At 35.2% G+C, this 57,500-nt stretch overlaps 1 long non-coding RNA gene across 2 annotated transcripts; it reads left to right on the plus strand.

The window, feature by feature from the left end:
* The first annotated feature begins 34,364 nt into the window (after window positions 1-34,364).
* LOC137496333 (uncharacterized) lies at window positions 34,365-39,733 on the plus strand. 2 transcript variants are annotated; one of them, XR_015497767.1, is made up of 6 exons: window positions 34,365-36,595; window positions 36,840-36,983; window positions 37,695-37,811; window positions 37,905-37,946; window positions 38,267-38,353; window positions 38,738-39,733. It is a non-coding gene; the product is annotated as an uncharacterized LOC137496333 (long non-coding RNA). The 2 variants fall into 2 exon arrangements; XR_015497768.2 differs by having other exon boundaries at window positions 36,268-36,595; window positions 38,267-38,397.
* Window positions 39,734-57,500: the final 17,767 nt, after the last annotated feature.

The raw sequence follows: 57,500 nt of genomic DNA on the forward strand, positions 1-57,500 counted from the left end.
AGTTTTCCAAATTCTTTCTAGGGCAGTAGATTCATCCAAGGATGATTTCATGTGCTCTTGGATGAACTAGTGGATTCAATTATGCGTTCACTCTCTTGCGTAGCGATGAAAAGTGACCAGACACCCAGATTTTGTGTTAAATATGACACTATCAGTCAGAAACTATTATTTTAATAGCTATATTTCCGTTTTTAATATTAATCATACTTCATATATTTAACCAAAAATATAGTAAAAAAAAGTGTTACACTGCAAAATTATACTGATTTTGGAAAAAAAATAAATAAATAAATAAAATAAATATATATATATATATATATATATATATATATATATATATATATATATATATATATATATATATATATATATATATATATATATATATATATATATATATATATTTATCCCAGAGATAGGTTGTTTTGTTGGTGACGTTGGTGAATCAGTAACGGTTTCTCCTGTTCTGATGTCAGTTGCAGATGTAAATGAATAGCAGAAGAAAGTAGTTCCTAATACAAAAGGATTTTGAGACTCCATGTTTGATTTTCTTTTTTATATACATAATTATGACGTTGAACTGTTGTATGAATTTTTACACAATATTAACAATATTACACACGTAGTCGTGTGATATGGCTGTATATCCTCCCTGGTGGGACACTAAGGTAACGCACGCTTCCCACCACTGTGCTGAATCACTTTACTACTTGAATTATTTTATGTGTAATTGTTTTATGTGTAATATTATTAGTTTTGGTTAATATTATTTTCATTACTTGATATATGACTTAATAGTATTAGTTACCACTGATTCTTTTAAGTGTAATATCTTATATAATAGTTTGTATACTTATGTATTGTGGCTGTTTCCTTTTATAGATTGGTTGGATTTATGTGACTTATTTCACTTACTTAATTTATTTATTTTGTCTTGTGGTTTTGTGTTTCTGTGTTTTGTGTGTTATGGCAGTCATTACATAAGCAATTTCCTGCGGGATCAATAAAGTTTTCTAAGTCTAAGTCTAAGTCTAAGTCTAATGTCTACACAGTCACTTTTAAATAAATAACTAGAACAACTAAAACAAAACACAATTCAGTTTAATCGATTTACATATATTAAACCCCTTACACCAGTTTAGTGGTTGATTTGAGGGTTAATTCATTTATAAGTTCAATTTGTTATCATTTTTATGTATTTTGTTTAGTCATTTTATGTTTTTTATAATTTCTTTTGTTTTTAATGTCTATATGGTCTTCAATGGATGTATCAGTTTCCATGAGATAAAAAAACCAAAAAATTAGTTGTGTCATAATTTGAGAGTTAATTTGATTTTTTCAAAAACTCAAAATATGCTATTTTGAATAATGTTTTTGTCTGTCATTATATGGAAAAACAAACATTTTCAAATATATATGTTTTCATATCAGAAAGAAACCTATACACATCTAGAATGCCACGAAGGTTTGCAAATGATGGCAGAATTTCCATGTTTTGAAAGCCCTTGAAGGCTGTTAGCAGCTAGCTATCAGCTAAACTGATATGCAAATAGATGCACATAAGAGCAGCTGACACAAATAGCAGGACTGAAAGTGTATGATCAAATCTTCAGGTCGAAAGAGAAGAAACTGGAAGACCATATGCAGTGATTTGTTTTATTTGTGGTCTTTTCACTTGCCGCTATGGGATGGACACTGTTAGCTTTTAGCTTTAGAAATAACCATAAGTTCTGAAAGCCTCTCTGGACAGACGTCATGCAGACATAACAGGGTCTGGACGGGTGAAACTGTTTACATTCTCATCCCAGAAACAGGATAAACTGATGTCCTCTTTTTCTCTCTTTTATATCCACTCAACAGCAAGTTAAGACTTTGTTGGAAAATTATCTATTCAGCTGTTTAACATAAGTAACACATATGCGGAGGATCATTCCGGCTTTAAAATGACATGTGCACTTAATGCATAGAGTAAAAGTGTTATGGAAATATATGGAAAACGTTTCACTGATCCATCTGACATGTAAAGCTGAAAATTACATGTAGTCATGTTAGCATGTTTGCATTTGCTCAGAATTCAAGGAATAATTTATCCAAAATTATAAGAACACGTTAGTAGGTTTCAGGTTTTTTTGTTGTTGTTGTTGTTGAATTGGCCTTTACAATACCAATTTAAAAATAAAAAAATAAAAATTCACCATTATGCTCTGATACGTAGAATAGAGCTGTCATATGGAGATTTACTGTACTAGGTAGTTTTCAACATCAATGTCACACCATCATGTTCCTCACAGCAGCAACCCATTTTCCTAGTGTTGACATTCACAGGACAAATACTGACATTATGCCATATTGTAATTTAAAAATGTTTGTAATTCTACATGGAATCAATCATCTATGGTAGAAGTTTGATTATTGCTATTAGCCATTTAGTATGCTCACGTGCAACACCATTTGGCATCTGTCTTTTAGTCTGTTAGTTTTAAGGATATCTATTAGCAAGTGTGCTCCAAACAGAGTCAAAATTTATGTTTAGAAAATATAGAACTGATACAAACAATCAAACATATAGTCGCCTAAATCGAGCAATGATCTTTTTCATGTCACCTCATTTTTTTAAAGGCACTTCTTATTCTATGCAAGAATTTAGCCACTCTCACTGGCAGAGCTGTGATTTAAAAAAAATGCTACTGGCTGTTTTTTAAAGGGGGAGGAGCTACTCTAATTCCTGCCCCCTCTTCATTTTTCAGTTGAAATTAAATGAAACATTGAATAAAAAAATTCAGATTTCAAAGCACTTCACAGGACTTTCAAGATTCAGCTAGTATGAGTGGAAAACTTGAGTGGGTTGCATGCATGCATATTGATGAAATTTCATGTAAATCAAATTTTTATTTCTAAATTGTAGACACTTGACAAACCTCCCCATAATAACAAAAAAATGTTTGTTTTGGGTCGCAGACATTTGAATACTAGCAGATCAAAAGATATGGTGTGTAAAATTCATTCAAATTTCAGTAGAAGACAGCAATGAGAATAATTTTTATACACAATCTGATGGTGTGTTATTTACAGATACTCACCGCTTAGGTAACTAGAACATTCACTCTATTCTTCTACAAGTTAAACAGCCACTTATTTTCATATAATCCGGGAGAAGTTGATGAGTTTACATGTTGTAAATCCAGCAGCTCTAATCTCTCCACTGCAGTGCAATGTAAACCGTATGTGTTTTTACACATGTGAGAATCCGAATATCAAATATTTCACAATATTATACATCTAAGCAGAGAACATTGGCCTTGAAATATTATTAGTTTATGCATAAATTTGATTAATATTGATTTTGTATATTCTAAAATGATTTACTTGATTCACATCTTTATGGAAATTAATTTTATATTTGATCACCCGTTGATTGTATTGTAAAGGGTATTATTTGGAGTTTTGCCTGGCCCTGGAAATTTACGTTTGTTTGGTTTATAATGAGTTGAGCTAAAATTTGTTAAAGTTAAAGCTTATTAATATATGTTTTTGGTTGGTTTTGGTTAATTGAACATTTGATTTTACTTGATTAAATCATATATTTGTTGAAACTTTTTTAAAATTATTATTTAATAGAATTATTTGAATTACTGTAGTGGGGTTTTTTACCCCTGGCACCCATTTTATCAGCCAAATACCGCTACTACGCTATTGCACAAACAAATATACACTGTTAAATAATTCAGGGGGTTTAATAATTCTGGTTGTAATTGTATCTTCCTTTGGAGTGGACTTATAATACCTATAAATTGAGAATATGTTTTTATACCAAAACGTCAAATCTACACTCTGACGTAAATAATAAAAAAAAATTAAACAGCATAACAGGACCCCTTTAAGAAACACACACAAGGCTCTTTCTTTGTATGAATGTATCTCATCCTTCGTCTCCACTCTATTCTTCAAAAACACATAAGCTTCACATATCCATGTTCACTTTTCCAATCCCCAGTGCTCTCTTTCTACCCTTTCCTCCATCTCCTTACTTCTCCATCTCCCTCTCTCCTTTCCGTTCCATCATCCAGTGTCTTCCCAAAGCTCCAGTTACATTAATCCAGGGTGACGTGTGTGTTCAGCAGGAGCCCCAGATGCCTGAGAGCTCCAGTCTCTCCTCCTCTTCCAAACACATCCGGCCACAGGACACAAATAACTACATGCAGCTCTCCGTAATGATACATAGTGGACGCAGAGCTGGAATTACAGCCCGCTCTGCTCTCCTGCTGGGTCTGTCTGTCTCTCTCTCCGGCTGAGGAGGAGCTCGCAGAGCGGAGATGGAGGAGAAGCAGGGGAAAAGAGGGAAACAAACAGACACAAATTACCATCGAGCCTCCTCACATCCCCCTTAGACACTTCTTGGCCCGAAGAGAATGGTTTTAGACATGAAATAACACTTGTGTGTAATGTTTAGCGGTGAAGTCGTGAAATGAAAGTCGTTTTGGTGAGAGTAATGAGTTGTGTAACACATGGACGTCAAATGATTTAGATTTACACAGCACACTAGTGTAATTTTACATCACTGTGTTTTATAGAACGTTGTGAATTTTTGTCATTTGTTATTTTTTGAGTTTGTTAAATAGAAAAATTATAGCATATATTGCAGAATTTAAGTTGTAAATTCTACGTCATGATTATACCTTTTAATGATTACATATAAAAAATTATATAGTTTTTCGAATTAATTTAAAATAAAATTAAATAGTTAATTTTTAAATTTGAAATATGAATAAAATAATAATAAAAGTGTTCTGACAGTCTGCTCTCAGAATATATCATTAATTTTTAAAAAATTTCTTTTATGATTTATAGTAGTATAAAATACTATTATCAAAATTATGATTTCTAAATATTATGTTTGTTTTGTTTTTATGACGATTATAACTGTTTTAAATGTAAAATTAGGATTTACTAAACATGTTATGATTTATAAGTTATAAATATTACATTTTATATATTTATAATTGATTATAGAATTATTTTAATAATTTGTTAATTAAAGCAAATATAATTAAATATCATAAAATGCTTATTATTATATTATCAGAAAATAGATGTTTGTTTCACTGTTACATTCAAGTTTAAATTTACCAAATATGTTTCATATGCAAAAGTGTTAAAGTCATGATTAAACACTTAATTACAAATAAAACAATCATAACATGTATAACAGTTTATTATTATTGCAACATATTAATCATGATGTATTTGAACTTTCGATTTGAGTAAATTATAAACAATGTATTTACAAAAATTGTAAATACATACATACATACAGTTGAAGTCAATTATTAGCTCCCCTTTGAATTTTCTTTTCTTTTTTTAAATATTTCACAAATTATGTTTAACAGAGCAAGGAAATTTTCACAGTATGTTTGGTAATATTTTTGATTGAGGAGAAAGTCTTATTAGGTTTATTTTGGCTAGAATAAAAGCAGTTTTTAATTTTTTATAAACTATTTTAAGGACAAAACTATTAACCCCTTTAAGCCATATTTTTATTCGTTAGTCTGCAGATTATACAATATACAATAACTTGCCTAATTACCCTAACCTGCCTTAACCTAATTAACCTAGTTAAAAAAATCTTCTCTCTGTTAAACAGAAATTGGGGAAAAAATAAACAGGGGAGTTAATAATTCAGGGGGGCTAATAATTCTGACTTCAATTGTATATCTGATTGGCTGATAGCCGTGCAATATTCTGCCAGTAACAGCACTTGCCTAGCCTCTTAACCCTTCACCCTTGAGTATTACTCCGCCCATATACAGCAAAAGCAGAGGACATTCTACAGTTTGACAAATATTGCTGCTGTTGGACAACATAATGTACTTTTGAGGCTTTTTAGTCAAGAATGCAGTTGTCTAGATATAAGCAATTCCAGAGTTATGGATGTGACATTTGCAGTAAAAAACTCAAAACATAAATTGAAAGCATATGTTAACATTATATTGAAACTTTTGTTTATATTTTTCAAAACAGCTGACCGCAGAGTTCTGGGAGCAGAAAAATATCAATCTGTAAACATGTTTTATATTTTAAATGAGAAAAATAAACATGCGTTATGGATGTGACAAAAAAAGTCTCCAAGATTACAGTATACAGCATACTTTGTAGAATTTCTGTGAATTAAACTGCACAACCCAAAAGAACCAATGCTAATCAAAAAAAAAAAAAAAAAAACAAGAGTTGTCTCTCTATAGAACAAAAAATTGTGGTTTTATTTTATTGAATATTTTTACATTTATGAGGAAAAAGGGCCGTTATGTATGTGACACTTTTCCGTTATGGATGTGACAGCTGTGAAATTGCCACTTGTGTTATTTTGGCAAATTAAAAAGAATAGCTTAAAACACTGACAGATGCAGTTATGAGTATTTTTAAAGTATTGTAAAATACTTGCTTACAGAATCTGTTTCTGGGTTTTTTGTGTAACTTGGTAAAAAAAAAAATTTTTCAAGGCAAGGTTGACATTTGCACGGAATTGCTCATATATATAGTTTATTTATAAGGATAGTGCCTATTTTAAAATATATTATAAAATATATTATTGCAAATATTGCACATTTACTTTTGCAAATTAAGATACATTCATTTCATTATTACTACAAGATCTCAAAAGTCATAGAGCCAAAAAATAAATAAAATGAAGCATTTTGGGCATATGTGCTTATGTGCCCAATTATGGTCTGCTAGATCTGCTGTACACCTGCTTGTCCAGGCTAAACAATCTTATCAAGCCAGTGAGAAACTTTAGATGTAACCCGTCACTAAACTTTTTTTTTTCCCCTTCATTTAATAGACCCTTGTGTTTTTACAGTGTAATCGCACAATCTGTTTTTGTTGAGGGATCTTTACAGCAGCTCAGTTGCAGTGTGGCTCATGTGGAAACCCGAAGACCGCGTTTAAACAGGCCTGGATGTGTGAGAATGTTGGTTTTTTGGGAGCTGCTGGGGTTTTAATGACCGTTTTTGTGCCAGCACTGGCAGCGTTTGGGGCTCTCAGGTGGAGTTTAACCAGCCTTGTGTCGCAGCAGAAAGGTTTCAGGAGACGGGTGGTGTGGATGGAGGTGCAGTTATCCCGCTTTCCTCTGAGAACAGAGACGCCCTGTGTTTCAGCAGCATCTGGACAGAATCAAACTAGGCCAAATGGAGAGAACGAGGACCTGAGAGAGAGAAAATAAGGCCTCTGCTTCCTTAAAAATGTCCACAGCCACTGTAGGTAAAGCAGAGTTCAAGAGGAAATTGAATTATAAAGGGGCAGAAATCAGTACTTTGCGGCTAATCGTTCCATTATGTTTTGTCTGCTGATGTATTAAAATTCATGTTTTTGGACAAAAACATCAGACTGACATGTTAGCTTTAAAGATGGTGTACAGATCTGTGCAAATCACCTCTTGACTGGTCAACTTCACATGGATTGGCAGATTGAATTGTTCAGCAGCACACCTTACGAATTTAAGCCAACACCTGCCAGAAGTTTTTAACATATTTAAAAATGATTGGCAGCTTGTAAGCCACTTTACTCGGGTCATAAATTTCTCTCACAACCAGCAATCATCAATTTTAACTTCTCCTTTTGGAAAAAATCACATACAAGCTTGTACAACAGCAAAAATCGCATTGCGTTAATTTTGTGAGCTAATAGCTAATGTTTATCACCACACTTTCCCAGTTTATTTATTACATTAACATCAAAATGTATGTTTTTTTTTAGGTATTGCTATTAATGTGTTAGAGTTAAGATTATTTATAGTCTATTGTGCTCTAAACAGTGAGAAATTTTGCATTTAGAACAAATAAACAGTATATCTAAAGATATATAAAAAGGTTTTGTCAATTCTGGCTAAATTAATTAACAAGAATTCTTTGTTGGTCATTTATTATCCACAATTGTTTTTGACATCACCTCATAAAAAATAATAATCAGAGCCAAACTTTTCTGATCTAACTTGACAGTGAATATACAAAAAATAAAGAGACCTAACGCTATTTGCTGTTTATGAAAAATGGTAGAAGAAACCCTGTCTCACCCAGTGTTCCTGTTTCAGTTGAGATTATGTCAAACATTGAGTTAAAATACCTCTTAAAGCACTTTATAAGACTTTTACCATCCAAGTTTTCTAAAATGTTATGTTTAAATTTGTCAATGAGACATTGTTTTATTAAATATGCAACCCATGCTCATTCTGAAAACATACCTCTATATACATTTCTGGATACCGTGAAATACATCCCTAGAGCTAGGTTGTTTTTTTTTGCAGTTTTGTTTTCGCGAATCCACCAGAGGCCGCTTTTTGAGATCAAATTTATCTTGCTAGTGCCATTCGCACCTGCTGCTCTCGCGTAATCCACCAGAGGCCTCTGTATAATTTCTGACTGACTGACCGATAGACTGACCAAACCTCCCCCTTCGCTAAACCCAACCAATAGTGTTTTCAAAAGTACCAATTGACCTGCCCACCCACTTCCCTAAACCCAGGTGGCAGTTTTAAAAAGTAATCCAGAAGAAGTAAAGCCCCCCGCCTGGTTTTCCCCACATTCTCACCCTGTTATTTACTTGTTTATTTTATTTTTGGCTTCTGTTTTTGTATTAACTGTTTAATCGGTCAACTGGTAAGCGTGAAAAGGAATGGCGTCATACATATTTGCTTTAAAGACGAAGAAATGCAGTGATTTGTACTTCTGGCTACATAATTCGCGATCTCCAGAAATGTATATAGGGCTACGTTTCCAGAATGAGCCTATGTCGCAACTATGCATTAATTTGAATACATTTCCAGCACAAAAATCTGAACACTGAATGAAGTCAGAGGAACTTTTTGTGTAAATTGTTGTATATTAGCAGGCATAGTATGTATAAACATATTCCACCATAAAAAACCTTCGAAATATTGATGTGACTAAAACTGTGAGGTTTTGTGGCTGCAGTGAAAAGTTATGGTTAGGTACAGAGGAAAAAAAAAAAGAATTTTGTCTTTAAAAATGTGTACTATAAGTGAAATCTACTGATACAAATTGGTAAAGTGCTACAAAAGAAAGACTGAAAAGAGTATTTTGGATGTTTCCTTTTCATTAGATTCAAGAAAGACTTTAAGAAAACCCAAAAAGCCCAAAACCGACAGGAGCATGAAAAAGTGGTTTTGCTTGCAGTGTCTCCCCTTAATAATTTCCCAAAATGCTCTTGCGCAGCAGATTAATTGCACTGATTTTTTGGCTCTGTGCTGCAACACAAAGATGAGGAGACATTTTCCCACAGTCTTGTCTAACACCGGCCTATACAATTTCCACATGGCAGCTTCATGTGAGAGGCCTATCATTAAGCCAGGCACTATTTCCATGTTCACCAAGTCTAAATGTCAACATCTTTGTATTCTCAGTGTGGCTCTTTTTCAATGACAGCTGTCAAGTCTTTATGAATTATAATGTCACGTTCAGCCTCCTGTTTGTCTGCTGCTGTTGTCATGGAGACTGAGATTCCACAAAGCATCTCATTCTTGAGGAGGTTTCCTGAGCACATCACAAAAAAAACATCAACAAGCTCTTATGAATCTGCATACTCTATTGTGCAGCTCGTTTACGTAACTTCATTATGTGAAGCTGCAGCTGTTAATTATTTATATTTACTCATTCAGGTGAAAAGCAGGGTGTCTGCGTGGAAGCTTGATGGAACGCGTGTCTGAAGCTTGCAAATCACAATAGACTGCATTATAAATGTTGGTATATACAGTGAAGATCCAAATTAGACACCAATTTCCTACATTTCAAAGTCATTGGAAAGTCCCGCGGTATTTAAAGTTATTTTAACAGCACACCCTCAGAAGTGTCACTTTTCGAAATGTGCACATTTGTTACCAAAGGGTCCTTCAAGAGTTCACACTTAGCTGATGACTGATAAGTAAAGCTTGTTTGGCATGCTTTCCTGGGAGAGAGCCCTGAGCTTGGAGGAACCTTGAGCCTGGCGCTCCCTTCTCTTAGGCCCCGTTTACACTAGTGCGTTTTAGTTTTAAAATGGCGTTTTAGAATGAAAACGATCCGTGTCCACACTCGCGTTTTACCCAGCGTTTCTGAACTGCTCTCCGTCCACACCAAAACGCTGAAAACGCACATCACGTGACAACACACACACTCTTTAGCAAGCGCTGCAGCCCATCTACCCAGATGAGAGCTCTGCTAGTCAGACTTCTCATCAAGCATCTCCCGCTGGATCTAATCTCACTATATTTATTAAAAGTGATATTTCATTCATCTTGTTGTCTTTATCTAACGACATATTCCCTGACTTTGGGCATTGGAATCTATTACTTGTTCTTAGGTAACGTGTTTTGGCTGAGCGCAAAGATAAGTTAATGATTAATGTAAGCACGTACATTCTGTATATTGACTGATCGCTTGCCTTTATTTCCTATAATGAATAAACTTATTGTATGTTATACTTTTATAATGGCCATTATCGATTATTAAAACTGATATTCAGCAAAAGAGAGGGTATGTTTCGTATTTTCACTGAAATTGAAAGGAGACAGTTGTTATCGGCTTCGTTTTGTTATAAATATCCACACAGTGAAGATGATAATCATTATGCAGCACGACGCCTCAAAATTTCTGCTGTCTGTTTAGTTGTTAATATTAAAATGAAAATAGGCAGTTCCTTATATCATGTTTACATGTTGAGAAAGTGAAACAACGTAGCCAGGGTGATGTGAATGAAGGTATACAGTACACTGTTTTCTTTGAAGATTTACCCGTGTCCTCGGTATAGTCTGCTTTCCATATCAAACTGAGAAGAAGAGACTGCAGCCTTGATCAAACTTGCGAAGTCTGAACTTACACAGAGAAGATTTAGGACTGAACTGTGTGTAACGTTAGGCTACTTAATATTGAGGAAAAGCCCCAATCAGAGAGGCGAATGTCTGCAGCCCCGCCTCCGTTTTCAGATGTCTCCGTTTTCCATCATCCACACTGAGACGGAGCAGCAGCGTTTCAGAATGAAAACGGCCTCTCCAGCGTTTTCGAAACGCTCCGTTTTCGGCGCTCGAGAACTCCGGCGTAGTGTGGACGGATGCCGTAACCATAGCAAAACTTATGCGTTTTCAAACTAAAACGCATTAATGTAAACGGGGCCTTAGGTCATGTGAGGGGAGTCTGGGCTCAGGTAGATCTCTAGAGCTCCCCCGTTTAAGCTAGGAAAAAGGGGAAGGAGTGGGGGGATGGGAGGATTCTTCAAGACAAATATGGTTAAATAAGGAAGTCTATTTATGTGTGTTTGGATTCGCTTGATTGGTTTATCATGTGATTGCTAATGCTGGGCCAGCCGTGGTCATAAGCACGTGATTCTCTCAAAAGTAGTTTATAAATAAACTTCACTTATTATCCTAAAGGTATAGTACCTAAAAACAGTACAACAGTATACTATTTCAAATTTTTAAGAACTAATATGTACCTTTAATATATCAATGTGGACCCTTTACGTACAAATATGTATGATTTAAAAAGGTGCTGCCCTCTACCAGCTTTACTGTGTCATTATTTCTGAGAGTGTAATAAAGCAGTTTTGAGTGAAGTTTTACAAACAAAATTCGAGAGGAGTATGTGATATAATTGTTCGCAGCCGGCCTCTCATCCGTAATAAGCAATAATCTAATCAGGGGTGGGTTTCCACAAACCATCGTTAGCCAGCTAAGATCGCAAGTTCCATCGTAACAAAGATAGTTTGTTGATTTGTTATTTCTCAAATCCATCGTTCCAACAAACATTCGCAAACTGCATTGCAAACTTGTACGCTTCTAACTATACCTCTAGAGCTGTAGTTAGAAGTATAATTCCTGGCTGTGTTCTATCACCAGTTATCCCCCAATGCCCTATTCATTTAAAATATTCCAAAATTTGAACTTGGAATAATAATTAAAAAACATTAAGGCAAGTATATTTACAGTACAGTTTTAGCAATTTCATATCCACAATTGCGCTCCCTTCCCAGTGCACGTTCAGAGACATTAAATGCCATTTTAAACGCAGCCGTGACTCTGGATGAAAGCTATAATTTAGATGACCTATTATTTAAAAGCGGAATACGTTATGTCTTCAAAACTTGTGAAAACAAAAATAAATAGCATACTTTAATATTTTTGATTTAGTAAATGTATCACCATTTGACATGGGCCTGTTGGTTAGAACATTTCTGCAGTGGACTTTTACAATAAATCAAATAAAATAACAAACAAATAAACACTAATAATAATAATTAATATTATTAATATTAAGTACAATTTTTCTTCATGTATTAATAATCAGCCTACTGTAAATTAAAACCATTTATATGATTTACATATGAGATTTAAAAAAATGTAAGCTAGTTTATGTTTTAGAATAAAATATGAAATATTCTCAATGATTTTTGTAAAGGCCCTATATGCACCGTTTAAATATATTTCAATTAATATGTAAAACAAGTGCATGTTTTTTTGTTACCAAAACTAATTTTGGATTTGTTTGAAGTGCGTGTGCAGTTTTAGCACAAAAAATATGAGAAGTTGTTACTCCACCCCGTTTAGAGTATCATTATAGATGTTTTACGATATAACTAACATGGTTTAAAACGATGGATCTGCAACAAAGCAACTACGGTTTTGGAAAACACTCCTTATTACATCATTTGTTTGGGAAACGCAGTCCAGACTCCAGACTGATTCAAGCTTAAAATAAATAGACTGATTTCATCCCACTACCTTATCTTCATTTTGGAAGAATCCCTCCTCCCACCCCATCTCCTCCTTTTTGTCCCTTTACCAGGGGGAGCTATCGGGACCTACCTGATCTCGGACCCCTTTATATGCTTATTGACCAGGCGGAAACCTTGGGCTTAATTAATTCCGAGCTTAGAGTTCTGTCATGGGACAGGAGCATACCAAACCTGCTAATAGCGTCACGCAATATCTAAGTGTGAGCTCTTGAAGCATATTTAGTTACAAATACAGGATTCTAAAGTAGGCCTGCATGATTGAATATTTCTAAACCGAGGTCATGATTTGAGAGGGTGCTATTTTACAATCGCAAAAGCTGTGATTATTTCAATGTACCGTTAAATATGGTAACAAACATTTAGTTTTAAAAGTTCTTGGACAATTCAACACATTCTATTGTGAACAATGTGAAAAATGTGACACAATCTAAATGTAAAGGTTTTCTACTTGACCTTTTTGGCTTTAGAGTTATTCATATTCTTTGCACTTTAAACATTTTCTGTTGTTGTTTCAACCTTAATGTAGGTTATGGTCAGTGTTTTACTGATGTAAAATTGTTTACAGTGTGTTTGGATTCTTAAATGTTCAAAACGTTCTATATAATAAATAGAATTTAAAATGAAATAAAAATGGCAAAAGTGTTTAAGAGGTTTTAAATGAGCAGTAGCATACTTTGTGATGATGCTTAATGTTTCTTTGGTGCTGTTAAAACCATCCACATCAAACTTTTATAAAATACTAAATCGAATTTTACATCACAATTTTGATCAGAAAAAATAGCAATTACATTTTTTTCCAAATTGTGCAGCCCTATTCTAAAGCGCAGTAAACAAAATAAACTTAAATGACATTTCTGAAAAATTACTTTTAGATACCTCAAACTTACTGAAGTTAATGTGACGTATGTTGGTCATTCCCTTAATTGTCTGTCAAACCATATTGAATGTTCCTGTTTTTACTGATCTCGAAGATGGCGAGCTATTGTAAGTGACTGAGATCCTCAGAATGTTGTCAAGATGAAGGCCAAATATATGATCCCATTCAGCCAAATCAAAAGAAGATTTTCTAACTATTGTATCTTTACAATGTCACAAAGTCATTCAAGTCCTTTAAAAAAGCTGGTCATCCATGAAAGGAAATTGCATGACAAGATAATACAGAGGATTTCAATTGGTTTAACACTGAAACTGGATTTACTCACCAGTTCAGCACTGAAGTGGGTAAAGATATTCTTGGCATAGTGTCTCAACGAGAGAATTTAAACTAAAAGTACACAACAGAGTGATTGCAGATGTTTATCAGAAGCTCCTTTTGCACCATGCAATTCCTTCCCAGCATTCATCGCCACTCAGAGAGCAAGTTTCAAAGCAGATTCTTGAAGCTGAAAGTAATGAGATGGACAGCCCAGAGCCCTGAACTAAACATGATTGATGAAAATCTATAGAAAATTCTTGAGAAATGTATGTCTAAATAACCAACCAGTCAGTAGATGAGACTGAAAAGGTGATCAAGAGCAGTGTGAGAGACTACATTGCAAATTTTAGATAGTAGATTTAAATACCTTACAGTTAAAATTAACACTCCCTCAGAGTTTATATGGGGACCACTATAAAATTGTTAAAATAACACTTTTGAAAGAGTTAACATTATCAACACTTAGTGAGTGTTGATTAGCAAACTCTTGTAGTGTAAAATATTACCACAAAGAATCACATGAACACCACCCAGTGTTATGTGTTAACATTCTTAGGTTAAATTTTCAACTTCGCACAAAAATAAAAATATATCTTGTTTAATATCAGCAACACTTTAATAACTATTCGGTTAATGTTTAAGGAAAGCAATTCAAAACAGTCATAAACCGTATTTTCTTGTATTTTAACCAAAAGGAGCAGTTAAGACAGCTTTGTTTTCTTTAGTTTTAACTTAACATAGCTAGTACAGAACAAAATAAAGATGAAAAAGTATGCATTTTTGTGAGATATTTAATACTAACATACAGTTGAAGTCAGAATTATTAGCCCCCCTTTGAAATTTTATCTTTTTATTAAATATTTTCCAAATGATGTTTAACAGAGCAAGGAAATTTTCACAATATGTGTGATAATATTTTTCCTTCTGGAGAAAGTCTTATTTGTTTTATTTCGACTAGAATGAAAGCAGATTTAAATTTTTTAAACACCATTTTAAGGACAAAATTATTAGCCCCTTTAAGCTAACTTTTTTCCGATAGTCTACAGAACAAACCATCGTTATACAATAACTTGCCTAATTACCATAACCTGCCTATTTAATCTAATTAACCATGGTTAAGCCTTTAAAATTTCACTTTTAGCTGTATAGAAGTGTCTTAAAAAATATCTAGTAAAATAGTATTTACTGTCATCATGGCAAAGATAAAATAAATCAGTTATTAGAAATGAGTTATTAAAACTGTTAGGTTTAGAAATGTGTTGAAAATATCGTCTCTCCTTTAAACAGAAAACGTGGAAAAAAATAAACAGGGGGGTTAATAATTCAGGGGGGCTAATAATTCTGACTTCAACTGTATTTTTAACATTTGGATGTCAAATGTCTACATAAAAACATTTTAAGTACTTTTACTCACCAGTTGTTTCTTCTCATTGCTCCTTGCGGCAAAAGAAAATGACGTATGGAAAAATCCTCCAGGGATATTGCTGCATAAATTCCCGGATATAGTAGTCAACACTGTATTAGCTTTAGATACATGTAACTCTGTATTACAAGGAGGCAAATTAGCTTTCAACACTTTACTCAGCAACACACGAAATTTAACACTAATGAATTTGCTGTGTAGTGATGTCCCGTGGCCACATATGTGCAGAGGTCATTCAAAGCAACTTCCTTTATTCTACTATTATTTCTGTCCTCTAATTTTGATCAGTCCTTTTCCTCCATTTAAAATATTTTAAATCATGTTGGCTCCGTTTGCCTGATGGTCAGTGCACCGACATATAGCCAACTACACTGTGTGTGTCATAGTTCATATCCTGAATTTGCAAACCTTTCCTGATCATGTTCCAAATTCTCTTCTTGTCAGTATCTACTGTTTTATCATAACATATGGATAGTTATACTTTTGTATTTGCATTTGGCATTGTTTATTCTTTGCTGCTGCAGACAAACGTGTGACCCACTTTTGAAAGGCACTGCTTCAGAATGTATCTGCACTTTTCATTCAACTTGAAATTCAAAAGAACAATGGAAACCCTCCTTCTGAAACTTTTGGTATAATATGCTCTATCTCTCAACTGGCAGATATTAGTTATTCAGAGAGAAGAAAGGGTTGTCCTATCCTTGACATGACTGCGTGAGCCCTTGTCTGCGCCCTTGTCCCGAATACAGAATGCGAACTGTGGTACATTTGCTTAATCAGCAGAAATCAGGCCGTCTTCATCCACAGCTGCAGTGTGCTGCATGCAGAACAGACCCGACTGGGTTTCCTTGTCTTTAAATCAAAGCAAAGTAAGGCGCTTTTGTCTTTTGTACGTCTTTCAGCCTTCTGGCTGGCTCACTTTAATCTGATAACCTGATCAAGACCTGCCTCTCACTTTAATGGAAGACTTGGATCATCTCCCAGGGCACCATGGGATTTGTAGTCAGCACTCTTTGACATCGTCTTTGAAAGTTGCTGTTGTCCCCAGACTTCCTCAGCACGGTAACAGGATGAGGTTAATGAATAGCAAAGTGAATTAGTCCCAATGGATGGCGATTCCCAGTTGGTTTGCATCTCTCATTCTCTCCTTCTCACACACGCACACACCTTCTCTTTTGTGCTGCTTTACTGCGCAGTAGATTGAGACACACTGTGGTCCCAGAGAGGCTGATTACTCCATCTGTAACCCAGGAGACTCCACTGTCCTCAGCCCGGAAAACCAGGATAGAGGGGGGGGGGGGGGGGAAGTGACGGGACGCTTGGAAGAGAGTCGCAAGCTAATTAATTACAAGGGAGCTTGTGGGACTACAGAGCCTAAATGCAAGTCATCTCCCTAGATGTGTGTGTTTGTGTGTGTCTGTGTGTATGAGTGAAAGAATTGTGTGTAAGTAACACACAGGTCCCTGTGAAGGGACGCAGTTAACAGTTTGAGCTCAGGGCACCTAGTAAACTAGTGGCCATGGGGCTTCTGAAGCAAAGCTGATGCAGATGTCTGATGTACCACTGTCCTTATACTGTGCAGCCTACTGTCAGGAGTTCAGACTCTAACAGCAGGGTTAACCACAAATAGTACTTAGTGAATATAAAACATGATTTGCTTCAATGATGTGAATATAATAGATGGATAGATTTCAAGTTTATTTTTGTAGTAATTATTTGTAAATAAGTCATATTGTTGATCAAAGCATTACTGAATATGAAGTTATTTTTAAAAACAGTGTGACATTGGATTATATTCTCAGATTTTTCAACCCAGATACATTCTGATTATGTACCCCTACATACATTTCTGGAAACTATCAAACATGTCCCAGGAGCAAAATTTATTTATTTATATTTTTGCAGTTTTTGTTTTCATGAATCCCCCAGAGGCTGCTGCGTACGCTTTTTTGATCTCAAATTTCTCCTATGAGTGCCTTTCATGCCTGCTGTTCTCCTGTATATCCACCAGAGGCTGCTGTCAACTGACTGATTCTTTGACTGATCAACTGATCGATACCCCCCACCCACCTCCTTCCTAAAACCCAACCAATAGTGTTTTAAAAAGCTCAGATTGACTCGCCAATCCTCTTGCCTAAACCCAACCGACAGTGCTTTCAAAAGAAATAAAAAAAAAAAACAAAAGCCCTCGCGGCAGGTTTTCAGATTTGACCACATTCTTATTATCTTATTGTTTTTACTAGTTTATTTTATTTTTTGGCCTTTGTTTTTGTCAAACGTCGTCACGGTCAACTTCTCTCTGCATCTCAAACCATCAGACCAGGAATGTGGTGGGTTGGGTTTCACCAACGTAAATGAAGATCAAGGAGGGGGGGGGGGGGGGGTGTTGTGGACTAAAGTGAAGAGGGCAGTGGGTTGAGGGTGGTGAGATTGGGGGGCCCCTAAAAGTAACCCTAAAATGGCGCTCATATACATGGTGAGCTAACTGGACAAACTGATAAAAAAACAAACAAAAAAAAACTTAGAGTTAAGCGGTCAGCTGTTAAGTGCAAAAAGGAATGACATCATATTGCCCTGTAGCATTCGTTTTAAAGACAAAGTGCCTCTTGCTACATTATTCACAATCTCCAGAAATGTATATATGGGTACCTTTACAGAATGGGCCTCTGTTGCCTATTTCTGGATGGGTAGAAATGAATAAATCGAGAGCCAGAATACTCAAAAACATATATAATATAAATAGTTCAATACATTTCAGTAATATTCTCAGGGAACATTTCTAAATGATCAGAAATGCATTGAATTAACAGAGAAACTGCTTAATTTATCCAGTCTAATTTTCGTGTTTTATTTTTAAAAAACTAAAAAGTTATTAACGCAAGGTTATTTTTCTTCTACCATGATGCTTGTTTGAACCAGCTAAAAATTTAGATTGGTTGGTCAAAATTAGTTTAATTTAATTATATTTTGTCAGTGACATTGTTACATTTTATGAAGTTTTTGTAAATACTAAATACATTTGACAGTCAAATTTCTTTAGGTTCTTTTCAGTTCATATACTCCATGGCAGCTTTCAAAAGCAAATGTAGGCCTTCAAACTTCCCCATTTGAGATAACTTCATGAAGAAAAGAAGTCCTTGACACCGTACAAATAAATACATGTGTACGCACACAAAGCTAGATTTTATGCAGACTGCGACACTAGTCCTTGGCGCACTGTTCTAATACATGCATGCCCGAAGGCTTGTCGCTCCTCTTGTTGTGGTTGGTGTCTCAGAGCGAGCTTTGATGACAGTTAATCTTCTGATTCTTACACACATGCGCTCCTCAAATCTCCAGTATACAGCCTCCTGCTGCGGCTCCTCACTGAGTCTGTGTGTTTATGTGCTTTTCTGCAGGTGTCTGCTGTCTGTGCAGGTGTTTTGTTAGTGATTAAAACTCCACTATGTCATATTCCGTCAACTTTAGAAACTTTTAAACTTCAAGAAAATGACAGTATTTTTAACAAATGTAAAAGCTTGAATATAGCTCTAGTCTAAAAACAATAAAATTAAATATCTGAATAAAAACATTAGCTTACATTTAGGTCAGAATTATATAAACATTAAAATCTGGATGTCCACAAAAATACTAAACAAATAAAATATTTGTCTGAAACACTGATAATAAGCAGAAATGCTATCTGTAACAAATGAACAAATTTCAATTATTTCTGTATATTTATCTGACTGAACACTGAAACAATAAAGCTGAATTGTCAGGCTTATCTCATTAACAAAAATATACTTTTTTTTTTACATCTAGTGATACAGAAACCAGATTTATTGTATTATTTATGCACTTTTTTATTAATTAAATAAATTCAGCATTACACCCTTTGTTCAAAAATGTAATGATTATTATCAGAGCTCCAAAGGTGATGGGGGCAGCAGTGAGCTGATATGGTCACATGACTTCTTTAGGAGATTAAGAGCTTAAGAGGCCTGTTCAATATAGTTCAAATAAGTAAAAAGCATCACCAAAATGCATGCTGCATTTTACCATTACATATACAATATACGTATATACCATTGCTATAATTTACTGCACAGCTGTTTGTGTTTTTATTCTGCATCAAAAATACATGCAGTAAATGTTCTATTGCATCTTTATTACCTCATTCATTCATTCATTTTCTTAGTCCCTTTATTAATCTGGGGTCGCCACAGCGGAATGAACCACCAACTTATGCAGCAAGTTTTTACGCAGCGCATGCCCTTCCAGCCACAACCCATCTCTGGGAAACATCCACACACACACTAATCCACTACGGACAATTTAGCCTAACCAATTCACCTGTACCACATGTCTTTGGACTGTGGGGGAAACCGGAGCACCTGGAGGAAACCCATGCGAAGGCAGGGAGAACATGCAAGCTCCACACAGAAACACCAACTGAGCCGAGGTTCGAACCAGCGACCTTCTTGCTGTAAGGCGACAGCACTACCTACTGCGCCACTGCCTCGCCCCATCTTTATTACCTATTAAAGCTTATTTACAGTAGCTTACAGTACCTTATTTTGAGTGTAATATATTATGGGCTCTCTTTTAACGATCTAGGCGCAAAGTCTAAAGAGCATGTTGCAAAAAGGGCATGTCCGAATCCATTTTCGCCATTTTAAGAATGGAAAAAGATGCTCTGCGCCTCAGCGCATGGTCTAACAGGGTCGTGCTTATTCTCCCAATGAGCTATAGGTGTGTTTTGAGCAATTCCCAATTTGATAAAAATTGCAGTAATGTACTGTAATGTCACAGTAAACATGCTTCATTCTATTCATTGTTGATTATGAAGAACAGAATGTATTTTCTTTCTGTTTGTATTTTATACTGATATGGTTGAAATGATCAAAAAATCATTCGATTAAATGTAGAAGTAATCAATAAATGTGGTGAGATTGCATTTCCAAATTTGTGTAATCTACTGTATTATGTCATGAACTGCAAATTTCGTTATGTGTTCATCGAATAATAATTATTATGTTCATTGTTTGTTCATCAACAATAGCCCACAATTTCTAAGCAATCTATTTATGCTGAAAGTAATACATATTGGTTTACATATTCTATAGCATTCATTTGGCCATTAATTGTATGATTAAGAGATTGTAAAATTGTGATTTTTAAAAGAGCTTTACCCTTGACAGACTAAGACTATCAATTTAATGTGTTGATTTAGTCAGTTACTATGTTTTAAGACAGTTATCTCTCTCTCTCTCTCTCTCTCTCTCTCTCTCTCTCTCTCTCTCTCTCTCTCTCTCTCTCTCTCGCTGTATATAGTAGGCCTAAATCAACAAATTAAATTGATAGTCTTAGTCTGTCAGAGGTAAAGCCCTTTTAATCTCACAGTAATTCTCAGCCCTCTCTAATTGCAGGCACCGACTCCATTCTTTAGTCAGCTCGCTTCCTTTTCTCTGATGTGTCTGCAGCTTCTGGCAATTACGCTTTGCCATGTGCATGTTGTTTACCGCTGCTAACAATTCGAGTCAATAATAATGGTCTGTTCTCTCTCGTTCTGTGTCTCTGTTTCTCATGAGAGACTCCTCTTACTGCTATAAGCAGAAAGAGCCAGAGAAATGGATCCATTTTCAGCTCTTCTCTGCTCCCTCTTCATGATAATTCCCCATGATAAGACGGAGACCATTCTGAACGTCTGCCATTTCTCAGGGCAGAGCGCACTTCAGGAGTTGCTAACTAGAGGCAGATCAGAAGATCTGGCCAGCGTTTGATGTGCGACGGGTTCAAACGCTGCTCTGTGTATTTGGAGACCGAGCTTTGGGGCACTAGCTTAATAAAAAGCCAAAGTGGACCCCCAAGACACAGATTCGCACATGCTCTCTCTTCCCTTCATCATCGCAGCTCTCGGTATATCGGTAACAAGTTTGATATCCCTCTTCAACCCTCTTGGTTCTCTTGGTTTTGGTGAAGCTCCACCACAAAAAGCTCATTCTTTTAAGCCATAGTTTACCCAAAAATGCTGTCATTTTTACTCATCCTCATGTCATTTCGAAGCTGTACTCATTTCTTTCTCCTGGAGAACACATAAGAATATATTTTGAAAAATGTTGGTAATCATTTCACTCTACTTTTTGTTCATACAACGGAAATCAAAGAGATCTAAATCGCTTCAGGACCTATGATTTGGAAAAATCACACTGAATTGTAGAAAAAGTGCCCTAGAGTCTGTCAATAATTACCCCAAATATATATAGTCGCCCTGTTCCCCAGCTAACAAATTTCAGTTATAAATACATTCCCGTAACGTTTCCATTAAGATATTAAAATGTTCCATTCCCAATTATGTTAATGCTTTTTTAACAGTGACAGTTTTTTAGACGTTGTATTAACGTTATTGTTTGGTTATAAGAACATTATTAAAAATGATTTTAGAAAATTTCACTCTCTAGTTATATTAATGTTTTAATAACGTTACATAAAGCGTTAATAAAATGTTCCATTCCCAATTATATTAATGTTCTTAGAACGTTAACGTTCTTATTAGGTCATAAAAATGTTTGGTTTGAATGTTATTAGAACATTCAAAACATCAAATTTTTTAGACATTGTATTAACATTATTGTTTGGTTATAAGAACATTATTAAAAATGATTTTGGAACATTTCATTCCCTTGTTATAATAATGTTTTAAAAATGTATTCCTAACATTCCCATTAAGTTAAAAAACATTTTGTTTGAATGTTTTTAGAAAGCTTATAATTACAGTACAAATAACATTAAGGAAGTGTTCTACAAACATTATGCAAGAGCGTTTTTTGGTAACTTTAAGAGAACCTTTAGAGAACAATAGCCAAAGTTACAAGAATGTTCTCTGTTAGCTGGGACTACATGTCTCTGTGTGAATTAACGGAGCAGATTCAATACACCATTTTCACTGTCTGCTGAGTTACTACTTTATAAAAAAATGTAACAGACATCAAAGCTGCTTTTTTTAAGAAACATTTATCATTTTATTAATTAAAAATCTATCATTATATAATTCAGAGAAAATGTACAATGTTTGGGAAGTAATTTTACAATTTCAAATTAGAGTAATTTAGGCAAGCATTTTTTATTTATTTTTAACCAGGAATGATAAAAAAACTTCTTCTACAAGGGAGTCCTGGTCAAGACAGGCAGCATAGGACAAACATGTCACAACACAGACACACACAAAAGTAGTACTGTATATATCATAATCACTTGTTAAAACGTGCACTGTTCTAAATTGACTTGATTTAATTGATTTGTCTTTAAAATATTTTGGAGTTTGCATGTTCTCCCTGCCTTCGCGTGGGTTTCCTCCAGGGGCTCTGGTTTCCCCCACAGTCCAAAGACATGAGGTACAGGTGAATTGGGTTGGCTAAATTGTCCATAGTGTATGAGTGTGTGTGTGAACGTGTGTGTGGATGTTTCCCAGAGATGGGTTGCGGCTGGAAGGGCATCCGCTGCATAAAAACTTGCTGGATAAGTTGGCGGTTCATTCCGCTGTGGCGACCCTGGATTAATAAAGGGACTAAGCCGACAAGAAAATGAATGAATGAATGAATGAATGAGTAGTATACGTGAAGCTCATTCCCTACACATGGATCATACTTAGCGAATGCAGATCAACCTAACTGTGTAAAAAAAATGACATCTTAAGTAAGAGTATATCTGCTGATCTGCTATTCTAAGTATCTGAACAGTACTCCAACAAATTAGATATATACTGTTAACTAATTACAGCTTTAAAAATAAAAGCTATATATGTTGTTTTCTTCTTAACTGTAATAAGGTTCATTCTGTCATATAAATTACAGTGATGTGTGCGCTCACTTGAACCAGTGACAAATCTTAAGGCACTATCATAAACAATATCCAGTTTTTTAAAGCATTAAGAGGTGCGTGCATATCTCCGTAATCAAATACTGATAGAAGTTTTGATTACTGAGATTTAATTAAATCATTAAATAAAGTCCACAATAATTCAAATGTTAAAAAAGAAATGTGTCAATAATAAACCTAATGTCATTGGGTCTACAGTCTTCTGCTATCCATTTTTGGGTGGACTGTCCCTTTAAACTAGCAGCTCCTCCGAGAGCGATCTGTCAGTCTAGTGAAAAATGCACAATAACCGTAATTAGCATGTCAATTGATTATGCGTTCGGCCCTTCCACACTGTCATAATTCATGACAGCACAATATCTAATCGATTCCAAGATGAATGGGTGGCGGTGTCTCGTAACTGAAATCAGAATGAATGTTAAATACATGCTGTCTGTTCTTACAGACGATAAATGCTGCAGTTCACTTTCAGGTCCTTTTTCCTCAACTGTCAGACGGATACATCATGCAAACAGACTTCCTAAGAGACGCCCAATAACTGCAGAGCACTCTAGGACATTTTGTACTCGTCCATAACTATTTGTATGATAACATACATGTTTCCTCATTCTGTGTATGGCATGATATGAATGCGAACTGTGCCTTTTGTCTTGTGTAAGAGCTGAAACGAGCATTATTTTTGGCCAGGATGGAAGCCCTGGTGCTGGAGAGAGAATGCTCCACAGCAATCATCTCTGCACTATGGGGCACCACAGATGGCTCTCATTTTCTCCACTCATCCCTTCAGCTCTGGGGAGGTGGATGCCTTCATTTGAGATGGACAGATAGCGAAAAATACAGAAAATGAGAATGATGTGTACATGACCGTCTTGTCATCGTGTTCGGTTATGTCTTTTGAAAAAAGAACAATGGGAAAGCATGGTTCAGGGCACGGGGTATGGCAGGGGTGACATCTCAAGTTTTTTTTTTTTTCTGTCAAAGCTGTTTGAAAGCTGCCTTCTCTCATAATTCGGATAAAATGATGCATTTTCATCATGGGTCAGGTCTATGAATGACAGCTGAAATAATTTTTGCTTGATTTCTGTTCTCCTGAGGGACAGTGGGTGGCATGAATAAACTAACATCGCTTTAAAAGCAAAAACGAAATGGGAAAATGAAAGAAAACATGCTGTCACTCGTCCCTGACTTTAGACTTTAAGCAAAGCTGTAAAATTGCCTCCTGTTAGTGCCTCCTTTTTGTGATTGTTTACTTAAATATGCAGAATCTTAAAGTGAGGTCTAATAAGGACTAATATAAATGTTATATTAAATGTGGTAATTAATAGTTGTTATAATTATCAGAGCAAGTTGCAAGAGCAAACTAGAGCTGAGGCAGTAGCTCTTTATTCCAGTTCCATGAATCAATAATCGAAACAAAAAGCTACTCTATGGCACAGGAGAAACAGCAGAAGCAACATAACCAACAAGAACATCAACAACCAACAAACTGATATGAAACACAAGCTATTAAATGGAAGGGATAATTAATTTTTTTTTAAATTTAAATTTAAAAAAAATTATAGACTAACTAATAAATTAGATGAAAATATTTATTGATTCATTCATTTTCTTTTCAGCTTAGTCCCTTTATTAATTTGGGGTCGCCACATCGGAATGAACTACCAGGAAATATTTAAACATAAAAACAAAATCTGCTATTTGGCTAACATGTCGAACTGACCTAAGAACTGTCACATACGATTCCAGTTGTGTTTCCACGTGAGCCTGGGCAGGGCCAGACGGAATCTGTGGACGTTTTTTGCTATTTCTGCAGAGAATTTTGGTAAAAATCTGCAGATTTCTGCGGAATAATTTTGGGAGTATCCAGCTGAATATCATAATTAAAACCTTAATATATGAAATAAAAAGTAATAAATTACTGAATAAAAACTGAATAAATTCAAATTTACACATTTACTCAAGTAAATAAACAGAATTAATGATTAAATTCTGCAAAATTCTGTGCGCGCAGATTCCGTCTGGGCCTACTGATAAGGCATGAATACTAACTGTTCTCAGCCTGGAATTCTAGGTATGGTTAGAATCCAGGACTGGTAGATTGAATGTGAGCACCACTTTTTTTGTCTGGATGACAGTTTCTCCACTGGTGGCTAGGCAGAAGATCGCTATTTATTTATGTTTTGTTTTGTTATTTGACTAAGTATATATAAGGAAAAAGCCCTGAAAACAGAAATATCCTGTCATAATTAATTTCGCTGTTTACATTAAACTTACATTACCAATTAAGGCAATGACTGACACATTTGAATTGAGTGTTGGGTGTTATTAGTCACAAAGTAACTAGTTACTGTAATTAGATTACTTTTTCGCAGAAAGTAATTACTTTTAATTTTCAGGTAATTTAATTACAGTTTCTTATTACATTACTTGTTTAAATACTGAACATACTAAACAGTTATGGATCAAGAGAAGCAGAGTATTTCATTTATTAAGTTGATTAAACATGCTTGAGAAAAATGAACTGAGTCAAATTTATGTTAATATATGGCATGCATTAAATATTGTGTCATTGCTTTGAAGTGTCTTGTGCTTTGATACATATAATGTTTATTATTCTTAAAGTGCTACATTTTTACAATAATGCTATAATGTGCTGTTTGACTTAGATTTAAAGAATAGACGCTTTTCACATTTCCAGGTTTCTCAGTTGCGGAAGGCGTCATAGAGAGCAGTGAATGGGAGAGTACAACAAATATTTTTTTTTAACAATCCTGTTGGCTGAAATAATAAAAGAAAAACTCCATGATGGTGTTCTCAAGACTTTCAGTAAAAAAGGAAAAAAAATTGTGTTCTACTGATAATGGCTAGAGGAGTGAATAACGTTATATTTACTCTCAGCCCTATAGATGCTACATAACGAACACCTTACATTAGCGGTAATTCGTTTTTTTTTTTATTTGACGCAAAGATGATATAATTTGTACATAAATACATATAAATGTTCATTCGATTTTTAAAAATCAAAATATTAAAACTTTTCAAGGATTTAACATTATGATGATCGTTAAACACATTATAACAGTCTTGTGAAAAGGATTCATTAAAAAAGTTTAATTTCTATTGTCTTTGTGGCCTTTAGTTGAATTGCCAGTGTATTTGTACATTGAATATGTAGTGTTTAGTCAAGTAATTAAATAACTTACTGAGTAACTTATTAAGTTCATTTTTAAGGATTGTAATTATAAATGTAATTTGAATACAATTTTAATGATGTAATAGGTAATTAATTACTTGTTTAGTAACTTACCCAACACTGTTTGAATTACATTCCAAAGAGTTCTGTGATCAGCACCACAGTGGAAAATGAAACTGTTTCCATGCTGACTCAACTGGATCAGCACTGAATGAAATGGTCAAGCAAACAGAACCATTTGGTCTGATAGTTGAAAAACTGCTAATGGGTTCAGAAAATGTTTTACAAGAAAATAAATAAACTCATTCATTCATTCATTTTCGTTTCGGCTTAGTCCCTTCATTAATCTGGGGTCGCCACAGCAGAATGAACCACCAACTTATCGCAGCGGATGCCCTTCCAGCTGCAATCCATCACTGGGAAACACTCATAGAGTCTCATTCACACTCATACACTACGAAAAATTTTAGCTCACCCAATTCACCTGAACCGCATGTCTTTAGACTTGTGGGGGAAACCAGAGCACCCAAAGGAAACACATGTGAACGCGGGGAGAACATGCAAACACCACACAGAAATGCCAACTGACCCAGTCGAGGCTCGAACCAGCGACCTTCTTGCTGTGAGCCGACAGCACTACCTACTGCGCCTCGTTGTCTCACCAAATACCATACTATTTGCAATTAATTGTCATTTAATATTAATTTCTGAATAAAAGTTCTTTTTACACCAGATAGATGGATGTGTATACATAAACATATTATCTAAATATTAAAAGAAAATGTTCAAAGATGATCTGTCCTTTTACGAAGTCCAACCAAAAATTGGTACAAGTCACAGCCTGCAGTCAGTGCAAACACAGTCTGTCCAGCCTTGCAGTTCTTTAAAGGACGGATCAGCCTGGCAGATCACCACCGTTCCCTTCTGGAGGGAATGATGCCAGGTCCCCTGCCATGTCGGCCCTGATCACAGGAGGTTTGCCTGGGGCTACGGGCGGGTCAGAGAGCTCTAACTGGCACTGGGAGGGATAGCAGGCATCCCTGGGGCCCAGGAAGGTCCGGTGAGGATCAGATCATAAGAGATGCTCACAGATGCCAGCTTGTTCATGGAGGGGGCATAGACTGCAATCACAATCCCCCTGGCAAGACCATAGGCATTTTGACGGGGCACCGAGCTGCTCCATCTGTCCCAAAGAATCAAGTCCCGTATTCGGGGCTGAGGAAGGAGCTTAACTAACATTTTTTGAGACGCATCGGATTCCTGCCCTCTGTCTTCTATGGCAGAGTGCCAATGTAGCACCAGGCCTGACAGACAGGCCATGACTGAGGGCGATGCCCTATGCTACTTGTTCACAGGAATCTGCTAACAAGTTCACAGAGCAGTGGGGATTTGTTCGATATTTATGGTGCTAAATATATTTTTCTTGAAAAAGTGAATGGTTTATCAATGAAAATCAATGTTTTATTAGTATATATAGTCCTACAAAATTTAAATCCTATCATTATATTCTCATGCCATTCCAAACTTTTAGTTTTGTGGAAGTAGAGATGTGATGGGGGAATTAGGATTGAACACAACCTTGTTTTTCATGTTTTGCTGAATAACTACTGAGAGATTTCAGCTGCTGTCTTGGCTTTCACTGCCTTTCTACACCTCCCTTTCGTCATGTGTTCAGTACTTTTTCCCTGTGTCATTTCAGAACTTCATTCGTAAAGAAATTGGCTCATTCTGAAAACGTACCGCTATATACGCTATATATATAAATTTCTGGAGAGTGCCAAACACGTCACAGGAGCTATGTTTTCTTGCAGTTTTTGTGTTTGCGCATACACCAGAGGCCACTGTGTACGCTTTTTGAGATCTCAAATTTCTCTCGCGAGAGCCATTCGTATACCTGCTTATCTTGCGTAAATCCACCAGAGGCCAATGTCGATTACAGCACCCATCTGACCCACCCTCCTCCTTCCTTAAACCCAACCAATAATGTTTTCTAAAGAACAGATTGACCCATACACCCACTTCCCTAAACCCAAACAACAATGTATCAAAAAGCAATCCAGAGAAAGAAAAGCCCTCGCCATATTCTCAACCTGTTATTTACTTGTTTATTTTGTTTTTTGGATTCTGTTTTTGTCTAACCTGCTTTCAGGAACCGTTCTTCATCAGCCTCGATCCTTGTTGTTGTGATTAAAACCTCTCTGCGTATCAAGTCCGCCGATGCACATGGCGAACTAAACTGGGATTATCGGGAAAGCCATCCATACGGAGGTAATCGCGGTCATCTGGTAGCTCGAAAAGGAACAGCATCCTACCGTAGCATTCATTTTAAGGATGAAATGCAGCTATAGGTACTTCTTGCTACTTAATTTGTGATCTCCAGAAGTGAGGGGTATGTTTTCAGAATGAGCCTATGTTGTGAATAGATTTGTTTTTTTTTTGCATATTTGGTTTTCTGCTTGTTGCCAACATTCAGTAAAAAATTCAAATCAACAGCACCTTTAGAAACATGCTAAAGGCTACTCACAGTATGATAAAAATGCTATAATAAATACACATTATTCTGTATGTGCTGAAATGCCAGAGACTGTTTACAAAAACTTCATAGTTTATTAGAAAATTGCATTATATGATTAATACCATATACACATAAGTGGTCTCATTCTGTCTCTTTCCTATCTTTATTGATACTCATGTTCCTGAATAACATTTACTCCAGTTATATATCAATTTTGTAGCCTTTTTGTAGATTTTTGTCTTTTTTGTGATCAAGTTGTCATTCAACTTGCGCTTGTTGGTGAAATAATATGTAGAGGCATGCTAATTCCAGATTTAAAGCCAGACCTCTGGGCTACTATTCCAACAGTGGAAACGCAGCTTGATTTTGACCTCATTGTTCAAAGTCTAAGGCTTCTAAAGTTCCATCCATCTCATTGTCATCCCCTGCTCACACTGGTTTGATAGTGGAAAAAGACTATTGGAACACTAGCAGTTTACTATTATCTTAAAAGTCATACACACACACATATATATTTCAGCTTCATCCAGGTGGGCAGGATGGAGCATGTCATGGCTTGGAATGCAAAGGTAACAGAGCAAAAAACATGTTTCCTTTCCCAGCCCGAGGTTATGAGTGTGTAGCACCATTTACCACCCAGAAGCTCTGGGCTGTTTCTTGCAATGTTTTTTTTTTAAGTTGCTGTCAAAAATGACTTCAGCTTTAAGGTAGCTTTAATGGAATATTTCAATAATTACTGTGGGAACATCTGAATGTTTTTTAAACTGATGTGGTCTTGACAGTTTCCCAAAGAATAGTTGATTAAACGTTTCTGTGACAACATGAGTTCTGAGGAATAAACACATTTGGGACAGTGTAGGGTCAGTTTATCTGTTGTTGACTGAAATATGAGAGTGGAGTATTTTTTGCACCTCCTACCATCACAATATGTTAATAACGTACAAATGCAGATGGTAAAGTTATGTTGAAGCGCTATATCTTTATTAATGAGGTTTTTATTATAGGCTAATACAAAGCCTACACTGTAAAAAATGATCAGTGATCAAAATGATAAATCAATTTGACGTAACAGCAAATGTTTTATGTCATTGTAACTTATTAAACTAAGTTAATCATGTTCTAACTTAATTTTATAAGTTATGCAAGCTGTTTTAAGTCAATTTACTGTAATATAAGTTCAATGGACTCATAAGGTTAATTTGATTCAGCTTAAAAATTTAAGGCAACCAGGCTTTTCTTACAGTGTATACACCAATACAACCCTTGTCCATTTTGTTTCTGTTTTATTTTCAAGCACCGTGCTATGCTCTATTCAAAAGATGTCATTTAAGTCACAAGTGTCCCCAAAAAATATATTTGAAGGTTTATACAATGGCCGAGAAAGCTTACAAAAAACCACAAAAAAAAAACGCCAGCAAATTGAGAAAAGGTCTTCATCCGTTTGACAGCAAACTTGCTGCAAATTCTCACAATGCTCATTTTTAAAAAATGAGCTGCATTTTCACACAACACAGACAAATTAATAAAACGTACTGCATTTTATCACAACGCTAACAATTTACGAAAAAGTGCTGCATTTTCTCACAATACTTTCAAATAGCTTGGAACACAATTGAAATGTTTTAGGAAGACCCTAAAACGTGACAGACCCTGCTATTTAGGTTATGGTTATTTAGGCTAATAAAATACAAGGGAATCAGGATGTTAAAATAAACAAACAAAAAACTTTTTTAAAGATCACCTACAACTTCAAAGTGCAATAATCACAGCACCGCTGCGTAAGTCACATTCTTGGGTCCACATGAAACATTTCCGTTGTGTTACAGTGTATTTGCAAATGTTGCAGCGAGTTTTCGTAAAATTGTTTGCATTGTGAGAAAATGCAGTACGTTTTATCAATTTGTTTACGTTGAAAATGCAGCACAGTGAGGATATGCAGCACATGTGCTGTCAAACAGATGAAGATCCTTTTTTAATTTGCTGGCGTTTTTTGTAATTGCATGTTTTTTTTTGTTTTTTTTTATTGAAGCATGTTAAGTGGTCTCTCGACCATCATAGTTTCAGCTCAAAATGTCATACAGATCATTTTTATAAACTGTAAAATGTAAAATGTACAGAAAAATGGCAGCTGTGTTTGTCAGAAGAGAATACATTTTTGTTAAAATTTACGATAAACTGAAAATATTTACGGTAAACTGCTGTAAATGCCAATTCTCAACACAAATGGTGTAATCACAACAAAATAAACATGCTCATTGTATAGCTTGTCCATTGATCAATAAATACTTGTCAATTTAAACACTGAATACACAGTTTTCTGAGTGGGTGCACAAACAAAGTGAACACAGAAAGACTGTTGGACGGCATGTCATGTGAGTATTAAAAAAACTCTTTCAAATACAGACTATGTTAAGTAAAAAACACATCAAAAAACACACAAGCTCACACAAAGTTAGTTATGTCTGTGAAAGAAAAAAGTTGGGGAGAAAGTCACGTGTAGTAATATATTAGATGTGTGACAGAGAGTATCTTGAAAATGAAGTCATAGAAAATGTACCAAAGAACAATCACTACACACTCCACTACACACTCAACTTGGATTTATTTAAATTCAGGATATTGTGACATGTATATTCCCAGAAGCAAACTCAGGACTACAATCAAGGTATTTGAGTGAGTTAAACAGTGCTTTGTGATAAAGTGAACAACTCCCTTTGGAGTGACTTTCAAGCTCAAAACGTCAACATTGCACACTAAAGGAAGTTAAAAGTGTAAAAAGCATAATAGGACCTCTTTAAAATTTAAGCGGAACTCTGATGCACTTTTTATAATTCTTTGATGATTATAAATTTCAAAAGAACACTGTGTGAAGCAGAACACTTATTGGAATATTATAGGTGTCTTTACAGTCAAATATTACAGCATCACTGCTGAATTAAAAGAAGAAGAAAAAATCAGTAGCCAAAATATACAGTTGAAGTCAAAATTATTACCCTCCTATGTGAATTGTCTTGTTCTAATATTTCCCAAATGATTATTAACAGAGCAAGGGATTTTTCACAGTATTTTCTAAAATATAAAATTTCTACTGGAGAAAGACTTATTTGTTTATTTCAGCTAGAATAAAAGCAGTTTTGCATAAAAAAAGAAATTAAGGTCAACATTATTGCACCCCTTCAGCTGTATGTTTTTGATTATCCACAACAAACCATGATTGTTAAAAAAATTGGGCAAATTGGATAGATAGATAGATAGATGGATAGATAGATAGATAGATAGATAGATAGATAGATAGATAGATAGATAGATAGATAGATAGATAGATAGATAGATAGATAGATAGATAGATAGATAGATAGATAGATAGATAGATAGATCAAACTATTATTGTCATGTAGGGCTTTTCACCATATTTTCCGACAAGATCCACACACGCGGCTGTCAGTAAAAGAATCACACACACACACACACACAAACACACACGCATCGCGAAATGCGGAAGTTTTTTCTTTCCATTTGGCGTGCGTTATTAAATTCCATAACACTCTCACCAGTCCTTACTCCTTATTTGCATCCAATACCCCAGTTTGTCACAGGGGCATGAATAAAATGTTTATGAGTTAAAGTGAAACTGAAACTGCAGTTAAAGTAAGGCATCCTTCTGATTTGATTCAGAAGGGCAAGGTTTTGTCAGACGGCTCATCGGTCAGGTTTACATCCGTGCTAAAATATCAAAGTGAAGTCGTTATAGCTTGCGTAGAATAGACCCAGCTTCCAACCCAACTTTAAGAATAGATTAACGGTGATATTTTTTTTGCGCTATAAGATTCTCGTGTTAACGAAGCACGTTAACGTTGATAACGGCCCACCACTAATATATATATATATATATATATATATATATATATATATATATATATATATATATATATATATATATAAAATTTACCATATTTATTCGGTAGCCTACTATGTTAGGCGTGCAATCTGCCACTATGACATTGACACAAAACATAAAAACAAAGTTTCTTTATTTTGGTCTCTTGTCAAGACAAGATCTAAAACAGATACAAAATGGTAGGCAAGTAAGGTTGTATAACTCTTATTTTTATCTACGCTCTTACTTTCTCTCAGACTTTATTCCCCTGAGCATCTGACACCCTGTACTTCCCACATAGGACATGCATTAGGGCTTCCCTACCATAATACGCCTAAAACACGGATTACCGTAAAACTCGTCTATAACAGGAAAGTGTTTTCCCTCGTTAACTGCAGGAAAAGGGTTGAACGAAAACATTTATCTTTTTTATGTCCCACATAATACCAGTCATACATGTATATGTTGAGGATACCAGAATTCTGATTCTGGTCATTAAGACTCTTGATATCTTGATTATCTTGATAACAGTTAAATAAAACATGAGGCCTCTGGGTGCTTGAGAGAGAGAAAAGAAATAAATTTCTCATCCTTATTCATTGTGCTTTATATATGAATCATATATGGTATAGCACTAATATTGTCTCCGTCTGACCCGCACAGACGTCTGTGTAATTGTTTAGTCATAGTTGTACACAGCGAATGTGTGTAGCGCAGCGATGCACATCTCTGTCGTGCCTGTGGGTGTAGTGTGACCTTTGACCTCTCTCATCGCTGCTGTGGCTGGCAAGATCCTCTGGGATTCGCATGGAGTCGCATTCATTATGCCTCAGTGCTTAATTAGCTGTTTAACGCAGCCGAGTGGAGAGCAAGCTGTTACAACTCACCACAGGAGGAGCTGTCTGCCCTGCATTAACGTCACACTCTCTTCTGTTTTATATACAGTCAAAGTCAGAATTATTAGCCCCCCTATGATTTTTTTTCTTTTTTAAATATTTTCCAAATGATGTTTAACAAAGCAAGAAAATTTTCAAAGTATGTCTAATAATATTTTTTTTCTTCTATTTCGGCTAGAATAAAAGCCTTTTTAAGGTCAATATTATTAGCCCCTTTAAGCTAAATATTTTTAATAATCTACAGATTAAACCATTGTTATACAATAACTGGCCTTAATACCCTATCCTGCCTAGTTAACCTAATTAACCTAGTTAAAACTTTAAAGAGCCCATATTATGGGTTTTTGAAAATTCCCCTTCATGTAGTGTGTAACACAGCTCTAAGTGAAGTGAAGTATCCAGCTAAGGCTTAAATCTGTAAGAGTACAGTGTTTAAAACTGTTGATTCATCTATAAAAGAGTCAACTCATAGTGCTTCAAACGAGTCGCCTTGATACCGAGTCATTAGGTGTTTCGCCATGACGTACAAACGAAACCAAGTTATTCACGTGCACGTGCAAACCCGGGAGATTTCAAACCTGCGGCCCCGCCCTCTGACATAGAAACCCAGACACACACACACACCCACACACACAAAAACATGCAGGTCGATTAAAGTCACACTGCAGATGGATATTATCGAGTCTCTACCCAAAGATGAAACCTCAGCATTATAGCCAAGCAGTTGGAAACTATGGAAACTTCTGCAAACTATATGCTACAAAGAATACTTCATCGGCGTTTGTTAAAGGAAGGATCAGTAAAGAGTAACTTACTGATGGACGTCAGGATGGGTTTCTTCCTCCATTTCTCAAGTGTAAGTACGTGCGATTAAAGTTGTTGCCTCGTTTACTCTAGCTTGCAAATGTATTTAGTTGTGATTTGTTACTTGTAACCGCGTGTGTATCAGGTTAACTGGCTATATTCTCTTATCGTGTGCAAGTCACGTTAAAAACGCGACGCGTGCTGCTTTGTTTATGGAGCTCCATGGACGAGGGTAGTGTGTGCGTGCGTGCGTGCGTGCATGCGTGCGTGCGTGCGTGCGTGTGTGTGTGCGCGCGGGCTGTCGTCCGGAGGTGTGTGTGTGTTTTTGTGTGTGTGTGCGCGAGCGCAAGGACGAGGGCAATATGTGTGTTTGTGTGTGTGTCTGTGAAAAGAGCAGAGTGAGACAAGCTAGGAGATCTCCTCAACAGTTTTTGGAGTTTTTGCTCAATAAAATAGTTAGTCGTCTGTATTTTCAAGTCCATCGTCTGTATTTACATTGACCCACTGGCAGCTAAAATCCACGCCTACACTATCGAGCGTGTATGCACTGTGATTACTTTTATATTGCTGATTAGCTGTTGGGCATTTCACTCTCTGACTGAAGGCAGTCGACCAATCGCAACAGACTGTCATCGGTCCAATCAGCGCAGATTAGCTTCGCGCTAAGGAGGGGTTTGGGAACAAATGAATCACTGGATGATTCATACGGGAGACGCTGGAATAATTAGGTAAAAATAAATGCAGATTATAAGACCATGAAAGTGTTTTTTGATCTTGCATGCATATTAAACTGTTGTTGGAGACCCTTACAACCAAGATATGACCCTATTTCAGGGATAATATGAGCTCTTTAAATGTCACTTTAAGCTGTATACTAGTGTCTTAAAAATATCTAGTCAAATATTATGTACTGTCATCATGGCACAGATAAAATAAATCAGTTATTAGAAATGAGTTATTAAAAGTATTAATGTTTCTGAAATGTGAAGAATTTTTTTTCTCTCTCCGTTAAACAGAAATTGGGGAAAAAATAAACAGTGGGACTAATAATTCTGACTTCAACTGTATATATATGAAAATTTATATACAATTTTAATATATAAAAAGCACCTAAAAGACATTGCAAATGCAATCTTTTACCATATTCTATTTAAACCAAAGTTTGTTCTTATTTTATGTCAGGCTTCACAGGGTTAAGGGAACCTGCTTGACTGTACTCAATGTGAGATCTATTTTTTATATATTAATTTCTGTGTATAGAATATGTGTTTCGACAGTGTAAACAAGCGTCTGTGCAGACCTGCAGGATTTAACCTGTCAGTTTTGTCCGGGTTCGATTAGACAAACAAATGCACAGTGGTGGATTGATTTCCTATTAAACGTCTTTATAACAGCATGTCATTGTTACAACTGCAGATCAATTGCACATTCAGCACAGAAGTAAAAATACAGACAGCTCATTCAGACACACACCAACACACACCTGGCAACTCTAAGTTTTTTGCTTAGTTTATGTATTTCAGTGATCAAATCACCTTTGGATAGGAAATAGATAACTATCATGAGTGACTATCAGCGGTATGAGTACAAACAACTTACTCAAGACCTGATTGAATGTGAATATTGGCTTTGGCAAGGAAATTAAGCATTATTCAGTTGGCGAACCATTTAAGGCACAGAAACTTAATATATAATGTTAATTGAACAACAATTAAAGAATCACAATCAAAGACACACTGTTAGACATTTCTGTAAATTACACAGTTATTTACTGTATTTCACCCAGTGTAATACTGCAAATTCCTTTTACGGTAAATAACTGTATTTACCGTTGCATTATGGGAATTTGGTGTGACGTCGAACAACATATACAGCGATGTACTGTATTTGTAAAAATTCGTGTATTATACTGTATTTTCCACAACTGCTTCAACGCCACCTTGCGGCGATTCGACTACTCTGCACCACATTTTGCCTGAGGACCCTGGAGCAATTCTGGAGGACAATTTATTAGTGTGCCTGAAGAACATACTGGATTTAACAAACTTTACTCTGGTAAGCTGAGGCAGTGTTTCATTTTACAGAATGTTTTGTGGACGAGAATAAAACAAAGTAAAGTATAAAGTTGGCTATTATTATTTTCTCTGGCTTGGCGTTATTTCGCCCATTTGAGAAATATATCATCTATTAAGATGTTACCTTTATTTAATTTATTACATTAACACTACTATTACTTTAAATAAGACTGTTTATGACTATAGCCATTGTTCTCGTCATATCTTTTTATTTATTTACATAGGAACCGGTGTTGCAGCGGGTTTTGGTTTAGGAGGGAACCAGAGGTATGCAGACAGTTTTGGAGGACACTTAGCACGAGACAACGGTCCGGCAGAGAGTGTTTTCCCCCAGAAGAATATGAATGAAAGACCATCAAATAATCCAGGTAAAAGCGCGTCTGTCTGTGCTGACAACAGTCGACATTGATTTGAGCACCTCTATTAGCATTTGTTTGCTCGGCAACATTGGCTGAAGCGATCTTAAAATGGTAATGTTAACTGTTAGCTAAACTGAGCTAAGTTTATACTGAATTGGACTCAAACTCATTTTAACGTGCAACGTTTAACTTATATTGATTTATACTATATATATTAGATGTTGTGAACTTATTTTTCTCTGGTTTAGAGTAACTTATAACGTTAGCTTGAGAAAATAACATCGCGACGTAACCTATAAGAACGTTAACGTAAATCTATACAATATGCATAGAGGTAAAGTTGGTTTTATATTCGCACATTCGTTAATTTAGAAGACTCTATACTGTTTACCAAGTTACTTTGAATATTCGATCAGAATTAGCATGCCAGTATGACTTGAAATCAACATTAACACTGTTTATTTGACCGTGAGCATGTTGTACTTTGATAGTCAATAGCTGCTAAAATGATTTCGCTATTTAGAGTTTGCAAATAATACTTTTATGAAATTAAATTATTAAGGGGGAAGTCTGAATCTGCTAATATAAAACCAATTTTACCTCTATGCATTATGCTAATAACCACCTTTTTGCTATTTATTGTTTGCTAATTATTTTTTTATCACAACTCTTGACATTTGGTTTAACATAATTGTTACCATTATATTTTTTTCTGTTTAGATATGGCACTGGCACAGCAGCAGGTTTTGTCTGAAGAAACAAACAGCATTTCGGAGGAACATCTTGATCAGCACAGCCTTATGCTTAAAAAATAAGCAAGACCAGTAAGCAACCAAGGTAAACAAATAAAAAAAAAAGTTGTGTGGAGGTTGTGGATTGTAGCATGGTATTCTTATCTGTATTTTTGGCTTTTTTATGGTCTCAATATAGAATACTGGGAGCCTGCCTGTGCAAACTGGACCTCATACAACAGTAAGTACTGTACATCTATTTGTTTCTCAATATATTAATGTTACTTTTAATACAAAATGTGTCACATGTTTAGTTGCTAGCTAAATAAAAAAATCTTTTTCCCTTTTTTATTAAACCATTTAGTAGGTTTTTTTTCATCTTTGTTTATAATATTTTTGAGCAGATTGAGGTCTGTCATGGGTCAGACATTTCAAAATACAATAATTAGTATTGGGATACATGCATTTGTCTATGTATTAAATGTCTTTTTCCCCATTTCATGTTGCCTAAATATTTTGCAATAAATAAAATAATAAAATTTTTTGTATAAATAATTCCAGAGGATGAAACAAAATGCACAGCAACAACCAGAGTGAGCCAGAAGAAGGCAGGAGAAGTAGTGAAGAGAATGACAACCATGAACAACAGTGAGTTATCCTTCTTTCACCAGCTAACTTAGAACTTGGATTAGGTGAGACACTCTCAATAATTGTATCAGTATTCAGTCAGTTTTAGTTTATTAGGAATACATAAAACAAATAGTCTAATCTGTCCTGCAGTGAATCAACCCATCACAAATGCTACAATGTTTTTGTAAAACCTTGTTAGGGAAAAAAATAAACAGGACATTCTGGTTAGTTATCTTTTAAACATGGTAGTGAGCAGGTTATGAGCAGGAGCCAGTTGCTCAGTACCAGCTGAAAGCTACCCCAACCTAGCTGCCATGCTTCAAAATAATTAACCAGTATATGATTTATTTTTTTTAAACAAGCTTCTTCTATGCTTATGTTAGTCTGTTTGTCCTTATCCAGAGTTCTTCATAATCCTGGACTGGGCCAAATCCTGACCAGATGCTGTGGTGGTCATGGAGGAGTGAATCCTAAAAGACACACGTGATCAATGAGTTTCCGCATTGATCCAATGGGCCAGCCTGACCACCCGCTGGTGAACTTTCAAGCCTCCGGTGCCTAGACTGCGGCCTTGCACAAGTTTGGCTAGAGGAGAACTGGTCGTGCCCAACTGAGCCTGGTATCTCTTAAGGGATTTTATTCTACACTTTCGTCAGTTGGTGAAGTTTGTTCCATGCCACTGTCGCCACTGGATCGCTTGGCTACGATTGGTGGATCGGTGGATTTGCTCTTCAGTGTTTGGACTTTCAGCAGTAACATTTACTGCTTCAATTCTGAAAACTGGACTGAAGCAGCTTCAATTTACAAGAACTTCTATGTTAAGCTGCTTTGACATCATTGATCTACATTGTAAAAGTGCAATAGAAATAAAGATGAATTGCATTTGAACATGTGAATTCAGACCTTGTTGAGCATTTGACACCAGAATTAGTAATATTTTAAAGTTGGGTTGTTTCTGAGTCGGCTAATAGTTACAAATATTTATTTTTCCAACAATATGCAATTCAGAAGTTTAAATTTTTATTGTACATGTATGTTCTAGTGCTTTGTGTGATTTATTTATTTTTAATGTGTTGATTTTATTGCTTAATGTAATTTTCACACATTTTCCTTAAATGCTTTAAGCATTATTAATGTTTTAAAGAATGGAATATTTTGTAATTGTGTCTGGTTTAATGTCAGTAGTACTTAGTACAATTGGGGTTTTTTTTCTCAACAATATGCAGGTCAGACACTTAAATTAGTTTTGTACATGTATGTTAATGTGCTTTGTCATTTTCAATGTTTTTTTTCTTAAAATAAAATATTTTGAATGATTGCAATGTAATGTTTTTACACATTTTTAAGCTTGTTTTAAGCATCTCCAATGTTTTAAATAAAGAGTGTTTATTTTGTTAATATTTTGTAATTGTGTCTTTTTTAGGTCTATAGTATTAAAATAATATTAATAAAATTATATTATAAAATATTTAGGACAAAATTAAAAGGTTTACAGTAGCTAACTGTTAACTTAGGTTTTTACAGTAGTTAACCATTTTCAGACACTACGGTAACATGCTGTAAATGGATTTACAGTTGTATACTGTAAATCTAAAATACAGTAACTTACTGGCAACAGTGTTGCCAGTAAGTTACTGTAAAAACCCTTTGAAATGTCTAACAGTGCATGCACTAGTAATCAGGAAAACATTTGTTGGAACTCGTGCATTTTCAAATTTCTGATTTTGAAAGTTTCTAAAAAAATGTTTAGCTTCAATCTACACTCTTTATTGAATGACAAAGCAAACATCACTCTGATCTATACACTTCTTGGTCTGATCTGATAAGCTTTGTGCAACTGGTTTCAAATACTGCAACCAAATGAACTATCGAAATGAACACCAAAAAACTGAATACTTGTAATATGCATGAAAGATATTCACATGCCCTATTTTAGGTACAACTGTTCTACTGTAGATTTAGGATTATAGACGTGGTAAAAAAGGATCTTCTGAAGTTCAAACCAAGCACCAGAATGGGTAAGATGAGTGAATTAAGTGGCTCTGAAAGTGGTGATTATGTTAGTAATTGTAAGACAGCCAGAGATAAGTCAGTGGCAGTCCGGTGAGCAAAACTGCCAGAGGTCAAAGGAGAATGGCCAGACATGCGGCTAACTGGTTAGAGCTAATAAATGACACTGGTGTCAACTAAGTACAGAAACCATGGGCTACAATTGGCATGGGCTAACCAAAATTTGATAGTAGATACAAAAAGGTTGTCTGGTCAGATGAGTTGAGATTTCTGCCACAACATTCAAATGCTGGGGTCAGAATTTGGCATAAACCACAGGAAATCATGGATCCACCCTGTCTTTTATGAATGGTTTAGGCTGCCGGTGGTGTAATGGAATTTTTCATCTGAGCATTGTTCAAATGTTACACCTGAGTATTGTTGCTGACCATATCCATCTCTTTACGACCACAGTAAACAAAGATGGCTACTTCCAGGATTTTTTATAACACGAAAATAAGTTCCTTTTTGAACTTATTTGAAATTGAAGCCTTTTCTGTCTTCTAAAGAGTTGGAAACCATCATCAATGTTTTTATTATGTCCAGATTGGGCTACTGCAGCTCTTTGCATTCAGGAGTTTCGCAGGCATCAATTGCACGCCTGCAGCTGGTTCAAAATGCAGCTGCTAGTCTTTTAACTGGGACAGAAAAAAATTCTAGTATGTCACCAGTTTTATAATCTCTTCACTGGCTCCCAGTCCAGTCTGGCACCTATTTACATCGGTGAGCTTCTTCACTGGCAAACTTCATTGAGGCCAATCAGGTCAGAAAACAGGTTTCAGCTAGTTGTCCCCAAAACACGGTTGAAATCAAAAGGTGACAGGGCTTTTTCTGCCACAGCCCCCCGTCTGTGGAATCGTCTGCCTTTACATATTAGGTCATGTTGTTCCCTGGGTGCTTTTAAGTCTCATCTAAAAAATCACCTTCTGTCTCTTGCTTTTTGATTGCAAATAATTAATTTTAGTCTGTTTTATATATTTTGCTTATATTTTATATATAAGTATATATTTTGTATGCTGGTCTTTTTGTAAAGCACGTTGGTCAACATCTGTTGTTTATAAATGTGTTCTATAAATAAAGCAAACAAACAAACAAACTTTTCCGCTTGTTAAGTGTGATGTCATGCAAAGTAGCATCCGTGTCTAAGTGCTCTATCAAACTGTATGGGAGGTGTGGGGAAAATAATATGTATTTTAATTACCTTTATGTCTTTATTTTTTATTAGAAAAATGTTTAGACTAACAACAGATTAATCAATCTTTTTATTTTCTATGATACCATATTACCCAGCATACTTGCTCCAGACTGCTGTCTAATAAGAAGTCTAGACATTTCACAAGTAGCATGATGCTTGTAGAAGTTGTGAAATATGTTAAAAATACACTTAACTGTTCAGTTCTGGTATGCAGAGGGGGTTGCAGAAAGAGGAAGTATGTTTGGGTGCTACAGCTAAAGGACTGCAGAATGACTGATAAGTGACATTACACCAAAACTCCACCTATTAATATCAGCTGTGTATATATGCTGGAATCAGGGAAAGGTAAGTTAGTTGCGAACCTCCTGAATATAATTCTTGTATTGTATTGGGGTAACGTGACCCAGAGCTCTGTCCTTGTATCTAATAAATTACTAATATTTTATACATTGAAGAAAACCCTCTCCTGACCTTTTATATTGAACACGCATGGAAATTGCTTGATATTCCAACAGGAGTCACAACAAATGATAATAATAAACGTATACAAAGAGATGTACAGTATTTCTTTCAAAAAACATGATCGCAATATATATATATATATATATACACACACAAAACTTTTTTTAATAAATTGTTAAAATATTGGTGTCTGTAATGCAGCAAGTCCAGAAATTTTTATATAAAATTCACTTTAATGTGTTATATTACAAAAAAAAGTTATAAACAAATATTTTCTCAATTTAAATGAACCAGAAATAGTGTTCCATTTGTCATGACTTAACAAGCAGATTCTCAAATAGCTTCCACAGTCTCAATCCAACAGAGTAACTTTGTGATGGGGTAGAATAGGAGATTTGCTTCATTAATTTGCAGTCAGAATCATGCTTTCAGCACGTTCTATGCCTCAAAGAATTAAGGTTTTAAAGGCGAAAGGGATGCAAGCATGGTGTACCTGACAATTTAGTTATTGGTTTAAATATACGCTGTTATGAGTGAAAAAAAGCCTGTAGATTACTTACTTCAAAATCAATAAGCTTCTTGTTACTGTAAACAATTTAGTTGTGGTTAAGCTGAAGGTGAAAACGAGTCTTCTTTGCATCTTATTGAGGATTGTAAATTCACCGCTTAGAGCCATCTTCTTTTCAGAAAATGCTAATGCGTTTGTACAGCCACTCAGACAAGTGTGATCTTTATTGAAGTAGAATTTATGCACAGTTAACCTGTCAATTCTGTACCGCTTGGTAATAAAATGTATCATAGAATAGCCGCCAGTTTGGAAGGCTCTAATGAAGTGCAAAGCACCTGCCTGAAGGAAATCTCACTTCTAGGGTTTGTTTCCAGGGAAACTATAGATTACAGAATGTATCATTGTTTGCTAGTTGAATATAGTGTACTGAGAAACTCAGTGGAATAAAGTGAAAGAGAGAGAGAGGTGATGTCAATAATGTTTTTTTTCCCACATATGTTTTTTCACAGTCATTTGCTAGTGAAGAATACACAATATCAGCCCAATATTGCTACAATAGCGCATCACCATAATCGTTTGCTTTATGTTGTACAGTGTGCTTTACTGGGATGTTTTAAATGGGATATTTCATGTCTTTAGACAACGCCTCCATGCATGATGAAATGAAAGAGACAATGGTATTGGTGTTTCTGAATAGAGTTGTGAAATGGATTCACATTGTCTTTCTTTTTGGAATTTACGCTGCTTCTGTAGCTATTGTTTGTTTTCAGACTTATTTCAGGAAAATACCAGAGCTGCCTTCCTGATGAAATCATGCACCTCATTAAACAAAGGGAACAATGTTGTTTCAGCGCAGACATCACAACATACATCCACACCAGTCGCATCACAGCATGTCTGATGTCAGATAGGGACTATAGTTGACCAGGTAATAACAGGAATGTATATGTTTTAGTGGCTTAATTGCAAAGTTTATCATTTGCAAACATTTTAAAGACCTGTTGTGTTCCAAGCAGGTTTAAGCGTACATGAGTATGCGAGTTTCACATACATGAAATGCCAACGTTTAGTTTAATTGTTTTGAAATTATACAGTGAACATAGCAGAGCTAATTTATTTATTTACTTACTCCCAGAGCCGTTTATATGGAAGTTGATATGTGTGCTTGTCTTGGTCTTCCACATTCGGGGATGAACGTTAGGCTAACGACCCACCTCGTAAAAATGAGATGTTACGAAACACCAACATGGTGCGGCTAATTTATTTATATTTGATTGTTTATTTTCTGTACCTAAATGCTTTTAGACTTCCCAGAAAAACACAGAAAGCACTCTTCATTAAATTTTAAACATTTGTTCCACTTTAATTGATCTAAGCTAACTGTATTTGACTAGACTTCAATCAGATCATTCATAATCATTCTAAAATAATACATTCTTTCTAAATAGAGCTATTCCGCTCATATGGTGAAAATTATTAGATTTTCTTTCACAATATAAACTGCCGAAAAACTACATTTTGCAATGTTGTTGTTTTTAATTTCATCAAAGCACAATGCAAATTGCAGACACTACGAAATTTAGATTTAAAACAATTTTTTAATACCCTCTTCTTTGACTTATTTTATTATTTTCAGGTTTGTACATATTCACTGGAAGGTGCAAGTAGGGCCCAAAAATCAGGCTTAAAATCTTCAGATGAAGGGTGGCATTTTTTGTTTTTGTGATATCAGGACACAAATCTGTATAATAACATGGGTATGACACAGGTATTACAAAAAGGAGGATAAATATGAGGACATTGGTGACGTCCCCATTTCTCCTAAAGCTTGCAAATCACACAGGATGAGTTTATTCAGAGTAAAGCTGTACATAGTCTCCTGTGATGGTTGGGTTTAGGGGTGGGGTGAGGGCAATACAATATACGGTTTGAACAGTATAAAATGAATGGAAACCTATTTAATGTACCCACTTTTCGCAAAAACGTGTGTGTGTGTGTTTATGTGTGTGTGAATGAATGAGTGTGCAGGGCTTAATTTTTGCCGGAACATTCCAGATCTGGCACCTCTGAAGTCTGATCCAGCACCTGATTTTACCGATCCCCCTCCTGAACCGCTCTTCTCCTGTTCGCTGTTCACTTTCACTTTCTTCCACGACTCCCCAACCCTCTTCATTTTCGTCTGCGACAGCCGGCTCTTCACTTTCATTCTTCATCCACGAGACCCTTCAGCCATCCAACCAACGCCCCCTCGCTTTCGACTTTCATGCGCAACAACTCTCCATCCTTGGGTAACATGCCGGATCCGTTATCTGTTCCGGAACCTCACAATTCACAAGCACTGGGTGTTTCCCAATATTGGGTTGCAGGTGGAAGGGCATCCGCTGCGTAAAACATATGCTGGAATAGTTGGCTGTTCATTCCGCTGTGGCGACCTCTAAAATAGAGAATAAGTATGACGCCAGGTGCGCTGTCATTTGTCTGCCGTGTCTGTCTGTGTGTCTGTTTTGCTCCCTCTACAGATGCTTTGTAACATTGAGGGGCATAATCAGGTGGATGGGGAACACCTGAGTCTTAGTGTGCACTGTTTTATCAGCGTCCTGCCACTGTTTGAGAGAGGCTCTTTACCTGATGCTAAGGGTTGGACAGGGACCAGCTGCGTGCGAGTTGGCAGGCTGCTTTGCCTAATGTTTGGTCACAGTGGGCTTAAAACTAAACTTTTGAAACATGACTTTTGGCTTCCCCCTCTTTTTTTCTTGTTTCGCATCAAGGGTGTAATAATACGGGTATTTTTAAAAAAATTTCTGAAACAGGGATTTAAATTGTTACGGTTTATTTTTGTTCTTGGCGCGGTTTGCTTTCACATAGCAACATTTCCAAATGGACCAAAATAGTTCAAACAAGTCACAAGCGAATAAACTCTTCTCACGTTGGTTTCAGGGTTTATTTTTCACAGTGCCACGTATTCCACTATCATACCTCATAATTTTAATTTTGATGCTCAGAAATGAGACATGATGAAAAATGAGACATTAAAAAGCGACAAAGTGCAGTTTAATTTTGACACCCACAGACATCGTCATCAAATCTAAATCAGAGAGGTCAGACCTTCACATACAGTCTCATTTTAGTTTTAAGGTTTTGTAAAAATCTATCTATTGAATCAATCTAGCTTTTAAAAACCATTGGCTAGAATTTTGCATTATAAGTTTAAATTATAGAGAGAGGTAACCGATGAACAGAGACTGCAGTCAGATAATGAAGCAGATCAATGTTGATCTTTCTATTGAGGTGTTAGAGCAGAAATGAACAAAACAATAGGCCTAATACAAACAATTGTAAGGTTAAAATATGGAAAAAGTATAGGATGGTAATTTCTGTGAATTTTGCTAATGGATAAACAGCACCCTGTAATATTTCAGCATGCCTTTACTTTCATAATAGACATTAAACGCACATTTACCGGTAGGAATGACATCCCACCCTACTATTACATAACCATAATACACTGATATAGCCTGGTTTGTTACTTCATTGGATTGTTTTGCTGTCTCATTATACACCAGAGTTCCTTTTAATCGAGCCAAGACCACCTCACTCAGGCCAATCTCGCACCGATTGATTTAACCGCGATATGCCAAACGAACTGTGTAAACTGGGCAAACGAGACAGGTTCCAAAACAAATGTCTAGGTGTGAAAGCAGCCTAACCCGAAGGAAAATGATTGAATGAATGAAAATCTTCAGATATGTGGCCAGTGTTATTTTTCCCAATGACTGGTTATGCCTTTGTTTGTCTTCTGGTAAGCTATGCCTTACCTGTGTCTTGTTTAGTTTCCTGTTTGCTCTCATGAATAAAAACTGACTGATGCAACATATTCTTCTTCTTCAAGTTCTTGGAGCACTAACAATTTTGCATTTTGAGTCATTTGTAAAGTAATATGATAATGCTCAACATTTGTGGCACAATTAAAGCATTCTTGTTTGTTTGAGAATCCTGAACAACTCGAATGATAATGTGATTTCAGTGAAGAGGCAATCTGCAAATTACACACTTACTGTAATCTTAATCATGTTGACTGAAACTTTTAGAAGTCAGAAGAGTCTCTATCAACACATATCTGATTAAATCTTCTTACCTCTAAAGAGAGCACATAACTACAGTAAAGTCCATATAATCTAATCCATGATCTCTGAGTGAAGTTGCAGAAAAGTGACCATTTATGTGTTGACATAAGTGGCGTCTCTTTGATTTTTTCAAGTATGAGTAAGTTGTAAGATGTAATAATGCCCAAACCTAGAGGAACTGTTTAGGTTAATGACTTGGTTTCCACGCAATAGGGCAGCAACAGTGAGGGCTGATATGTGTTTAGAAAGCTGGAAGGTCTGTATATGACAACCTTGTGACTACAAGACTTTTGTTTGTATATGTGTGCATGTGCTCGAGGGGATTGTATATGCGCCTCTCAGGCTCAAACCCTAAATATCAGTACATTTTTGTATGTATTTAAAAGGGTGGTCTAATGCTATTTCATGCATTTAGAGTTATATAAAGAGTTGGACTCTCATGTTCAAGCGTGGGTCAAATCACAAAAAATTTAAGTTGAAGTCAGAATTATTAGCCCCCCAATTGATTATTTTTTCTTTTTCAAAAATTTCCCAAATGATGTTTAACGGCAAGAATTTTTCACAGTAATTTTGATAATATTTTTTCTTCTGGAGAAAGTATTATCTGTTTTATTTTGGCAAAATAAAAGCAGTTTTTAATTTTTAAAAAAAAACCATTTTAAGGTCAACATTATTAGCCGATTTAAGCAATTTTTTGATAGTCTAGAACAAACAATACAATAACTTTCCTAATTACCCTAACCTGCCTAGTTAACCTAATTAACCTAGTTAGGCCTTTAAATGTCACTTTAAGCTGTACAGAAGTGTCTTGAAAAACATTTAGTAAAATATTATGTATTGTCATCATGCCAAAGATAAAATAAATTAGAAATATATTAGAAATGAGTTATTAAAACTATTTTGTTTAGAAATGTGTTGAAAAAATCTTCTCTGTTAAACAGAAATTGTGTGTGTGTGTGTGTGTGTGTGTGTAAGGGTGGGGGGGGGGGGTAATTTATAATATATAATAATATATAAATTTGACTGTACACATTTTTGGACCATTATCCTAAGTTATCAGATAAGCTCCAGATATGCATGCAAAAAATATATATTGTATAGCATTCAATAGAAATTATTACTGTGTACACATTTATACTGATGTGTTTGTATATATGTGATGTGCTATGTATACAGTGGTGTGAAAAAGTGTTTATCCCCTTATTAATTTCTTTTTTTTTATGTTTGTCACATTTTAATGTTTCAAATCATCAAACAAATTTAAATAATAGTCAAATATAACACATTATGCAGTTTTAAATTAAGGTTATTATTATTATTATTATTATTATTATTATTATTATTATTATTAAAGGAAAACAAAATCCTAAACTACATAGCTCTGTGTGAAACAATTTGTGTGGTTGTACATGCAGTCGAAGTCAAAATTAATGAAAAATTAATCATATATTTCCTAATTGCTTTTTTAATAGACCAAAGAAAGTTTCACAGTATTTCCTTTAATATTCTTTTTCTGGAGAAGGCCTTATTTCTTTTAGATTTTCTGCAATAAAATACATTTTTAGTTTTTTAAAAAGAGTTTTAAGGTCACTATTATTAGCCCCTTTAGGAAAAAATTTTCTCAATTGTCTAAAGAACAAAACACGGCTGTCCAATAACTTAACCAACTATCCTAACTTGCCTAGTTAACATAAAAAATCGAATAAAGTCTTTAAATTGCACAATAGGCTGAATACTATTGTCTTGAAAAATAGGTACATTTTATGCACCACAGCAAAGACAAAAGAATACCGTTATAGAAATTAGTTATTAAAACTATTCGTAAAAACTGTTTATAAATGTGTTCTCACCATTAAACAGCTCTTGAGAAAATAACACTAACACTTTTGACTTCAACTGTGAGCATACAGTATTTATGTTCAGGTAAACTGGGGTGTGCTTGGTTTGTATGTGTGCCTGGAATATTTACAGTGTTTTTTTTTTTATGTGGACAAGAGTAATGAACAGTAGTTATACCACAAAGGTGCGTGTCTTGACTTTTTAATCCAACATAATTGTATTTACACAGGAATCACAACTGAGGGAAGCAATCCATCATGTACTCGAATGTTACATTTTTGACGACGCACCTGTGAGCTTCAGGGCAAAGCAAACCTACTGCTGCTCTGAGGCAACACCCAAACGCTTTTATTTTGTCTGCTACAAATGACAAGTACAACTGGATTCCACCGAGATAGATTTATTTTTGTTTTCCAGCAGTATTTGGAAGTTTCTGAGCTTAAATAAAACTTAATCTCGCTCTGACACAGTTAAGCCTAACACTATCGCTAAAACAATCAAATTCATCATGCTCACACACACACACACATACACACTTAAAAATGGCTTCTTGTTCAAACTACTCTGTAAAAAAAGCATAACGTTTTATAATATCTACACACTATATGAATTTTTTTAGCTTTAGCAAATAATTAATTCCTTATCTGTTTAGTATTAAATCTACATTAATAGATGTTGGTAAGCAGCCTAAAAATACAGCTTCAGATGCTGTTTTCTTTACTTACTGTATAAGCGCATTTATAATGTGCTTAATAACTATTTCATACTTTTTTTAATGATTATTTTTTCAGTAATTAAGTACTGCATTATTTACAAACTAGTTATTTAAGAAAAGTTCACCAAGATCATTCAGAATGCAGTAAATAATTATTCAACTATTCAAATTAACATTCATGTAAATTAATATTCAGGCATTAATAGTTCATTTGATTTGTATGATAATACATGCTTTATTAAGTCAACTAAATCTAGTTTTGTGACCTACAGTGAGGACTATTTATGCTTTATAAATCACTTATAAATGACAATAAAAGACTCAGTTATATTTTAAACAGGAAAATAAGAAAATAAATGACTTTATTAGTTTCTATTAATTTGAAGATACACAAATGAAACTGTATTAAACGAAAAATAAATCTTTGCAATCTCATGTACAATAAAATGACTGCACAGCTTAAACATTGCAAAATAACATTGAAATGTTGTATCTTAATAAATAATTAAAATATTATAGGCAAGGCAAGTTTATTTATATAGCGCATTTCATGGCAATGGCAAAGTGCTTTACATAAACAGGAATAAAAGATACAAGAAAATAAAAAATGATTAAAATAATTTACAATGAATAAAACAGATTAAAACAGATTAAAATGTGTTAAACAGGTTTGACTTAACCCTTGGTATTTCTGATTTATTTGATCATAAAGATCTGAGTGATCTGTTGGGTTTGTATTCAGTGAGCAAATCTGTAATGTATTGAGGTCATAGGTCATTTAGTGATTACAAACTAGTAGTATTGCTTTAAAATTGATTCTGAATGTAACTGGGAGCCAGTGTAAAGACCTGAGGACAGGTGTGATTTGCTCTGATTTTCTGGTTCTGGTCAGAATCCTGGCCGCAGCGTTCATGATGAGCTGCAACTTTCTGACTGTCTTTTTGGGATGGCCAGTGAGGAGTCCATTACAGTAATCCACCCTGCTGGTCATAAAAGCATGAACAAGTCCTCACTGAGAACAAAGCATCTAATTCTTGCAATGTTTTTGAGATGATAGTATGCTGATTTAGTTACTGCTTTGACATGACTACTGAAACTCATACCTGACTCCAGAATGACACTAAGATTCTTGACCTTATTTTATGTTGTTTGACCCTTAGAGCCAAGGTACGCCTTTACCTTGAGAACCTCATCTCTGTTCTCAAATGCAATAACTTTTTTCTTGTTAAACTGAAGAAAGTTTATATTGTTATTGTTTTATCAAATTTTATTAAATTGTATTTATTCCTAATTGTATTTCCAAACTCCTGTTATTCTGCAATGTTTAAAGTTTTCAGTAATTGTATTTTTTTATATATAATTGGAAACATTTATTGTTCATTTAATACTGAGCCTTTAATTGTCATTTAAAAGGGATTTATAGAGTACAAATAGTCTTTACTTTAGATTCAGTGAAAAAACAACAAAGTTGAGTTAATAAAGCATTTAACAACATACATTGTAACCATTACTATATTACTATATGCCTGAATAATATAATAATATAAATGCTGATTTAAATAGTTTATTAATTGTTTACTAACTCATTCTGAATGATTCTAAAAGCCACCAACTACTCTTAAGTACAAAAGGTTTGTAAATACTGCAATACTGAATTTAGTTATTAATAAGTAAAAGTTTAAAAATACATCATTAATCTTATAAGAACACAGCATTTGTAGCTGCATTTATAAAATGCTTACTAATGTCTATTAATGCAGTTAATACTTTACATATAAGGAATTGACTATTTGCTAATGCTTAATAAATTATTCATACGCTGAAAAAATATTCAAAGATGATTCTTTGGATTTTAAGTTAGGTGATTGTTAACAATTTATTTGGGCTGAATTTAAACAAACAAATTAAGTTGAACATCACAAAATTTTGCAACAATTTTGCAGAGATCATTTTTATAGTGTGTAGTTACTATAAAGTGTGACCAAAAAGGGTTTACTCAACTTACAACTTAAGGCAACAAACCTCAAGACATTTTTGAGTTAAGTCAACTTTCAACCAAAGTACTGCATTTGACTCAATTTAAGTTGAGTAAACTTGTCCTCAAATGTCCTGAAGTTTGTTGCTTTAAAATTTTAAGTTGAGTCAACTTTTTTTTACAGTGTGCTTAGTTAAAATGAATTGAGACAACACAGGGTGACGCACGGTGGTGCATTGGGTAGCACAATCGCCTCACAGCAAGAAGGTCGCTGGGCCAGTTGGCAGTTCTGTGTGGAGTTTGCATGTTCTCTCCATGTTCGCGTGGATTTCTTCCGGGTGCTCTGGTTTCCCCCACAGTCCAAAGACATGCACTACAGGTGAATTGGGTAAGCTAAATTGCCCATAGTTTATGTGTGTGAATGCAAGAGTGTGTGGCTGTTTCCCAGTGTTGGGTGTGGCTGTAAGAGCATCTGCTGCGTAAAACATGCTGGATAAGTTAGCGGTTCATTCCGCTGTGGCAACCCCTGGTTAATAAAGGGACAAAATCGAAGAGAAAATAATGAATTTTAATGTTCAACCCAATTCAATTTATGAAAATGGTTAAGTTAACTTAATTGATTTGTGTTTGGACAACATGTAGGAATTGTGTGGAACCCAGCGTTTTTTACAGAGCACATTATTGAATATACTGTAAAAAATGCTGGGTTCCACACAATCAATTTAAGTTGGGACAGCATGAAGGAATTAAGTTAGCTTATTAGTTTTTACAAATGTAAGTACATTGAACATAAAAGCATTAGGTTGTCCCCAAAAAACCTCAAGAGTTTTGTCGTTTCAGCTCATTTTAAATAAATAGTTTGAACAACAAACATTATTTTTAAGTGCAAGATCTTTTAAAATTCTTAATTAATTGATTAAACAAATAGATAAAAAAGTGTTACAGCCGAAATGTTGACCCCATTTGGTCCCACTTTATATTGACGCTTAACTTACACGGTAACTAGATGTGTAAGTAGTTTGTAACTACGGTGTATGCACACACTGGTACATAGTATTAACTTGTGTAATATCGGTGTAACTATACACAAGTAACAACACACAATAGTATGTTCAAGTTTAAATGTGCAACAGGACATTAATGACACAATCTTTGGTAAAGTACCCATTTAATGTGAATTACTGGTGTGTTTACCTTTAAACAACATATAAACATAAGGCAATTGTTATTTTTCTATGTACATTTTTGGCAGAAGTTTGCTGTTGTTAAACAGTTGCACAAAGGCTTAGATTTTATTTATTACACAATAATTTGTGACCATTTTACACTTTATATTAAGTGGACAGTTCCTGATGATTTACCCTGTAATTCCACTGGTATCACAAAGTGAAAACTTCTAATTTAGCGTTAGTTCAGCCATTCTTATTCTAATACAGTGTTTAGAAGTACATGTGGTATATTGAAGTACACTGCAAGTATTTTGTTGTTACACAATGCACTTATGTAATTCTTATTACAGATGTGTACTTTTTTAGTGTTGTTACCAATGTCCTGTTACACATTTGAACTTACACATACTATTAAGTGTGTTGTTACATGCGTGTAGTTACACCAGTATTACACAAGTAAATACTATGTACCAATGTGTACATACACTGTAGTTACTAACTACTTACATATCTAGTTACCGTGTAAATTCACAGGTATAAGCGACACAATATAAAGTGGGACCACACATTCTGCATAATAACACAAATATTCTATGAATGAGCATTACTCGTGGTTATGAATGCAGATTTGGAGCATAAAGCAGATGGTGTAGCCTTCCTAATCCCATCCCATAAAAGATGCTTTCTCTTATAGGTATTATAACCTGCTTTTATTTGCAATGCTTAAGATTAGAGCACTCAGTGAAAGGGCACGAACACTGACACCCACAGTGTTGTGATGGGAACAGTAAATCCCTCAGCACTGCCTCACCCGAGAATCAAACGGGCAGGATGCCAGTTCCCAGCGGCGGGCACATGGGAACACATCTGAGGGCTGAATTGTTGACAGCCGACCACACCTTCATTTGTGAAGGACATGGTCCTGCGAGAGCCATTAGCCTCGAGGAGAAGAAAGACAAAGGCGACGACGGGGCACTGCTGGGATTCGACAGTTCAATAGCATTCTGGCATGAATGCGCTGAATGTGACTGTACAGTGTAGTGTGACAGTTTGAGGTGCGAAAAGGTAAACGAAGCCGAGCTTTGCTGTCGCCAGTCATCAGACCGTCAGAGGAATTGAAGAGAAGCGAGTTACTGCTATTAAATCACTCTCTGACATGGAGCCGGCAAGATATAGTGGCTATTTCCAGATGTGACAGACTAGCCGCTAATGCAGTGACAAGCTTGCATTTGTGTGTGAATGAGCCGATTGGGTTACTTACTACAGGGCACCGGGTATTAATGACGCTGAATACAGGTGTAACCAGGTTTAAGGCTTATCCACATTTGACTACTTTGCTTCTGTTTACATCTGGGATTAAAATTGCGTAAACAAGGGATAAACATTGTTGTTTTTTCTTTTGGCATTTAAGGATGTTTTCACAGCCGTGGTTCAGTTCATTTGGTCTGGAAAAAGGGCAGCAAATTAAACACTTCAGCTTTTTTTCCTGCAGTTTGGATTCTTTTAGCACCACACAGATCGTTCGATTGCAAAACCAATTGAAGCTTTCATAATCCAGTCATGTGACAACATCCACATCCCTCGTTGTGTCATTGAATTAGATTGTAAACTGCTTTTCGATTGATCAAAATTAAGGCGTGTGAATATTCCTACAGAACTTCTGAAAGTAAACTAAAGCTGCGTCCCAAATGGCACACTATACACTATGCACTCATGCACTATGTACTTATGCACTTACACACTCAACAGGATAGTACATGTATGTAGTGTTGTCCCAAATGGCGCACTAATGTTTTTTTACTAAACGGAAATTCAAACCGTTTCCCTGATGACGTTTGACAGTTGCCAAATAAGTGAAATAAACGACCGAATTATCAAATAATACCTATCGTGAGTATTGCCGCATTCACCATTGGGAGGCGATATAATCACTCTCGTAGGAGAATTTTGCTTTCACACTACAAAATAAATAAAGTTATTCAACATGTGCGTCCGATAGCTCCGCCCCTTCCGCTACGTAAGCAAACCTGCGGTCGTTGAGTGTGTGAAGTGTCCATCATTACACACTTAATTTTAGCGGCTGAATGAGTGCATCATCCGGGTAATTAAAGTGCACTTATTATTTTAAGAGTTTTCAGTGTCAACACACTACTTACACTATTTATACTACAAAATGACGTAGAATAGTGCATAAGTATGCGATTTGGGACGCAGCTAAAGAGAGAATGAAACAGACACAACACAACACTTATTAGTATGAAGAGACGACTGTGCCAGATGACTATCCCTGATCATTGTATATTATATGGTTTACTGTAGGTCACAATTCATGCTATTAACTACTGGTTTATTACCTGTCTATTATCAAGCTATTCACTCTTCATTAGTAGTTATAAAGTATGATCTTATTCTGCATCCCAAATCCTACCCAAAACTTAAACCAAACTTCTACCTTATTCATTCATTCTATCATTTTTCTTCAGCTTATTCCCCTATTTATCAGGGATTGCCACAGTGGAATGCCAACTATTCCGGCATATGTTTTATGCAGCGGATGTCCTTCTAGCCCCAACCCAGTACTGGGAAACACCTATACACTCTCAAATTCACACATGCACTCATACACTACAACCATTTTTGTTTACCCAATTCACCGCATGTCTTTGTACTGTGGGGCAAACAGGAGCACTCGGAGGAAACCCATGCCAACAAAGGGAGAACATGCAAACGCCTTCTACCTTACTAGCCTTTAATAAACAGCTACAGTAATTAGAATTTCTTCAGAGGAAATATCTGTTTCTTCAGAGGTCATATTAATGCTTTTGACTCATCTACAAAACAAAAGCAGTCTGATCATAAGTGTTTACGCACATATGGATGGCGGTCAAAAGTGGTCTAGCTCAAAACATTTTAGACCTCATTTACATCTACTGTATATTTAACATCACCTACTTGGAATCATATTGACAAAAATCTTAATACTACATGTAAGCAGGGCCTTTCAGACAGTTACAAGCATAATAAAATAAGAGGGAAGTTTACCAGTTTGAAACTCTAATGCAGCTTGGCTGTTTACTTGTGATTAGATCACTGAAAGTCACGTAAATACCAGGTCAACAAAGTGCACAGTCCTGAGTTCATCCTAAGGAGTTGTCATTTGTCCTAATAATTAATTTGAGCTTAGTTTGGATGCTACAAATGTTTTAAACTGATGTCACTGCGATTATTGTGTCTCTAATGATCAACCGTCATATATGTAGTTTAAAATACCAAGAGTGGGTGGGTTATGTAATATTTTGGCCTATCAAAGAATGATAAGATGACAACTGATTCTTTAAATATTTAAAACTTTATAATTCAATTTACATGTAAATCTTTATCACGAATTACAAAAAAAAAAAAAAAACAGCTGCTTAAAGTTATTTATGTACCAAAAAAGTCTTTCTAGTATTGCTTAGAGCAGGAAAAATTTGATGACATATTAAAAGGCTTTATTTAAGGATCACAGTGCAGCCCAAAATAATAATTATAATATAGCAGGAACCAAAAGTTGCTGCATATTTTTCTTTAGTATGATGACATATTTCCAACTGAAACGACACACAGAGTAGGGGTGGGGTTTTATTGTTGTGCTCCTCCTCTTATCTTTCACTTCCAGCAAACTAATAATTGGAGTGCTATGGCTAAGCATATTTCGCCCAAACTGTCAAACTGACATTATTAGAAAGGACAGCCATTCCAGGGCGGAAGCAGATGGTTACATTTTGATTAAAGATCACCAAAACAAACAATTTTTTTTTAAGTGGATTAACTTGCGTTTGGATTGAATGGAAACATTAAGCCTAAGTAAAAACAAAAAACATTGTAAATTTGGCATTTTAAACCTTAATACTTTGCCTCATTTTATACATTAAAACCAGGTTGTACACATTTGTCAACATTATTTTCTAATTTTTAAAATATATTGTACAATTTAATACAATCACTTTTAAATAGTGAGTAGTTCTCAAATTTACATGTTGTTTTTTGTTATATCTGTTACCCTAAATGAAGATGAAACATTATTTTACCATTTCAACCTGATTAATTTATTATTTCATTCTTTTTTTCTTTAAAAAAGTTATTTGAAACATTAAAGCAGATAACTTATTTGCATTTAATATGATTTCTATCTATATAAAATTCATTCATTCATTTTCCTTTGGCTTAGTCCTACTATTAGAGCTACTATTATCTCATAAAATACAATAGTGTCATCATGGAAAATACAAAAGAAATGAGTTATTATAAATGGTCACACTTTACTTTGAATTTAAGTTACATTGCCTCTACACGCCAATTAATTCTCACTAGATTATAAGTAGAATGTTTTGGTTGGGGCTGGGGTTGGGTTTAGGGTTAGTGTAAGTTGACACGTACTTACAAAGTTTCTTATAGTCAGTTAAATGTTTGTTGAAGGAGCAGTATCAGCAGATATTAAGCAGATATCTGCTAATACTCAAATGGACCATCAGAATATATTTTTTTTTTCTTATAAATTAGTTATAAAAAAGTTTTATGTTGTAAAATGTGATGACATTTTTTTTCTCTCCTACTAAACATTTATTTTCCTTTAGCTTAGTCCCTATATTAATCAGGGGTCGTCACAGCGAAATGAACCCCAACTTATCCAGCATATGTTTTACGCAGCAAATGTCCGTCCAGCCCCAACCCTGAAACCGGAGTACCCGGATGAAACCCACACCAACACGGAGAGAACATGCAAACTTCAAAAAGAAATGCCAACTGACTCAGCCAGGACTCGAACCAGCGACCTTCTTCGTGAGAAGCAACAGTGCTAACCACAGAGCCACTGTGCCGCCTATATAAAATAATTTTTACTAAATTCCTTTGAAGCAGACACCAAAAAGGGGCCTCATGTATGCTTCTACATTTTTAAAATATATATATTTTTACTAACAAAAGTTCAAACATTTAAAAAAAAAAAAAGTACTGTTTTAAAAAAAAGCTTTAAAGAGCCCATATTACACATGAAATAGGGTCATATCTTGGTTGTAAGGGTCTCCAACAACAGTCTAATATGCATGCAAGGTCAAAAAACACTTTCATGGTCTTATGATGTGTTCTGA

This window comes from Danio rerio, chromosome 8, assembly GCF_052040795.2.
Source record: "Danio rerio strain M-AB ecotype USA chromosome 8, GRCz13ab, whole genome shotgun sequence".
In the NCBI taxonomy this organism is placed as follows: domain Eukaryota; kingdom Metazoa; phylum Chordata; class Actinopteri; order Cypriniformes; family Danionidae; genus Danio; species Danio rerio.